General features: G+C 36.4%; 2 protein-coding genes across 2 annotated transcripts; both read left to right on the forward strand.

The window, feature by feature from the left end:
- Positions 1-10,000: 10,000 nt before the first annotated feature.
- Positions 10,001-35,836, forward strand: LOC127438888 (mucin-2-like). The gene is made up of 16 exons (XM_051694799.1): positions 10,001-10,015; positions 12,566-12,762; positions 12,860-12,950; positions 23,370-23,384; positions 23,711-23,773; positions 25,038-25,100; positions 25,643-25,732; positions 29,779-29,793; positions 30,120-30,182; positions 31,447-31,509; positions 32,051-32,140; positions 34,021-34,119; positions 34,194-34,259; positions 35,014-35,121; positions 35,587-35,604; positions 35,724-35,836. Exons 3-16 carry the CDS (start codon positions 12,896-12,898, stop codon positions 35,834-35,836), a joined length of 921 nt encoding a protein of 306 aa, XP_051550759.1. The 5' UTR covers positions 10,001-10,015; positions 12,566-12,762; positions 12,860-12,895.
- Positions 35,837-35,841: 5 nt separating this feature from the next.
- On the forward strand, positions 35,842-56,776 carry LOC127439277 (receptor-type tyrosine-protein phosphatase C-like). Its single transcript, XM_051695498.1, has 26 exons — positions 35,842-35,959; positions 36,339-36,515; positions 36,896-37,003; positions 37,134-37,265; positions 37,507-37,650; positions 37,813-37,965; positions 38,444-38,661; positions 38,807-38,867; positions 39,578-39,680; positions 39,813-39,844; positions 39,938-40,038; positions 40,134-40,224; positions 40,327-40,394; positions 42,713-42,749; positions 43,296-43,393; positions 44,192-44,317; positions 44,404-44,561; positions 44,901-45,036; positions 46,354-46,500; positions 46,618-46,708; positions 46,896-47,026; positions 47,755-47,889; positions 48,699-48,821; positions 48,999-49,165; positions 49,272-49,407; positions 53,912-56,776. Exons 2-26 carry the CDS (start codon positions 36,494-36,496, stop codon positions 54,218-54,220), a joined length of 3,027 nt encoding a protein of 1,008 aa, XP_051551458.1. The 5' UTR covers positions 35,842-35,959; positions 36,339-36,493; the 3' UTR covers positions 54,221-56,776.
- The last annotated feature ends 15,313 nt before the right edge of the window (positions 56,777-72,089 follow it).

Consider the following 72,089-nt stretch of genomic DNA (forward strand, 5'->3'; position numbering starts at 1 on the left):
AAATTTTCACCCAAACAGATGAGGTTTTTAACGTTAATGTTCTATCAAGTTTTTAAATCAACAAAACCGACCTCTCTTTCCTAAACCTTAAACCTAAACCTATCCGTATGTGTCATAAAAGGCAAATGTAAGATGAAAAATGCAATTGCTGAACCAACCACGTCATTTTGTGGCACTTTTTCGACTCTTTCCCCTCACGAGTCGGCTCTCGTGCTCTTCAGTACTCATAACCCAGTCCTTTGCATCGAAAGTGTGATGCTCTATCAGTTTAGCTACCAATTTGCAACTGAAGAAGCTTGTAAATGTAGTTGGTTATGTAATGCAGATGTTTATTGTAGCACCATCCAAGTCATGAACTGTAGGAAAAGTGCATTGTGTTAAGAACAGGGTGAACTGATAATCTGCCATTTTACTCATGATTTGTGTGAAAGTAAATACAACCATTTGATGTTGTGCCGCTAGTGTTTGTTTCACCAGAAAATGATTGTGATACATTGAACAAGGCACGTGAAAGCCATTTTGCAAAAATGTAGCTATAGTAACGTGATTCTATGAGACCAGGTTGGTTGTGAGTTACGTTTCATGTTGACTTTTAGGTTAATTTAAAATCTGCTATGCCAGTTTCGCCCCTTGTGTTCTCATCATTTTTCTAATTCTGAAAAGTGAAACAGAACCATCACAACCTGTTTCTTTTCTCAACCAGTGGTGCATGTATGAAATCCATACAAAATAGTGTACCACCTGGCACTAATAATTATTTCACATACTGTATATATATAGTATGCGATTTGGGATGCAGCCATTGTTAGCACATGGTGCATTGGTAATCAAGTGCCCCTGAGATGTTTTTGTAAGCAGGCAGTACACCACCTTGTGGAGCAGTGCCAGACAACCTTGAAACATGACAAATATGGTTGCAAGTGCAACAAAGATTTCTTTGAGGTCAGAGGGCTCCCTGAAGCAGTTGCTCCAAAGGTGGTGAAGTAGGTTAAGGGTCAGAGAAAAACAGGGATTTGTAATTACCAGCAGTGCATTAATTAGAATGTAGTATTATTTGTAGTTATTTTATGTTAACTCAGGTAGCAGATTTGATCTCCAGTTAGACTGATTACATTGCTTAAATCTGCATGATACACAGCCTAGCGTACTTTTCATGAGAGGATAAAGTTTTTACATTTAAGTCTAAAAGTTGAATAAGAATCCTTCTATCAGCAGATCACTCACACTGTTTGGAGGGTCCAGAAAGTAATATAGACAATAACATACAGATAAAAAAAAAATTATCTGATAAAACCAACCTGTTCTCATACAGTCACATTACTATACCTACACTGTGCCTCTTTGTACGTATTAGCCTAGTTTCCATCCACTTTTCGCGCTATTTTGTTATCGACAATGTGAAAATGCGTAAAACAAATTTTGCTAAATTTGCCGTCTTCTGCATGTTTCCATTCAAATGGCCTTTTATCGATAAAAATGGTGTGCGTGATGACGTCATGCCTAAAAAAACACTTTGTCGCATAAGATTTGGTTTAGCGCAAAATCTGCCCTTAAGCCGTTTCCATACAGAAATGTGTGTTTATCGCTAATTCGCCTCCCAGATGTCCCAAATTCCGATGTTTTGGTAAAACGGGGAGAATATTGAGAATATTCATTGAAATTAACCAGCTAAACTAATTCACAAATAAATGCAATCAGAAGAGGAGGAATTGCAATCAAAAGGGAACAGTTGCCCTTCTGATAGGACTGTAATATTGGTCCTGATGTTGCGCCTATCGCAAGTTGCCACCGGTTCCGACACGAAAGAAAATCATCAAGGCCCTGTTCAAGCTGGCAACCTGCACCAAGTAATGGGGAAGTTTTTGGTCTTAGTATAAGGACCATCGATGTGTATATACTGTGTGCACAGCTATTATAGGAAAATGTATGTGGTGTAATATCAGGGTTTACATATATGATACATTCCTGATATTCAATAGGCTATATTGAACAATCATCTAAACAAAAGCATCACCATCACAACTGCATTATGTCCCACATATTTGTCCAGCAACTTTTAATGACCAACAGAACCTGATTGTCATCTAAAATTAATTTTAGCGTCATAATGCAATTTATATTTTATGAAGAAGCTCAGCAAATGTGATCTGAGGTAAAGAAGGTCCGAAAGAATATTCGGACGTTTTGTTTAACATTTTAGTCAGAGGCATGGCTGTGTTGTTTAAATGCACTATGTTGTTAAACGCAGGCGAGGGAGACGAGCAGGCGCACTGGTCAAACTCCGTCAGCACGGCTTTCGAACAATGCTGCTAAGCATTCATCTAGCGAATCTCCGCTCTCTCCCTAAAAAACCGAACGAACTACATCTCCTCACCCGCACAAACAAGGACTTTTCAAACTCTGCTGCCTTGTGCTTCACAGAAATCTGGCTGAGTGAAGCCATTCCGGACAGCGCGTTACATCTGCCGGGCTTTCAGCTGTTCAGAGCGGATTGCATCACGGAGTTAAAGGGGAAAACGAGAGGTGGTGGAACATGCTTTTACATCAATGAAAGTTGGTGTACAGATGTAACAACGTTGAAAAGGATGTGCTGTCCTAATTTGGAAGCACTCTTTATTAACTGTAAGCCTTTCTACTCGCCGCAGGAGTTTTCCTCGTTTATTCTGGCGAGTGTGTATATCGCGTCAAACACGTGTTTGAATGCCGCGCTGCAACAGCTGGCTGATCAGATCACAGACACAGAACAACAATACCCGGACTCAGTTATTATTATTCTTGGGGATTTTAACAGAGCAAACCTCACACGTGAACTGCCTAAGAGAGAAATATACTGGATCATTGTTACACAACAATAAAGGATGCATATTGCTCTGTCCCTAGAGCAGCTTTTGGACTATCTGATCACTGTCTGGTTCATCTTCTTCCAACCTACAGGCAGAAATTAAAATCTGATAAGCCTGTATTGAGATGGACCAACGAAACAGAGCTGGAACTACAAGCCTGCTTTGACTGCACTGATTGGAGTGTTTTAGAGGCTGCAGACACAGACCTGGATGAGCTCACAGATACTGTTACATCATATATCAGTTTCTGTGAGTATATGTGCATTCCTACTAGGACTTATTTAACATTTAACAACAACAAACCGTGGTTTACAGCGGAACTCAGGCAGCTTCGTCAGGCCAAAGAGGGATGTGTGCTCTCCCCACTACTCTTCTCCCTCTACACCAATGACTGCATCGCCAAGGACTCCTCTGTCAAGCTCCTGAAGTTTGCAGACAACACCACTGTCATCGGCCTCATCCGAGATGACGATGAGTCTGCATACAGAAGGGAGGTTAAACAGCTGGCTGTCTGTTGCAGTCAAAAGAACCTTGAGCTGAACACGCTCAAAATGGTGGAGATGATTGTGGACTTTAGGAGGAACACCCCAACACTGACCCCCTCACCATTCTGAACAGCACTGTAGCAGCAGTGGAGTCATTCAGGTTCCTGGGCACTACCATCTCACAGGACCTGAAGTGGGAGACCCACATTGACTCCATTGTGAAAAAGGCCCAGCAGAGGTTGTACTTCCTTAACCAGCTGAGGAAATTCAACCTGCCACAGGAGCTGCTGATACAGTTCTACTCAGCAGTCATTGAGTCTGTCCTCTGCACTTCAATAACTGTCTGGTTCGGTTCAGCTACGAAATCAGACATCAGAAGACTACAAAGGACAGTTCGGACTGCTGAGAGGATTATTGATTGCCCCCTGCCCCCCTTCAAGAACTATACACTTCAAGAGTGAGGAAAAAGGCTGGAAAAATCACTCTGGACCCCACACACCCTGCCCACTAACTTTTTGAACTATTGCCTTCTGGCCGACGCTTCAGAGCTCTGAGCACCAGAACCGTCAGGCACAGGAACAGTTTTTTCCCTCAGGCTATCCATCTCATGAACAGTTAGCAATAACTTAGCCCCATTGAGCAATAACTATGCGCAATACTCAGTTTAGTCTTTCTTATATTTATCCAACACATCCAACCCCTTCTGCCATTTCATTCCTCTGAAAAAAACAAAAAAAAACATTTGCACTGTACATAACAGATTGTATTAGATTTGCACTACCCATGTGTATGTGTGTATGTATGTATGTATGTGTGTGTCTGTACGTATGTGTATAATTATTTTTTATTTTTTATTTTTTATTATTATCTATGTCTTGCTGCTGTTTTTGTATTGTTTTTGTTTTGTTGTACACTGGAAGCTCCTGTCACCAAGACAAATTCCTTGTATGTGTAAGCATACTTGGCAATAAAGCTCATTCTGATTCTGATTCTGATTACATTCATCACAAACAGTGGCAATTCATTTGATCTCCGTGCACTTTTTGATGTGAATGATATGAGATATATGTGTTGGCACTCCTGGAAGTGTCATGTTTGCAGTGATTGGATCTTTATGCAGTTCAGATCAATCCATAATCACGTACAATAAGTTGGCTTTCAAGGATCCTATACCTTGTCATCATGATTGACACAGGCTAACGATTGGGGTAAATTCTGTCATGTGAAACAAAATTTTTGCGTTAATGCCAATTTTCTCGACAAAAAGTGTTTCCAAACCAATTTTTCACGACATTTGATGTATCGACATAGAGTTTATGCGCTAGAGTTAAATGGAAAAATATTATGTAGACACTTGTGAAATTTTAGTGATAATATGCGTTTCCATCAGCTTAATTTTGATGTGCTAAAATTTTTTCACAAAAATTCCTTAACGTAGTTAATGACTTTTGTTCCCTTTCATACAAATCACCAATAAAACATCAGATTATGAATTCATAAACATTTACTTTTCATCCTGTTCCTCACACAATGCTATCTTATGACATCTAAACACTTTTACCATAGCGGATGACTTGTACGGCAATACATTTTAATGTTTGCATTGCATTAAAAACTACATCTCCATACACCTGCGATGCAAAGGACCAGAGTCCTGAAGAGGAAGCGAATGGACACATGAGACAAAAGTGACACACCACAAAATTACATAGGTACTTCAGCAAGTACGTTTTTCGTCTCATATTTGCATTTATGAAACTATTGGTTGGGTTTAGGTTTAAGGTTTAGGGTAGGGAGGTAGGCATTGTTGATTTAAAACTTGATAAAGCATTAAGAACCTTAAAATCCTCATCTGTTTGGGAGAACATTTAACTTGTTTTTAGCACCACACAGTTGACATTTTGCCTCGGAACTGCCGTTATACGTGTAATGAACCACTTAATTTCATTTTGCGAAAATGTCGCCACAGTCATGTAATTTTCATGAAATCAGGCTGGATAAAACATAGTTAATGGAGCTTGCTATGGTAAGAATTGTTGCTATTACTAATGCACATATTTAGGATTAGGGATTTTTGGAAGCCCTTAACCCTAAGGGGCCATTCACACAGAACTCATTTTTGTGTTCGTATGCACTGTTTTGGAATAGTTTTTTATGTAAACATGCACTAGGGGGACATATTTGACCAATGCGACAAATTTCAGTTTTTCAGCATCTCATTCCGTGAGTGCAGCATTTTTAAGACACCATGTCAAGTAAAATGCATCTTGAAACACCTGCATTCTGTTCCATTGGTTGCGCTGCATCTTGCTTTTTTAACGTAATAACACATTCTGTGTGTACAGCCCCTAAGAATTGAACTTTGGTGTGTACAGGAGCTCATTCCACTTTTAATCAAATGGTCAAAAAATCCCACTGACATGGAAGGAAGAACCCTAGACATATAGTATCTAGGGACCAGAATATCATAGAGAATCTTTTGACTTGGGCCAGAAAGAAACCAAGCAAAACAACCAGCAACCTCCCACAACACCCTAGCATGATGGCAGAGAGTTTTGCACAGGTAAGCACCTCTCACATTTTCTCCAGAAATATAAAAATCTAGTTTTCTGTTATCATTAAACACACGATCACATATCACTACCATGGTCAAAAAAGGACACAGTAGCTCTCCAGGTGTTTCAAAGTATTATTGTAATGCACCACAATTACATTATTCTACAATTTGTTTAGGTACAAGACTTTTTTACACCACAGTTATAGAATTAATCATCAGGTTCCAGCAGTGTTTATGAACGTGGGTGGAGTCTACGTATCAGATTGTCTATTTGCTTGTGCAAAATTGCAAGTGTGCTTTTGAGCGTATGTGTGAGGGAGAGAACAGAATTACGGAAGTGGTTTATCACCCTCCAAGACTACCCACCACCTACTTTTTCATTTTAAACAATGCCTATTTGAGGTTTCATTCATTGTTTTACACCAGAACATAAAGTTACTTCAGTTTGACCAGTCTTTTGAGATTATAAAGTGTATTACACTAGAAAAGCTAATTTAATGTGACTGAACCAGTTGAAATTAAAAAATAACTGGCCCAAAGTCAACATTTTTAGCCCATGAACATTCACACTAGTACTTGATATATGCACCATGATTTTGAGCAGGAAGATCTCTTTTTCATTTCTTTCAAATCTCAAGTGATGCAAGTGACAAAAAAAAAAAAAAAAAAAAAAATGGCAGTGGGAGGGTTATTCGTTTTGGCTATTATAACTTACATTTACATTTATTCATTTGGCAGACGCTTTGATCCAAAGCAACTTACAAAAGAGGAATGATATATCATAAGGGATTCATCTTCAGGAGACAGTGGTATGAAATGTGCTGCATTACAAAGTTTCACTAGCATCAGAATAGTAGAATCCAAGACAGATTAGAGTGCAACAAGAATACAGTATATATAATAAAAAAAGTACTTTTTTATGAGTGAATGGTTTAGTGCTTATGGAAAAGACGTTTTTAGCAATTTTTTGATGACAGAGAGTGAGTCTGCTTCACGGATGGAGTTGGGAAGGTCATTCCACCAATGTGGTACAGTGAAACCGGAAGTCTGGGAAAGTGTTTTGGTGCCCCTTTGTGTTGGTGCAACAAGGCACCGCTCATTAGCCGACCGCAGGATTCTGGTGGGAACATAGCTCTGCAGAAATGATTTTAGGTATGCTGGAGCATACTCGGTGACTTCTGTATGCCAGCATCAGAGCCTTGAATTTGATATGTGCATCAACTGGCAGCCAGTGAAGAGAGACAAGGAGTGGTGTAACATGCACTCTCTTTGGTTCATTAAAGACCAGACATGCTGCTGCATTCTGGATCATTTGCAGGGGCCTAATTGCACATGCAGGGAGGCCTGCAATGAGAGTGTTACAGTAGTCCAGTCTAGTTATGACAAGTGACTGAATAAGAAGTTGTGTAGCATGTTCAGAGAGGAAGGGTCTTTTTTTCTGATATTGTAATGTAAATCTACATGATCGTGCTGTCTTTGAGGTGGTCTGTGAAATTAAGTTGGTTATCGATGGTTACCCCTAGATGTCTGACCATTTTGGAGGGCGTTACTGTAGTTGAACCCAGCTGAACAGTGATGTTGTGTTCAACAGCAGAGTTGGCTGGAAAGACAAGGAACTCAGTCTTCGCTGGGTTAAGTTGCAGGTGGTGTTCCTTCATCCAGGCCAAGATGTCTGCCAAAGAGGCCGAGATTCGAGCAGTCACCGTGGTGTCAGTGGGCTGGAAAGACAAGTAGAGCTGTGTGTCAATGGCATAGCAGTGTTAAGAGAACCCATGTGCCTGGATGATGGGTCTCAGTGATGTTGTGTATATAGAGAAGAGAAGTGGCCCAAGCACTGAGCCCTGAGGTACACCAGTAAGTACCTGATGTGACTTGGACACCTCACTTCTCCAGTCTACCTTGAAGGACCTAACTGAGAGATAAAACTTAAACCAGTCAAGCACAGTTCCTGTGATGCCCAGAGTAGAGAGAGTGGAGAGTAGGATCTGATGGTTGACTGTGTCAAAGGCTGCAGAAAGGTCCAGTAGAATCAGGACGGATTATCTGGATCCAGCTCTCACCTGTCTCAGCGACTAAGTGACAGACAGTAGGGTTGTCTTGGTGGAATGTCCACTTTTGAAGCCTGACTGATTGTCATCCAGCAGCTTGTTCTGCGAGAGACAGGCAGAGATCTGATTGAAAACTGCCCTTTCAAGTGTTTTCGCCATGAATGGGATGAGAGAGACTGGTCTGTAGTGTTCAACTTGTGTGGGGTTAAGTGCAGGTTTTTTAATCAGCGGGGGTTACTCGAGCCTCCTTAAATGTAGTGGGAAAAATGCCTGTAAGTAGAGATGTGTTAATTTTGTGTGTGAGTGCAGGTAGGATGGACAGAGAGATGGCTTGGAGAAGGTGGGAAGGAATGGGGTCAAGGGGACATGTGGTGGGGTGGTTGGAGAGGAGGAGTTTAGAGACCTCATTGTCAGTCAGAGGAGAGAATATGGAGATAGAAGAGCTGCATACAGGAGGTAGATGTTTGAGGGGGTGTGGTGCTGAGAATGTATTGCTGATGTCTGTAACCTTATTAGTAAAAAATGTGGTGTAGACATCTGCTGTCAGTGAGGTATCAGATGGTGGAGGGGGAGGACCAAGGAGTGTGTTGAATGTTCTAAATAAGCTGCGGGCGGTGCTGTTGATCTTGTCCTGATAATAGGAAGTTTTTGCAGATTTAACATTATCTGAAAAATATGCAAGCAGAGACTGAGATTTATCCAGATCTGCTGGATCTTTAGATTTCCACCATCTCCTCTCAGCCACCCTGAGGTCAGTCCGATGTTCACGAAGAACATCAGAGAGCCAGGGGTTGGGCGGTGTAATACGTGATGGCCTAGAGGAGAGAGGACAGATGCTGTCTAGACAGGTTGTTAAAGTAGAGCCTAGTGTGTCTGTGGCTGTGTAAATCCAGGGTGGAAAATAAGTTTTGTGTGGGAATAGAAGTAGAGATAGCAGTGGAAAGGCATGTGGTGAAAGAGAACGGAGGTTACGGCAAAAGGAAACCAAAGGTGGAGTCTGTTTTAATATAGACGGGAGAGTCATGTTGAATTTAACAAAGCAGTGATCAGAGACATGTAAAGGTGTAACAAGAATATTTGTGTTGGGGGACCTGTGTAGCTCAGCAAGTAAAGACGCTGACTACCACACCTGGAGTAGCAAGTTCGAATCCAAGGCGTGCTGAGTGATTCCAGTCAAGCTTCCTATGCAACCAATTGGCCCGGTTGCTAGGGTGGGTAGAGTCACATTGGGTTAACCTCCTTGTGGTCACTATAATGTGGTTCTCGCTCTCGGTGGGGCGCGTGGTGTGTTGTGCGTGGATGCCGCAGAGAATAGCATGAAGCCTCCACACGCGCTAGGTCTCTGCAGTAACGCGCTCAACAAGCCACGTGATAAGATGCGTGGATTGACTGTCTCAGACGCTGAGGCAACTGAGATTCATCCTCCACCACCTGGATTGAGGTGAGTCACTACGCCACCATGACGACTTAGAGCGCATTGAGAATTGGGCATGCCAAACTGGGGAGAAAAGGGGAGAAAATCCAGCTGGTTGCCGATCTGCTAGTTGCTGTAGTGCTTAGTCTTTCCAAGTCAAATGAGGACAGAAGAGCATGAAGTTCAGTGGCTCTAAAGAACAGACTGATCAAAAAAGGACAGAGAACTTAAGAAAGAGGAATTTACATATGCATGTTTTTTAACAGTACTTTTGATGCACTAGCTACAGTATATTTTTGTATTCTTATCTTGATGTAAACAATTACACTTTACACATTCACACACAACTTTTCATAGATCATCTAAAAGACCTCCCAGATATTTGAAATTGATTATAATCTTTCATACAGACAGTTGGTTGTCACTTTGAGTTTTTATGTGTGTGCGCCTCTCTCTCTCTCTCTCTCTCTCTCTCTCTCTCTCTCTCTCTCTCTCTCTCTCTCTCTCTCTCTCTCTCTCTCTCTTGCTGTGCTACTTCCTCAAACAGGCGGGAAACCAAAAAAGAGAGGAGAGAAGAAAAAAAAAAGAACAGGCAAGGAAGTGGTATCTTGCAGCACTGCCTACATGCAGAGGCCTTGGAAAGTGAGATACATTCTTTACATAATTTTGTAAGTTTTACTAGTTAGGCTGAAGAAAATATTTGGTTTTTATGTAGTCACAACTTGTGTAGATGTGGCACTTTGTAGACATTAATGCTATGGACATAAAGCTTAAAACAATATATATATATATATATATATATATATATATATATATATATATATATATATATATATAAACATTTATATACTTTCAAAGTTTTAAAGGTTTAAAATGGCACAGTTAAAAACATGTTGCATCTGGAAATGTCTTTCAGGTGCTGTTGCATATTGTAGCCTGGATATTTTTTTCAGTGTATCAGTGTATTTTAGCATCTTATCAATGACTAAACAAGGAATTAGTTGCAGAAGACATTAATTGTTCAAATAGAACTGTATTTGCTAATGTAACTACACATTAGCAGATAGATTTATTTTGTACTTAAGCAGTAAGGCACTTGCTAAATTGATGCAGTGGTGGCTCAATGGTGAAGGCTCTGGGTTACTGACCAAAAAAAAAAAAAAAGAAAGAAAGAATTTCACTGTATATGTGCAAATTTATAATGTGTGACAAAAAATTAATTAAATAAATAAATAAATATTTAAATTGAGAATCATTGCCAAAGTGCATTAGGGTGTTGCAACCCTCTCAGATAGGACTATATTTACAATATTGCACTGCCTTGAGGGCCTCATTGCTTTTAAAAAATAGTGAAACAAATATTAATTAAAACATTATTCTACTGAGCAAATTCAGTAAGTGCATTCATTAATCCCTCCATTAGGACATATAGTGCCTGACATGTCAGGCTGATCTCACTGTAAATTCGGTGAAAGGAGGTTGAAAGTTCTGCTACTGAAATCGGTTTGTGCTCACCGAAATTCAGACCACTTCCCCCAGTGGCTGAAGCTGTAAATGTTGTTTAAAGTATGGCCACACAGTGGCTCCAACAAGTTGTCTTTTTAGTTGTAAATGATGTAATACAATGAAGTGTAATACCCCCTCATCCAAACCCCAACCCTAAACCTAACCATCAGTGGAGGGGTAAAAGTTTATCTTTAGAGCAAAAATGCAACCTCCAAATCCCGTTTGTCATCTTTTTTGGGTGAACGTGATTACTTCCTGTTTTCCATGTGACCAGAACCCGTGTCTCGAAGGTTGAGTAGTAATGCTAGAGGGAAAGGTGAACATGTGAATTGATGCAAAAATGTCTGATGGGGCATGGCGCTTGTCATTAATTCGGCAGAATGGGGTCGATTTCAGGGTACAAGAACATTGCGAAGCAGCTTGTGGATTTCTTGTGTGATCGTGAAAACTAAAGTTAATAGTTTGCTTCTATAGGTAGTGTGTGTTAATATACACAGCAGCTGGGTGAAAACTGTCAGTGTTTTGTGTTATAACTGGAACTATTTATGTTTTAGCATAGCTGGAATGCTGTAAAGACTAATCAGCATTAAGGACCTTGACTCTCCATTTTATAGAATGTAATAATGAAATTAAATTCATAAAGTTTTATTAGTAAAATTATTATCAAACAAATACTGCTATATGCTGTATAAAATCATTAAGTAACTACTGTATTTTGATTTACAAGAAAATTTGTATGATTACAAGTTCTAACTTCTCACAATTGGATATTCACATTTTGGAATTCTAATATCAAGGGTTCTACAATAATATGCAATATCATGTGAATGATGGAATATAGAATATACAGGGGTCTGCATAAATGAATCACAGGACAAAGATCATTGTATTTTGTTTTTTACATTAACATGATCAAATGGGAAATCGACATTCTGCTTCCGAATGTTCATGTTCCCTGAAATCAATCCCATACTGCGAATTACTGACAAGCCCTTTCCACCATTAGAGAATTTTGCATAATTTAAAATGTGTTCATCTTTTCCTGTGGCACTACAGAGCAACCTTCAAGATACAGGGTCTGTTCCCAAGGAAACAAGGAAATAGTTATGTTCACGTAAACAATGGTGAGCGTTATTCGGAGATTGTATTTCTGCTCTAAAATAAAAAAAATTGGTTAGGTTTAGGGTTGGGGTTTGGGTAAGTGTGTATGGTTGATAAAATATTAATTCCTGTTTACTGTATTACTTTGTTAACAACTAAAAATACAACTCGCTTTTTGTGCCACCCTGTGGACATTTCACCGCAACGACACTTCCAGTTTCGGCAGTTTGAATTTCGGTAAGCATAAATGGATTTCAACAGCGGAACTTTCGACCCACTATCACTGAATTCACAGTCAGCTCAGTCTGTTTAGTCTGTAAATTAGAGTTTACAAAATTAGCCTTGTAAAATGCTTTGTGTAATTCTGTCAATGTCTGTTGAGAAGGTGTTTTAAGTGGTAAAGAAAAGCATTATTTTGCTTTACGGTGATGCTTTGATCTGAATTATTTAACAAATGCCTGGTGATCATGTTTGACTTGAAGCTATAATGTCTTCAAATGTTCAGACCGGAGATAATCCTCTACAGCATACATTTTCTGAAAGTGTTGACCTCTACTGCCAGTCCTCAATGAGCTAAAATGAGATCTTTTTCTCTCATTTCCCATTTGAAGGACATGACATGGTACAAGTCGAAAGATGTGTGGCGTAGATGAAAATGCAACTTCCTGTTAAGAAAGGGCCTTAATGCAAAGCTGAAGGAGAGAGTGTCTTTGACACTAGAGACTCTGTCTGCAGACCCAAAAAAAGAAGCGTGAGGAGTTTTAGACACAGCTGCAACTAGACCAGTTGATTAGACGAATAACAAAACGTAAGATAAAATACAAAATAAAGCAAGATAGACAGAGAGACCAGAAAGCCTTTAAGCATTCAGATTGTTAACTCAGATCTGTGTCTGTTTCAAATAGGACATATGGTGTCTTAGAAGAGGTGAACTCTTGGATATGGCGATATTTTTTGGACCAGGGCCCTTGCTTTTGGTCCTATGCTTTTTTCAATGTAAGTACAAAACTTTTATCTACAGAAAAAAATCTCAGCAAGAGATTTCTACATTTTTGTTGGTATGTATATATATATATATTGATATATCTTCATAAATTGTTTCTAAACATGTACTGCTAACTGCAGTTTCTTGTAAATTGCTTGGTCGAGACTTTGGAAATTAATTTTGCTCATAACAAATTTAGTTAAACTTTAGTTGTTGTTGGTTATAGTGTAGAATTGTTCATTTTTTGGTCTCATATCCATGATGTTAGTTACATTGGAAATTATATAAATAGATTATAGGATCATGATTTACCAGCTCTGTTAATTAATTTACCATTTAAAATGGCTAAGCTTGAAATAAATTAATGAAGGAACATATAATCTTGACAGGCATGCAAATGATAATCCGAACTTGGCAAGTTGGCATGAATATATTTTGCTTACAGAGTCCAGAATTATCCGAGTATTTTAATACATTTGAGAAAAGGGGCATTATTAGTTGTTATTATTTTACTGATATCAGTGGCCGAGAAGAAGAGGAATTCTCTTTAGACAGTCAACGTGAGAAGTTGTTGCTTCATAAAGCATTGAAGTCAAAACAGAGCTTTCAAAATATCATAAATGATTTTTCAAAGCGGTCTTTGGCGAGACACTTTGGCGAGGTGTGTCGGGTATAGTCGGCATTACCTGGTGAAGGGGCTGTCAGAGATAAGGCTGATGTTTGGGCGTATCCCCTCAAGCTGTCTTGAAGTTCTGCTGGATTTGACTGGTGTTTAGAGACTGTGCTGTTAATCAATCACTCCTGACTCCAGCATTTTTCTCCTGCCAAATTTTGATGGATGCTGTTCACAACCTGAGTGCTGTCCTTTGCTCCTATACTCAGCTTCTTGGTTTCAGCAAGGAACCCTCTTTCAAACAAGACCCCCTTTTTTTTTTTTTGCTACAGGATATAGAGTTGGTTATATAGTTCTTGAAAGGCTTAAAAAAGTCATTGATTTTGTTAATTTCTGGTTTCTTTAAAGAATTATAGATCTGTAGAAGTGCTTCTACAGAACAAGAAAATTTTAAGTTATTTTTTAGGAACTTAAAAATGTTCTATATTCAATCAGGCTATACATTTTTTTTTTTTTTTGGGGGTTTGAATTTGAACTTTTATTTTTTACTTATTTTTATCTTTACGCTGTACACATTTATTTTCAAATAACCTAAAAATTTACCTCACATAGTAACTTTTAAATGTGTTAACTGTCAAATTTTTTTTTTTTATTATGACTGAATCAACCTGACTACATTAGGTTACACCTACAAAAGTTGTTTTTATTATATTATATTATATTATATTATATTATATTATATTATATTATATTATATTATATTATATGATTCACTTGACATTCTCTTGGGTGTCACATTGCACACATTGCATGCTGGTTCAGACGCCTTGCCTCTGACCACTTCCTTGTTCCATTTTGAGGCAGTTTCTGTGCCTTGCAAATGTGTCAGCTAAAATGGAGTTTCTGAAAAACTAATGCAGTGAGAGGAAGAGGTATATTAAAAGGTGTGTTTGACTATTTATTTCAAAGTGCTGTGGGTTCAGAACGGATGTGAATCTTTGTGACTGCACTGTACATGCAAGTCATGTAGAAAAGGAAGATAGAGATCGAAAGATGGGCCTCAGACATTGAGGGCTGCTTATGGGCCTGAACAATTAGTCACGTGTATATATATATTTAGACAAGATGGAAGTGCAGCTGAATATCTGATGCAACTTTTCTGGCTTAAACCATGTTAAAAGTGCCACAGAGTCACAGTGTTTACACTTTTTGGGAGAAATGACCGACAGATTACTGACTTAGCTAGCTGGGATTGATGAAAGTGTTTTAGCATTGAAAAAAGGATGCAAATCACCATAAAAAATCAAGGTTTTAAGGATACAAGGCACCACTCAGTATGGAAACGTATGATGTCAGAAATATTTATTATGACCGAATCATGACTGAACATTAGGTTACACCAACGGATGTAACAGAAACGGTCAAATCAGGTAGTGCCTGCACATTTTCAGTTTTTAAAGCGTGTGAAACCACTGACGTAACAATTAAATACTTGTTTCAGCGTTCAGCATTTTCCCTTCTCTGAATGTTTTTTTTTTTTTTTAAAATCACTAGCTTCTTATCATAAAGTTCAGCTTTTATAGCAGACGTTTGCTATTATGTTGAAACAAAATGTGTACACAGTTTAAAATGAAAGTTTGTCATGAGTCATTTCAGGGATGCAAATAAAGGGACATTTATACTGTTTATTTAAACCCATTAATATACAGCAAATTAAGGACCATGCATTTGTGAGCTCTGTGGTACTTTTTAACAACGCCTTTGTTGCATTGAGTTGACCAAAAATGCCTTAAGCTTTGTTTTGGTTGGGGGCAACTGCTTTGACTTTATATGTCAATCGAGCAAAAAGAGACAAGCTGTTTAACTAGCTTATAATTATTCAGAAATGAAGACTATGAATTAAATTATAATCATGATGTCATAGGAATATAATAAATATATTTGTTATGGGTGAGATAGCGTCCTTTTTTAACAGAAAAGTGGCTTAAGATGAATAAGGTGTTTTTAAATGTTTTTAACTTAATGTAATGTTTCTTACTGCAAACTCTCAAAATAGCCATTTGTATGACCTTTTAAGATAGGAGATACATACTGCAACCTTAACATTTAGGTAAAAATAGTGTTTGTCCCAACATTTAGCCATTTCTAATGTGTCTCTAAAGAACTGGCAAGGACTTTGATGTGAGAGGGTCATTTCCAATTATAGATTCTTCCTGCATTATAGATGTTTGGTTAATTTTCTTGATCTGAAAACAGTGCTACCAAAATTCTTAAATTTTTTTTTTTTTTTTTTTTTTTTTAAATGTCCATGTGATTTTAATTGGTGAACAAAGTTAAAAGCTTTAAAAAATGAAGTAAAAAAATACGAAAATAAAAAAAATCTGGATTTATTTGTCCAGTTGATTTTCTAAGGCACAAGCAGGAACCCAAGTGGATAACATTCCTTCCATTTCCTTTGTATGTTTCATATTCCGTTAGAGTCTCTCTTTCTTTTATAGTCTATGAATTGAGTTTTAATTATTGTTTAAATCCAATAATTAGCTTTGGCATAATTTTCTTACTAAGCAACATTCATGATTAAATATATTCGTAAAAGACGCCTTTATTTTATGTCAACGTATTTATATATAGGTTGGTTTTTTTTTTAATACTTTTTAAAAACAAGTTGACCATCATAATTTTAGGAGATAAAAACACTAGCTTTATTATCAAAGAATTAAGGCACTCAAATTAAATGCATTCAAAATGTATACTCAGATAATATAATTACAAAGCTTCTCAAAAATAGTACTAAAAACTGAAAACCATTGTTGTTTAACTGATTAAACATGCAGATAGTCAGTCATGATTCTCATACTGTCATGTTCCATTAAATGGGTGGACCTGCTATAACAGCCACAGCGAAATGCACACCTCAAGTTGTGAACTTACTCAAAGTCTTTCTAGCAAGTCAGTCCACTGTTGGCCATCTTTGGAACGCTCTCGGGAGGCTATTTCCAGTCATGCCAGTGCAGCTCCTATCTACTTGAATAGGGGGACACCGAAAACTCCAAACTGTTTGGTCAAGATTACGATCAAAGGGCATATTTCAAATCAGCAATAAAATGTGACAATATTGGAATCATAAATTTACCTTATATCACGCTAAAACAAACAATTTCCCCGGGTTGTATAGCTGATGTGCATGCGCGTTAGCGAGTTGACTGACAGCAAAACCACATCCGGCAAAGAAAATAATAAAAAATTGTACTGCTGCTCTGATGTTTCTCAGAGTTAAAAACTCCAGTTATTGAAATGTACGAGTTGTGTTAAAATAGTAATAAAAGATGTTAATGTTTGACATTCCATTGAGTAGGACTACAGTGTTGCAGCATCAATGTTGATCGATTGATTTGTTGTACACTACCTGATAGTCTTTATATTTGGGTGACCAGACATGTATCATGTTTTAGGTTTTCTAATGTGTTATATAGAGCTTGATACAAAGATGTAATTGAAATATACTGTATGTAATTGTCTGTGAATTTCTAAAATTATGATTTAGAAACAGACTGATCTCACTGTAAATTCAGCAACAAGAGGTTGAAAGTTCTTTGATAACGTTGTTGGAAAGATTATATGTTTTACAAATCAAGGGAAGGAATATATTTTAGGTGCCGTGACTGGTCAACATTTCTCTTAAGTTTTTCAAAACTTTTAATCACATTTTGCCTTCATTTGTTAATTTTAAATGGTGTGTAAAAAATGTAGTCTCTCTATTAATATGAGCTGTACGCATAATACAGTAATTAAAAGAATGAGCAAAATGCTTCAAATAGTTTTAGATGGAGTAGCCTATGGCATGTCATCCCGCATGACTTCCATTATAAAAAACGAGAGTTCTGGAAAACACCTCTGGCAAATTTTACCACATATTTTTTTTTTTTACATGCAAATGAGCTTTGCGGCAAATTCCACAGGTTTTCCATAGAAGTGTTTGCCAGTAGCGGCAAATTGTGCATTGTTTCCAAAGATTTGCTGTAGGTTCACCACTACCGATGAAGAGCTGCAAACTTATGGCAATAATTTGTTTATTTCCATGTGAAAGTAATGAGTGGCGAGAACTCCAGATTTTTGTAAGAGTTGTATGCCTCCCAAAAGTATTTTGGCCCCACAAGTATGTATTGACCATAAAAAAACAGTGAGATATTTTACTGTACATTTAGAAGTTTCATGAACCAAATATACGAACAGTAGTTCAAACGCAACAAAAAAGAGAAACCAAAGTGTCTCAGCCTGGGGAAGGGGGAAGGGTTTTTGTCGAACTACAGGAAGCTGTGGTTGAGAAACTGAAATAGTTTGTGTTCACTCTGTGTTTCCATGGTAGCCAGGTTGTGCCACACACAGACCACTACAAGTAACTCCCTTCCCCTTTCTGAGACTGACCAAAGCCAATGGTTTACAAGGAGCTGATTTTTCAATGGGGTTTCACAGAATATCATTGTCAGAGAATTTCATTTGAAAGTTTCTTAATTCGTATTAATTAAAGTGTGCAATAGCTGACCTATTTATTAACTGAGCTGATTGATTGTTAGGGAACTTTTTACCATTTCCTTGCTAAATAATTTGTTGCTAAGCTATCAAATACAGTCTGAACTGGTTGAATCTTTTAAAATATCATCATTGCAAATGTTTTAGATGTTTATATTTCTATATTTCAACATCCAAGGTTTTGGTGTCATCACAAGAGATCTTAATACACTGTAAAATTGAAACTGCGGTATTTACCTTAAAGAGCTATTTCAAATTTTTGCTGGTGTGACCTCATATATTCAGGTTGATTTGATCATATTATTGACTTATACAATTAGTTTAGATGCTAAAGGGTTAGTTTGCCCAAAAATGAAAATTCTGTTGTCATTTACTCAAGCTAATGTTCCAAACCCGAATTACTTACTTTCTTCAGTGGATCACAAAAGGAGAAATTTTGAAAGATGTTACCTTATGTTAGCTGTTACCTTTCTAGAAGAAGCTTCATTGTACTTTATAAATGCAGTTTTAGTATTTCAATGAAAAATTGAGGTTGACAAGGGCAAACATATACCTTTTTGTACCTTGATAAATAGATGTTGAATCAGGGGCGTAGCAGTCATTTTAAAAGTGGGGAGGACACAGCTGTGAGTAGGTGGCTCGCACAAACCCAACACTAGTGCAGTATTAATATTTTACAGTATATATTAATATGTATGATATTATTATATTAATATATGAGTATTATTTACTTGTACAGTATTTTAAAGATTCAAGTATTGCAAATGAATTGCAAAAATTAGCAAAATTAGCTGCAAAAATAAAGGGCATCTTATGGAGCACTTGCTTCTGTTTCACACATGACAATAAAAGACTGAGCACAAGCTGGTCCTGAATAAATTATTTAATTAATTACAATAATGACAATTGTGCATGTCCACAATTTTATTTTTTACTCTGTGCTTGTGCATTGTGGGATTTCAGTGTATCCAAGTGGCTCCAGTGTTTTGACAACATTCACCAAAATTCGTTCAGATCCATTTAATGATTCAGTGACCATTTCTGGTGATGCCAGAAGGTGGTGACAAATGAGTGTCTTGTGTGAAATGAGTCACTGAATCAATGATCAAAAGAAAATGTTAATCCTTTAAAATTTGTATGTCTACAGATCTACAAAGAGACTTTAGTTGAGGTTTTAAGCATTATAAGAACAAAGCAAGTCTATCATTTCCCTACAGTTTGTGAACTGCTGAGCATGACTTTTATCAAAAGACAACAATAAAAGTCTTATAATAATTATGATGAGTTTCAATAATGTCAGTACATTTTCATGTATAAAAAAGCATGTCAACATACTGTATCTATTGACTTCAATAAAATGCATAAGTGTTCTAAGAACACAGCAGATCTATCCTATTACGTAAGGGATGTTTTGGCTCATGAAACTCACCTGTGATTGGATGGATGGTCGCTTAATCAGCCTAAAGTAACAAAATGGAAAGAATACTGTATACAAATTCGCCATTTGTGCTCAGTATGGGTTTAGCTTGAAAAAGTGTGGGGGACCAAATCACCTTTTTAAAGAGTTCGGAGATGTGTCCCCCACATCCCCCATGGCTGCTACGCTCTTGTGTTGAATAAAAAAAGAACAAGGTACATTGGTTCAAGTAATGAAATTACATTTTTGTAAGAAGGTAGTTGACGAAAAGGTTAAAATTTATTAGAATGCATAAGAGAAAGTGTTATCCTTTCCCTGGTTCATTTTAAATTGTCCTGTGATGTGACAAATGTAGACTTTTGGTCACACTTTATATTAGGTGGCTTAACTACTATGTACTAACATTAAATACATACAAGACTATGTATTTACTGTGTAACTACATGTTGTTCTGCAAAATTCCCACATTTGCTGCTAGGGTTAGGATTAGGGTTTAGAGTTAGGCTTTGGGGTAAGGGATAAAGTTAACAAAGTATCTACAAATGTGATTAAATGCAAGTAATTTAAATGTAATTATAATGCAACAACATGTATGTACATAATAAGTACATTGTTTCAAATGGCATAGTAGTTAAGGCCACCTAATATACAGTGGGTCCGTACTAATATTCCATGTAGTCGCTCCATTAACCCTTAAATGCATGGGTGTTTTGCCAAATGATTACATACCTCGGGTCTTTAGAGAGAGACTATAGAGAGAGAGAGAGAGAGAGAGAGAGAGAGAGAGATCCCATCACAAATGGATTTATAAAACACAAAGATAATGTCAAATTTTCAAAATATTTTCAAGACAGAAAATAATAGAATAGATTATATTCTGATATATTTTGATGTTTTATTTTTCATATATCAAAGATATGATGCAGCAAATACAGAGCAGGATTCATTACATTCACATTGAAATTTCACGAGATGCAACAGGCTGTCAAACACATATTGAGCAACACACATTTGTACTGTATTTTCTCAGGCAATTTTTGAGTTTGAAATAGATGCACAACTTGCACAATTTCATTAGTACACCCAAATGACAATAGCCATATCATACTGTTCATGTATTACACTTGCTATAGTTTACTTTCATATTGCTTCCTAAGCCCTATTCAGACGGGATTAGTTTCCCAGACATATGTCTGTAAAGTCATTATTACTGCTGACGTCTGTAAAATGTACCATCATTTCGCACGGGATAAGCGATGTCTGTAAAATCACAGAGATGGGTGTGTCTACAGTATTTACACACTGCTGTCAGCTAACTGACCTACTGGAAAATTACACTGTACCTGTGTTATTAGAAGAAATTGATTGGAATATCTGGCTAAATAGAACAGAATTGGTGACCTTAATAAGCATGCAATCATAGTTTACACTCTTTAATTAAAAATTTGGACAATCTCTTCACATTATGTCATTTTCTGTTCTGAAATGTGGGCTCAACACAATTTCCCCCACTCACTCTGCTCAAATCATTATCAAAAACTGCTCATTTCTCTTTTATATGGGTAAATAAACACTCGACAGCATAAAATGCTTGAGAAAAACATGCATCAGTCCAAACGCGACAGCCAGCGTTATCTAAAGTTGTGAAGCACGTCTCAAATTTTCTGCCATCTTTTCTTGACCAACATCCATTTCAGACACTCTGAGAACTTAAGAAGCAGCGGGCTTAAGGGCTGGAAAGTGGAGATTTACAATGTTATTTATCTGTCATTTCGAGCGGGATTCATTTTACCTGGGGTTATTTTTACAGGCCATTTTACAGTAGGTAAAACATGCTGTAATTGTTACTGGCACGGGAACACGTTCTCCAGAAAAAGTCCAGAAAAATTACTGACATGACCGATTCGCATGGGAATACAATTACTGAGAAGCTCTGGTAATTGTTACATTACCCCACGTCCCCATATAAAACTAATCCCGTCCGAATAGGGCTTTAGTCAAATAGCAATATGTAACAAGGTTAAAAATGGAAAAGGAGGCGGGAACTGGCTGAACAGTCAAAATAATATTTAATTTAAATAAAAAGACACACAACACAAACACATGGCAGCTGCATGTGGCTCTCTCTCTCCCGAACTGCCTCATCCCACTGCACTTATCCCTCTCCTGGGCTGATTAGCCCAATTGGAGACTGGGCGTGCATACTCACGGCCCGGTCCTGCCCTCTTCCTCCTCACACAATGTCAAATGTAAATCAAGTAAATCACTGAAACATCAGCGCCACCTTAAGTAAGAAATAGCATGTATAATATGTACTGTATGTATACATGGGAAATTGATAATTCATCATTGTCACAAAGAAAAGTGATATGATATAGTTGCCATTTTGTATGAATATAGTTCTCATTTGTCTTGAAACAAACAAAGAAATAGATATCAATAGTAAACTTATATATACTGTATATGAAACAAGCTTAAAAATATGATTTATGGAAGCACAAAAAAAAAATAAAAAAAAAAAATAAAAAATGACACTATTACATGCTTAGGGTCTTCAGTGACCCTATACATTTTTGGTAAATAAGCAGTTGTAAAAAATTATGTTTTGAATATTTTTTTCTTAAACTATTCAGAAGAGAAAGGTTGAGGAATACTAAAAAAGTGTGAGCATAACTCCAAAAAAATGGAAGAGGTACATGTTGGAGTGAGGTCTCGGGTCGCTAAAGACCAGAGGTATGCATTAAACGGTTAATATGAAGTCATTAAAACTCCAAATGTTTATCATTGAGTGTTACTGAATCCTCTCTTGATACAGTAAGTAAGCTTTTTGTGGGTAATACTGTACTTAGTTTATAAATCAGGGAAACAAACTTTGTCATGCATGAAGACTGCTTTGGGTTCGGTTTAAACTCTGTGATTGTGTCAAATATGTGAAATTGTCAGCTTACCCACACCCACTTCTCCTGCCTCAGCTAGTTCAGGTAACCATGACAACATTCATCACCTCAGCAGACACACACTTCAGCATTGCATCTCGCAACCAATCAGTTACACTCATGTCCTCTGACATCCATCCTCCCAACATGCTGGATTGCAAACTCTCAAACTCTCGCCATCATTGTGAATTATCAGTAATAAATTAGGATTGCGTTATTTGGGTTTCATGGAGGAGATTTTGTGAGAGAGCTCTATATCACAAGTACTCAACCGGTTTTACTTCAGGACTTGAGGATTTTACAAGGACAGCTAGGAACCCAACCATGAACTGCATTGGCCCAACAACAATAAGCAAAATTATTAACATGATATAGGCTTACTAGAACTAGATTGACCATTTTGGTTTGTAAATTGCTCTCAGCTGACAATAATTCACTGCACAAAACAATTTGCGGTCGGCACAAACCATTTTTATCTTCGCTGCAGTTGAACCCGTATTTAATGCAGACTGATTCTGCTTTTTTCTTTTGTAGTTTTGTTCATGTTTTTTGAGGATGAGGGAATGTCAGACAACCTGCCCATGGTAGTATATTCCTCATTTGGCTTGCCTCTACCAAGTGACATATGAATTTGTGCCAAATAGTTTGATTGAATGCCTATTTATTTTGCTACTTGAACTATGCACAATAATGTGGTTAGTTCATTTTATTATTGGCATTTAGCATTTTTTTTTATTTTTTACCTTCAACCCTATCAGAACAGACCTGCGACCCATTTTGGGGTTGCAATGCACCTGTTGAAAACCACTGCTCTAAATTACAATACACTGCAGTGAACCAATGTGGTGCTACTTTGTTGATTCCCTGAAATAACTATAATTTTAGTGGCCTAATGTATGAAGTTAATTAACAAAATATCTTACACTTTCCACAGGTGGAACGATGGCAGGTATGTGTCCTCTTTGCTGAGCTTTTCTCTGTTGTTTTTACTACATTTATGTGTGCCATTATCTTGCCAGTTGGTTATATGAACTCGACGTCCAATGCTAAAAAACAAAACTGTGCAGTAATCAGTCACATAATGTAAATCTAGCTTCCAAAGAGAAACATGGGCAAGGAATGTGTCATTGTTTTTTGAAAGTTACTTCCTCTATGACTATTATAGATAGTGGATAGTAGTGCATTTAACACGTGGGTCAGAAATACATTTGTGAAAACTTGATATGCTTAGATATGTTCTCATGGTACCAACCCATTTTAAACCTTTGATTAAAGGCAATCTGACCACCTCCTTGAATTCTGTCACTCCAACAGTCACGCCTGCAAATACCACAAGAGGTAAATCTACAGCACCTCATCAACCTTACACTCTTGCATTATTATTCTCTCACACACCACCTCTCCTCACTCTGACCTCCATCTTCTCATCACTCTTTGCTACAAGAGGCCATTTTCATAAATTATGCATAATTTAGATGATTTTTATATGTATTTTTATTTGTAAAAATACTTTTAGGCTATGGCTTACAACACATTATAGAGTGTATCTAGTTAACAGTGTTCGGTAGATTACCTAAAAAATTTAATCCAGTACTGATTAGAAATTACATGTATAAAATTGTAATACAGTAATGTAATCTTTTTATATAACACTTTTTAGGTAATATAATTGGATTACTTTTGTATTACCCATTGCATGTATCATTCATTTTACTCTTTTCATTAAAAATGAATAAACATGAAATCAATTGGCAGCTTGCTATTTGTCAGTTGCTGAGTAAAGCGAAAGGTACAATACTTAAAGCGTCATGAAAAACTAACACGTCAGGCAAAATGGAAGACTATAGACCACACATGAAACCTGTTCAATTGCAGTAAAATTCATGGGTTGCCTTTACGGGTAAATGTTCCACATTGGATTTCCACATCATCTTTTTTCTATTTGCTATCATTCACATGTCAGCATCAACACGTCATTAGTCTGCTAATTGTTCAGTTTAAATGCATGAGGTTTGATCACATGGTCAAGGAAAGGATTAAAGAGGATTGTAACTTTTGCTATTCCTCTTTTTCTCTGGCTTGCTCTTTTCTCTGGGCTCTGCTCTTGGGCAGTTGGGTTACAGGCCATCAGTCCAGACTCCAGATCTCTTTCGATCCTTTCTCTGTCTTTCTATCTTTTGGTCTTTGTCACACTTTTCAGTATGCATCCTGGTTTCATCTACATATTTTTGAATTGTAACTATTACATTGAAATTGTCTCCACCTGATGTAACCTTTTAAGACATTTTAAGACATTAACTGTAATTAAACATTTTCTCTTTAATCCATTTTTAGTTTAATGTCAATGTGCAAACAGTATTAAGATTCAACATTTGAGTGCTACTGTGTTTCAATAAGGTTATAATAAGGAAAAAAGTCTATCACGAATTTAGCTATTCTAACTGCACGTATTACCGTTGTTGGTATAAGGAGCATAGAAGATTGTAATAGACAAGAAGTACAGAGTTTTATACCATTATGCTGTTAACATTTCTTCAGTCATTTCCCCATTACTACAGCTTAACCTGTAACACTGTTTGTCATCAACTTGCTTTTCCTTTAGCCATAAGCCCCTCACCTGCACACACTTTTACACAAACCTCAAAATCAACAGATAGAACCAAAGGTAAGCACTTTTAACATAAGTGTTTCACTCTGTATAATCAATGTTTTAGTACTTGAGACTCGACTTCAGAATTCTTATACATAGCATAATTGCAAAGTGATGTATTTTACTATAATGCATTCAGTTACTATGTGTAATTGAATTAAGCACTTTGTAGTAAATCATTACAGTGTTCAGTCCATTTGAACTCTTCTATATTGTCAACAACCACCTTCACAAGTTACAGTGAATGACACCACCTACAAACACCACCATCAAACCTCTCACCTCCACCCTCACCTGCACTTTCCAGCACCATGATGGGAACACCAACAGCCTAAAATAGTCTAAAATTAGTCTATAATACTCGATGTACTTACTTCTGTGTATAAATGTTTCAGCATTTTTTTTTAAACACAGTTGGTCAGATTGGACTATATAATGTCACCATATTCCCCTTTTGCATATTTTAACAGTTTACAATTTACAGTTCTCACCTCAGAGTTTGAAAAACATTTAAGTTCTTTTATATGTGACCATAACATCTACAGTGCTTTTCCTAGGAACAGTAGGCCACACAAACAACTCTCTTGCACGCATCACAGAACAACAACACAAAAACACAACATCTACTCAGTTTACATCTGCAGCAGGTAATGAAATGGAATGAATATCAAGAACGTTTGAGAGTTTACATCTTTCTTACATCCAATACTAGACTGTGTAAAAATATTTATTGGGCAGCAGTTGTTTCATTTATACATTGTGAATGTTTTCGTAAAAGCTTATTTATGCGTAAATACTTGAAGATTTTAAGCAGAAAACAAAAGTCTCTGTTGTATTTGTAACACAAACTGCACACTGAAAAACTGACAGAGCAAACTTGTAAAAATTGATTGAGTAAACTCAGTTGAATGAGTAATGGCATCTCCAAAACTAAAGTAATTAAGTTCACTTAACTTGGTCTTCATATAGAATGAACTGAACTTTTTAACTAGATACAAGTAGACTTCACTTATATTTGCTATTTAAATGTTGTTGTTTCAATTTAATAATTTGAATTGAATGGGCTCAAATTTAGGTCATACAATAAAACAGCTCAAATAAAGAAGATTATAACAAATTCTATAAATAAACTTCTACATATAAACATGTACTTCAGTTGCACATGCACAACGAGAACTAAAACAGAGTTAACAGAATCCAATTTGGCGAAAGGGGACACAGATCATCCTAATGCTGTCATCACACTAAACTTTTTACCAAAAAAAAAAAAAAAAACAGCATAATACTACAAAAGAGCTGAAACCTTTATGAATTCTTAATGACAACTATTTAAATGTCCCAATAAGTTTCCTTTGACCAAGGAAACATAATTCAAGAATTCAAGCATATTTCAAGCAAATTGTGTACTTAATCGTTTGAGTTATTTTCATATTTAACGGGCTTAAGGGCTGGAAAGTTGAGATTTACAGGCTTTTTGCCAACATGTCGATTCGCACGGTTTTAATTTTACCTGGGGTTATTTTTACAGGCCATTTTACAGTAGGTAAAACACGCTGTAATTGTTACTGGCGCGGAAACGCGTTCTCCGGAAAAAGTCCGGAAAAATTACTGACATGACCGATTCGCATGGGAATACAATTACTGAGAAGCTCTGGTATTGTTACATTAACTAATGACTCAAGATGGCGCCGAGTATGGCTGCTGCGTTGCGAGCTCCGACACAACAATTCTTTTGTTTACAATTCTTATGTTTTTTGTCTTGGATGTTATCTGCCTTATTGTCTATGACAGACAAACACTTTTGGACATTGGTTTAGCAATTACACACCGTAAACCGGACTTCAAATTCCTCAATGCCGACCCACTGTTTACAAACACGCAAGCGGAGCCATTTGTCTGGGCAGCCTGGCCGCGAAAATGCAAAAGGAAAAAGGGAAACGGAGCCGGCGTTCTCATCAGAGTAAGACGCCATGCAAATCGACCCCCGCTACCCAGTATTCTACTGGATAGCGGGAGGGTTCAAGAGTGGGCTGTGTTCTCAGCCCACTCTTGTATTCCTTGTACACACATGACTGTGTGGCAACACATAGCTCCAATGCCATCATTAAGTTTGCTGATGACACGACGGTGGTAGGTCTGATCACTGACAATGATGAAACTCTGGTGTCAGGAGCACAACCTCTCCCTCAATGTCAGTAAGACAAAGGAGCTTGTGGTGGACTTCAGAAGAAAAGACAGAGACCACAGTCCCATCACCATCAATGGAGCACCAGTAGAGAGAGTCAGCAGCTTCAAGTTCCTGGGTGTCCACATCACTGAGGAACTCACATGGTCCATCCACACTGAAGTCATTGTGAAGAAGGCTCATCTGCGCCTCTTCTTCCTGAGACGGCTGAGGAAGTTTGGAATGAACCGCCACATCCTCACACGGTTCTACACCTGCACTGTAGAGAGCATCCTGACTGGCTGTATCTCCACCTGGTATGGCAATAGCACAGCCACAACCGCAAAGCACTGCAAAGGGTGGTGCGAACTGCCAGACACATCATCGGAGGTGAGCTTCCCTCCCTCCAGGACATATATACCAGGCGGTGTGTGAAAAAAGCTCGGAGGATCATCAGAGACTCCAGCCACCCGAGCCATGGGCTGTTCTCACTGCTACCATCAGGCAGGCGGTATCGCAGCATCAGGACCCGCACCAGCCGACTCCATGATAGCTTCTTCCCCCAAGCAATCAGACTTTTGAACTCTTGATCTCCCACGATCAACATACATCAGCACTGCACTTTATTACTCTTATATCTCACACCAGACTTTCATAAATTATATTATTATTATATTATGTTCTCTCTTAACAACTTACTATCAACCGACAGCCTGAATGTCAATACAGTACAATACAACCTACTGTACATTCTATATATATTATACATACTTTTTTATTGAATAATGTGTATCTATATAGTGCGTATTGTATACTGTACAGTGTATGTTATTATTTGTATATTGTGTTGTGTGTAATTATGTGTATATTAGACTTTAAATTGTGTTGTGTTAATTTGATGTTATTGTAAATTGGTATATGTCTCATCACTGTCATGACTGCTATGTTGATCGGAACTGCACCCAAGAATTTCACACACCATTGCACTTGTGTATATGGCTGTGTGACAATAAAAGTGATTTGATTTGATTTGATTTACCCCACGTCCCCATATAAAACTAATCCCGTCCGAATAGGGCTTTAGTCAAATAGCAATATGTAACAAGGTTAAAAATGGAAAAGGAGGCGGGAACTGGCTGAACAGTCAAAATAATATTTAATTTAAATAAAAAGACACACAACACAAACACATGGCAGCTGCATGTGGCTCTCTCTCTCCCGAACTGCCGCATCCCGCTGCACTTATCCCTCTCCTGGGCTGATTAGCCCAATTGGGGGCCGGGCACCCAACCATGAACTGCATTGGCCCAACAACAATAAGCAAAATTATTAACATGATATAGGCTTACTAGAACTAGATTGACCATTTTGGTTTGTAAATTGCTCTCAGCTGACAATAATTCACTGCACAAAACAATTTGCGGTCGGCACAAACCATTTTTATCTTCGCTGCAGTTGAACCCGTATTTAATGCAGACTGATTCTGCTTTTTTCTTTTGTAGTTTTGTTCATATTTTTTGAGGATGAGGGAATGTCAGACAACCTGCCCATGGTAGTATATTCCTCATTTGGCTTGCCTCTACCAAGTGACATATGAATTTGTGCCAAATAGTTTGATTGAATGCCTATTTATTTTGCTACTTTTTTCCTCTCTGTCCCCTTTTCTCCCCAATATGGAATGCCCAATTCCCAATGCGCTCTAAGTCCTCATGGTAGCATAGTGACTTGCCTCAGTCCGGGTGGAGGAGGATGAATCTCAGTTGCCTCCGCATCTGAGACTGTCAATCCACGCATTTTATCACGTGGTTTGTTGAGCTCGTTACCATGGACACATAGCATGTGTGGAGACTTCACACTATTCTCCGCGGCATCCACGCACAACTCACCACGTGCCCCACCGAGAGCGAGAACCACATTATAGTGACCACGAGGAGGTTACCCCATGTGACTCTACCCTCCCTAGCAACCAGGACAAATTGGTTGCTTAGGAGACCTGGCTGGAGTCACTCAGCACACCCTGGGATTCAAACTTGCGACTCCAGGGGTGTTAGTCAGTGTCTTTACTCACTGAGCTACCCAGGCCCCCATTTATTTTGCTACTTGAACTATGCACAATAATGTGGTTAGTTAAATTTATTATTGGCATTTAGCATTTTTTTTTTGTTTTTTTTACCTTCAACCAGAACAGACCTGGGACCCATTTTTGGGTTGCAATGCACCTGTTGAAAACCACTGCTCTAAATTACAATACGCTGCAGTGAACCAATGTGTTTCATATAGAGAAGTTTTTCTATGAATGTGGTTAACAAGACCTTAATTAAACAAAAATAGTACTGCTAACAGGTCTTACAATGTTTCGTGAGGTAGAGTAGGTAAGTAGCTAAACATCATGCAGTAGTTTCCAAACAATCACCTTTCGACACAAAAGCTGATGAAAGTTTGCTACTTTGTTGATTCCCTGAAATAACTATAATTTTAGTGGCCTAATATAATGAAGTTAATTAACAAAATATCTTACACTTTCCACAGGTGGATCGAAAGATGGTATGTGTCCTCTTTGCTGAGCTTTTCTCTGTTGTTTTTACTACATTTATGTGTGCCATTATCTTGCCAGTTGGTTATATGAACTCGACGTCCAATGCTAAAAAACAAAACTGTGCAGTAATCAGTCACATAATGTAAATCTAGCTTCCAAAGAGAAACATGGGCAAGGAATGTGTCATTGTTTTTTGAAAGTTACTTCCCCTATGACTATTATAGATAGTGGATAGTAGTGCATTTAACACGTGGGTCAGAAATACATTTGTGAAAACTTGATATGCTTAGATATGTTCTCATGGTACCAACCCATTTTAAACCTTTGATTAAAGGCAATCTGACCACCTCCTTGAATTCTGTCACTCCAACAGTCACGCCTGCAAATACCACAAGAGGTAAATCTACAGCACCTCATCAACCTTACACTCTTGCATTATTATTCTCTCACACACCACCTCTCCTCACTCTGACCTCCATCTTCTCATCACTCTTTGCTACAAGAGGCCATTTTCATAAATTATGCATAATTTAGATGATTTTTATATGTATTTTTATTTGTAAAAATACTTTTAGGCTATGGCTTACAACACATTATAGAGTGTATCTAGTTAACAGTGTTCGGTAGATTACCTAAAAAATTTAATCCAGTACTGATTAGAAATTACATGTATAAAATTGTAATACAGTAATGTAATCTTTTTATATAACACTTTTTAGGTAATATAATTGGATTACTTTTGTATTACCCATTGCATGTATCATTCATTTTACTCTTTTCATTAAAAATGAATAAACATGAAATCAATTGGCAGCTTGCTATTTGTCAGTTGCTGAGTAAAGCGAAAGGTACAATACTTAAAGCGTCATGAAAAACTAACACGTCAGGCAAAATGGAAGACTATAGACCACACATGAAACCTGTTCAATTGCAGTAAAATTCATGGGTTGCCTTTACGGGTAAATGTTCCACATTGGATTTCCACATCATCTTTTTTCTATTTGCTATCATTCACATGTCAGCATCAACACGTCATTAGTCTGCTAATTGTTCAGTTTAAATGCATGAGGTTTGATCACATGGTCAAGGAAAGGATTAAAGAGGATTGTAACTTTTGCTATTCCTCTTTTTCTCTGGCTTGCTCTTTTCTCTGGGCTCTGCTCTTGGGCAGTTGGGTTACAGGCCATCAGTCCAGACTCCAGATCTCTTTCGATCCTTTCTCTGTCTTTCTATCTTTTGGTCTTTGTCACACTTTTCAGTATGCATCCTGGTTTCATCTACATATTTTTGAATTGTAACTATTACATTGAAATTGTCTCCACCTGATGTAACCTTTTAAGACATTTTAAGACATTAACTGTAATTAAACATTTTCTCTTTAATCCATTTTTAGTTTAATGTCAATGTGCAAACAGTATTAAGATTCAACATTTGAGTGCTACTGTGTTTCAATAAGGTTATAATAAGGAAAAAAGTCTATCACGAATTTAGCTATTCTAACTGCACGTATTACCGTTGTTGGTATAAGGAGCATAGAAGATTGTAATAGACAAGAAGTACAGAGTTTTATACCATTATGCTGTTAACATTTCTTCAGTCATTTCCCCATTACTACAGCTTAACCTGTAACACTGTTTGTCATCAACTTGCTTTTCCTTTAGCCATAAGCCCCTCACCTGCACACACTTTTACACAAACCTCAAAATCAACAGATAGAACCAAAGGTAAGCACTTTTAACATAAGTGTTTCACTCTGTATAATCAATGTTTTAGTACTTGAGACTCGACTTCAGAATTCTTATACATAGCATAATTGCAAAGTGATGTATTTTACTATAATGCATTCAGTTACTATGTGTAATTGAATTAAGCACTTTGTAGTAAATCATTACAGTGTTCAGTCCATTTGAACTCTTCTATATTGTCAACAACCACCTTCACAAGTTACAGTGAATGACACCACCTACAAACACCACCATCAAACCTCTCACCTCCACCCTCACCTGCACTTTCCAGCACCATGATGGGAACACCAACAGCCTAAAATAGTCTAAAATTAGTCTATAATACTCGATGTACTAACTTCTGTGTATAAATGTTTCAGCATTTTTTTTAAACACAGTTGGTCAGATTGGACTATATAATGTCACCATATTCCCCTTTTGCATATTTTAACAGTTTACAATTTACAGTTCTCACCTCAGAGTTTGAAAAACATTTAAGTTCTTTTATATGTGACCATAACATCTACAGTGCTTTTCCTAGGAACAGTAGGCCACACAAACAACTCTCTTGCACGCATCACAGAACAACAACACAAAAACACAACATCTACTCAGTTTACATCTGCAGCAGGTAATGAAATGGAATGAATATCAAGAACGTTTGAGAGTTTACATCTTTCTTACATCCAATACTAGACTGTGTAAAAATATTTATTGGGCAGCAGTTGTTTCATTTATACATTGTGAATGTTTTCGTAAAAGCTTATTTATGCGTAAATACTTGAAGATTTTAAGCAGAAAACAAAAGTCTCTGTTGTATTTGTAACACAAACTGCACACTGAAAAACTGACAGAGCAAACTTGTAAAAATTGATTGAGTAAACTCAATTGAATGAGTAATGGCATCTCCAAAACTAAAGTAATTAAGTTCACTTAACTTGGTCTTCATATAGAATGAACTGAACTTTTTAACTAGATGCAAATTGACTTCACTTATATTTGCTATTTAAATGTTGTTGTTTCAATTTAATAATTTGAATTGAATGGGCTCAAATTTAGGTCATACAGTAAAACAGCTCAAATAAAGAAGATTATAACAAATTCTAGGCTGGTCTATAAATAAACTTATTTCTCCACAGAAATACATATAAGCATGTACTTCAGTTGCACATGCACAACAAGAACTAAAACAGAGTTAACAGAATCCAATTTGGCGAAAGGGGACACAGATCATCCTAATGCTGTCATCACACTAAACATTTTGCAAAAAAAAATGAATAAATAAAACAGCATAATACTACAGAAGAGCTGAAACCTCTATGAATTCTTAAAGACAACTGGAAAAGGTATTAGGGAGTCCAGCAGGGGGTGCTCACCCTGTGGACTGTGTGGGTCCTAATGCCCCAGTATAGTGACAGGGACACTATACTGTAAAAAGGCACCGTCTTTTGGATGAGACGTTAAACCGAGGTCCTGACTCTCTGTGGTCATTAAAAATCCCAGGGCACTTCTCGTAAAGATTAGGGGTGTAACCCCGGTGTCCTGGACAAATTCCCCCCATTGCCCCTTCTCAATCATGGCCACCTAATAATCCCCATCCATTAATTGGCTGTATAACTCTACTCTCTCCTCGCCACCAATAGCTGGTGTGTGGTGAGTGTACTGGCGCACTACGGCTGCCGTCGCGTCATCCATGTGGATGCTGCACACTGGCGGTGGTTGAGGAGAGTCTCCTGTTCACTGTGTAAAGCACTTTGAGTGTAGTGTCCGAGAAGCGCTATATAAGTATAACGTTCATTCATTCATTCATTCATTCATTCATTCATTCATTCATTCAACTATTTAAATGTCCCAATATGTTCCCTTTGACCAAGGAAACATAATTGAAGAATTCAAGCATATTTCAAGCAAATTGTACTTAATCATTTGAGTTAGTAGCATTAAAATCTTAAGTCTATATATTTTTAAGTCTATATATTTTTAAGTCTATATATTTAAAGTTCAAAGAAGATAGATATTAAGTTGAGCCCAAAACTTCAAATTTCAAATGTTTAATTAAGACAACTTGATTTTTCAAGTAACGACAACAATAATGGTTTTACAGTGCAGAACAGATCAGTTTCAGTTGGACTGAACTGATATTTTTGGCTGCATCAAACTCGCATAACAAAATGTTGTGGGACAGGCAATCATAGATTTATATATTGTCCACAAAAGCAATGAACACATGAATTGGAATAGTTCAATGCCACAAAATCTGATCAAATGTGCTCATATTATCAGATGAATACAAGTGGGACACTTACGCTTATCTATGTATTTTGTGTATTTTCCATTTCTAAAAATCTGAATTAAGCTCATTATTAACTGATATGGTATGACATTATTGTATCCATTTGGATCGTATTTTAAACACAACAACATTGACAATTTATCAGAAAATGCCCCACTTTAACTGTATTCATCCTATTTGTCCACATAATGGACATTGACCATTGAATTGTCATTTAGGGAATGGGTCTGAAAATATGAACCAGACTGAGAATAAAACCTCCCCTACACCCCCACTCACCACCTCGCATCAACACCACGCCAACACCACAGCGGCAGGTAACAGTGTAATATTTATGTGTTTGAGAATTACATAAAGTGGCACAAGATATCAGATTGTCATCATCTTGCAGTTCCCTTAGCCACAGGCCTCTCACCCACACGCAGTTTTACACAAACCCTCAAAACTACAGATCCAGGTAATAATTCTCACCTTGAAATGCCTTCTTTCACCAGTGTTTTACTCTGTATAGTTCATATATACAATTTAAACTTGCTTGTTTAAACAGTGCAATTTAAAAGATACTTGTTGTGCATACTATCTATACAGTATATGTACTGCATACAGTATACTAAACATTTAGTCTAAACCTCACTACTTCTGATACTTGAAACTTTTTTAATAAGAATGGTAACACTTTACAATAAAGTGCCATTTGTTAACATTAAATACAATGAACAATATTACAGCATTTACTGTTATTTCTTTGTTACTATTAGCTAATAAAATTACAATTGTTCATTCTTAGTTAATGTTAGTTTATATTACATTAACTAATGTTAACAAATACAACTTTAGATTTTAAAAATATATTAATGTCATTTAACAAACATTAATAAATGCTGTAAAAATCTTGTTCATTGTTAGTTCATGTTAACAAATGGCACTTCATTGTAAAGTGTTACCATAAAAATTTATATACAGTGCATATGACTGAGCACAATTTATGATTTTAAATTTTTCCAATATTTGTTTATTTGTTTTTATACATTATTTATGTCTAATAATAATAGTGTGTGCCTATTATTTCCTTCCTAGCTCAACCTTAATGTTCTTTACACTTGTTCAGTTATGATAAGTTTAATTATGAACTTTGTGTATACATTATATACAGTGTATAGAGTAAAGAGGTCAGCTCATTCTAACTTGTCTGTTGTCAACTATCACACAAGGTGCAAGGAATGTCACCAACTTACCTACAAGCACCAGTAAACCTCTCACCTCCACTCAATCCAACTCAACCTCACCTGCACACACCAGCACCATCAAGCGTCAAACCGGTGTGCTTACCTCTCTTTACACTTTACAAATCATCACTCTTTCATGCAGGGTTGGGGAACCTTTTCCCATTAAGGGCCATTCAAGTTTTTACAAAATTATCCGTGGGCCATACAGTTGCTTGCAATTTTTGATAGTGGGTTGAAATTAAAGTACGCATTCCGTTATGTGCTCACACACCAAGAAAAAAACACTAAAAGGTCTGTCTATTATACAATATTTTGCATTGTTATCATTTAAAATTATTTTTAATCTTTTTTTTAAATTAATATTTTTATTACAGTTAATTGAATCAAGGCCATTTTTTTGCTTTACAAATCATTTCTCAAACTGCCTCGTGGGCCGGGTAAAATGGTCTTGCGGGTCTTATACGACCCTGAGGCCTGACGTTCCCCACCCCTGCTTTAATGTAACAAAATTGCACAATGTATGATGATTAACTAACAGAAAACTTGTGTTTTCCACAGATATTTCAGCACGCCAATGTGAGTATTAATATATTATAACCAAAGTGTTGATCAAGGAACCATTCATTGTGATGTTCAGAACATACTGTATAATGCTATTTATTAATTTGTGAATGTTTGCATGCCCTTACAAACAGGTGAATATAGGCTTGAGAAAAGTAATCATACGGTGAACGTCAGTATTTTCAATAGCCAAGCGCAAACTCTCAAGATAACAGTAACTACTAACCAGATGTTAGCTTGTCAATAATGACAACTGACAATGGAAACTCTTCTATCGAAATACTGTTGAAATGGTTGAAGCCGTGCACCAATTACACTGTCAGTGTGGAAGACTGCAATCCCATCGGTAATAACAGTTTTATATACCCAAGTAAGTGATTTACACAGACAGACATTTACACATTTTCCACTTATAACACTTGCCAGAGGTCAAGGTGAAGTTCTTCTAAAATGACTTTTCTGACTTGATTAGACTGGTTAGATTTTCTTCAACATGACAATAATTAATTTCTTGCTTTGTATTCATAACTTTAAGTTTCATTTAATTTCAAACTGTCTTTCACATGATTTAGAATACATTCAAAACAAGTTCAAGATGGACAGTATAAATACAGTACACCACCATACAGAGTGCTTATATTTTGCTGTTGTAAACTATTGAACATTATACTGTATATGTTGCAATTTGCTGAATATAAATATGAAAAGTACTGTCTCTGATTCTTTTTAATTTCATTATTTGTTTATAGCCATAGAAAATCAAAACCATTCTGTGACACATGTTGGAGGGAAAGTGTGTTTCATAGATGATAAATGGGATCTGAAGGAATGTGAGAATGTATCACTTGAAAACTCTTGCAAAAATAAGACAATTCAATTTAAGCTTGACACATGCAACTACACAATGAATGTCAACATTCCCCCAGGTCAGTATTTTATAATGTGATTAGGTTTGTCTTTCTTTAATGAAAAAGGCTTGCTTTTGTTTTTCAATTTGACTAGCATGCTCTTATGCACAAGATCTGTACAGTAATACTTTAATGAAGGGTACACTAACTGCAGGTAACACCCTGTGGAACAACATCGTTAGAGCACAGTTGGGGGGTGGGGGGTTCTAAGGGAGATTTGCCTCAAGCCCCACAAAAAAACTTCTGATGCCCCTTCTCTGACTGACAGTGAAACAATCAATGGGCACGCCGACCCCGGTCTGATGTCGAAACAATCACCGTACAGAACCTTCCTGAAATGGAAGACTTCATCTCACGTTTTAATAATCTGAATGTTTTTTTATTTTTTGTTTTTTCAGTCAAACCGAACATAACCTTCAATGAAACTATCTCCTCTCAGTTTATCTGGGCTAATAAACCAGAAACATGTTCAATCAATGATATGAAGGTCAGCTGCAGTGTTGATGGTAAGTAATGGACATTTTTATATTTGGAGTGCTTTGTGAATTAATGATTTAATATTTTTCATATTATGTTTACATTGTTGACTATGCACACTAATGTAATTGGATGTGTTTTCTCTTCTTTCTTTGTCAGGCAATAAAACCCCCTATGAGTTAAATAAGGATGTGTTTTTAGTGCCCTCCAAAACATATAGCTGCACTGGAAAATACCCTTACAAGGATTATTTCATAGAAAGCAATAATCTCCAAATTAAAATTGATTGCGGTGAGTTGTTTATAGAAATGTCAACTATTCTCCTTGTTTTTATATCCACTTGCAGATATTTACCACAAATTGTGACTAGCAAAAGTGGACTATACACATACATAGCTACTTTGTTATAGTGTACTTATGTAGCTATGTATATTATGCTGTTGTATACTGGTCAGAGACACACTGCGGTTGTGAATGGAATTTGAAGGGTTTTTTTTCTTTGGTTCTGGCAATTGTGTTTTATAATTTACAGACTGGGAAAATCAAACTGTGTTTAAAGAAGTAACCCACCAAAGAATTGTATTGTTATGGAAGCTGTTCCCAGGAGATAAATGCTCAAAGATAAAATGGCAAAGTTTTTCAGGCATTTGCAAAAGTGATAAAGATGTTGTAAAAGGTAAGGGCTCATTCTCTCCTGTAGTGCTACAAATTCCTAAACATCACTGAAATAAGCTTCCAAAATGATATGCTGTTCTCATCTTTGCATTTATAGATCTTTTATGCAGTTGTGATTCACTAAATTTAGCACTAAATGAATATCTACCATTTATCTTTTCAGTGCAAGAATGTCAACACAGTTCCAATACTGCAAGATGCAGTTTTGATGGATTACATGCATTTACCAGTTATACATTCGAAATTACAGCCACGACCAACATTACAAACTACACTACGTTTACCACCTCTAATAAAACAAAAACACGTTCGTCCAGTAAGTGTAACATATCTGTTTCATAATTTTAGCTTCTGTACTTCTGTACAATTCTGTATAACCTACATAATCTATGTATACTGTGCTTGAATGTGTGATGCTGCTTATGCCTTTAAGTGACTTTTCTAAATATTAACAGCAGATATTACATTTCTAAAATTTAAAATTGTCACCATATATGGCTTTTTTAACATGAGAGTACATTTCAGTAAATGTAATATAATTATTATTATTTATTTTTACAATTAACGCTTCATGTAAAACTTTATCTGCAATTCACTTTAAAACGATACTTTGCAGAGGCCAGATTTTGAATACATAAATGCTGAAATTTAATTTTACTCTCTTCACTAAGATCATGCTGCAATCAGATACAACTCTTTTAAAGATGTATTCTCAAATTATCATTGTCAACTCAACGCATTGTATACTTAAGTCAGCAGTTAACCATTTTTCTCTCTGTATTTCTTTTATATAGATCCCAGTTTTGAAGATATACCACATATACAGCAACTATCTCACAATTCTTTTTATGTTACATGCAAGAACTTGTCGAACGATGAGTGGAATGGACCCCAGGGAAACTATACAGCCGAACTTATAAACAATGGAATAACTGAACAACATTTCTCAAATAAAACGCGCTGTTCATTTTCATTTTTAAATCTTTACTACAACACCAAATATAGTATTAAGGTATTTATAACTCCCTTAATTGTCATGTTGTTTTTTTTTCATCATGCATTCATGTTTAGGAGTTCAGTCTTTAGTAATTAAAGCTTAATTAGGATGTACCATTGCAATGTTTTGATGTGGGTTTCACAATATTTCTTGAATTCAGATTACAGCCAAGAATGATTATGGAAATGCGTCCTCCGTTGAAGTTACCAAATCCACTAGCTGTAAGAATAGCCTTTTATATTCTAACTATATTTATATAACCCACTTAAAGGAGATTATACTGAGCAAAAGAAAAATTGAATTTCATAAAATGTGCAATGTGGTTCAAAAGTCTGAGACCACTAGTGAAAACAACAGCATTTTTGTATTTAGCATTTTTCTAATTGAATGCATATTGTATTAGATTTTATCAGCATAACAATTTGAGTGAAAAGTTGAATTGAAAAACTAACATTAGAATTTTCTAGTATTTGGTATGTCCTTTTGCTATAAGGACAACATGCACTCGAGCTGACATGGACAAAACCTGATGACCATGTTATCCAGCATGATTTATAAATGTTTCAAAGAACATCTTGTGTGTTTCAGTGGAAGCAAGGAAATATGATCTTTGTACAAAATTGTAACAGACCTAGTAACAGAGCAGAATCTTAAATATTTCGTATTCATTGTGCATCTTCTCTTATTTAGCTGAATTTTCTCACTTTTCATTGCTTTTACATTTTTCAAAATCCAAGAACTTTCTAGTTACATCCAAGTTTTTAAATGGGATTTTATATCACAGATTTTCAATGTGGTCTCAGAATTTTTGACCCCACTGTATTGTCCATGTGCATGTTAGAGCATATAGATGATAATTTAAACAGAGTCTAGTGTAGTTTTATGTGAAAAAGGATTTTGAGGATTTGAAGCTGTTGTGTTCCTTTCTCAGACAATGACAAGGCTGTCATCGGATTCCTGGCTTTCCTCATTGTTGTGACATCAGTTGCACTCCTTTTTGTGTTGTACAAAATTTTTGTGCTCAAACAAAAAAGGTCAGCATCACAGTTTCTCCCAGTCAACCTTAAATCTGTTTTCAAAAAGTTCTCAGTGAACACAAAAGATTAAGCTCAGCAAGAGTTTACAGAAATGCTCATCTCTGTTTCTTTTGGAATTTCTCACCACAGGCAAGCCGAAGATGAAAATATTCCTCTTACTCGTAAGTTTTAAGCTCATGTCTTTGTCAATTCAGTGTATTTCAGAAGACAATTGGTTTCCAAAAACTGATTGGCTTATCCTTTTCCTCTCCCAGAACACCTGCTCAGTGTTGAGCCCATCGCTGGAGACAGTTTAGTGGACGCTTACAAGAAGAAGATCGCTGATGAAGGACGTCTATTTCTGGCTGAATTTCAGGTGATTTTCTATATGCCATATTATATCCTGCAAACTATAATGCAGTATTTGATTCAATGTAAAATATTAGTTTTTTTGTTTGTTTGTTTTTTCAGAGCATCCCTCGAATTTTTAACAATTACACCATCAAAGAGGCAAAGAAATTGGAAAACCAGTCCAAGAACCGCTACGTTGACATTCTGCCTTGTAAATATCACCCAGATATTGATAAAGAATCAAATTTACTGGTTTTTCATATTTCAGTTATCTGTGAATGAACTGATTTCTGCATGGCTTAAATTTTCTCAGATGACTATAATCGAGTTACACTCTCAACTGGAGGTGATGATGACTACATCAATGCCAGCTTTATTGAGGTACAGCTGATATATACTTTATATATATTATTCCAGTCAGTTCTCATAAACATTACGTGACTGTGGCAAAATGAAATTGCGTGCCTTATTACACGTTTCGCTGCAGTTTCCTAGTTGGGGCGCCAAAAGCGAGTGAAATGGTGTCGTAATCAGACAGTTTTTAAGGTGATTATTAGATGGAGGTTTGAATGAGTAAAACGTACCTCCCTAACCTAAAACTTTAACTTAAATCTAACAATAGTGTCCTAAAAGAGAGGTAAACAAAACACTTACCCTAAACCAATATCTAAGCCCAACGGATAATGTCCAAAATGAAAATGTGAAATCAAAAGCACATTTTCTGAAGCAACCACATCATCTTATGTCGCTTCTATGACAATTTCATCTCACGTGTCAGCTTGCGTGTTTGACTGGTCTCCAACCATGGTCGTCAGAGTCCAGAAACCAGCACTCTATATGAGATGAGCTAATCACATTGGAATAAGTGTGTAAATGTACTGTTGGTGGTGTAATGTCTGTAATACAAACATTTAAAAGGGTCATGACATGAGAAATACAATTTTGGCATATAAGAGGTCATTGTACTATAAAAACATACTGTAAGTTTCAGAACTGAAAACTCTTTTTTAATAGAAAAAGGGCATTTATTTAAACCAGGCTCTAGAAACAGGCCATTTGGAATTTGTGGAACTTGTGACATCACAAGGCCCAAATACATCTTTATATGACTGCCTCCAGCAAGACATAAACCCCTTTTTTTCATCATTGCACCCTTGGCCCCGCCCACTGGTGCTCAGACAGTCACACTCACACAGGTGAAAAGGAGAGAGGGCCTGTCATTCATCTACAGTAAAGTGGACTTACACAGGACACCTTCATGTGCCTATCTGAATTTAAATGTTTTTATACATAAACCTGCATTAGATGAATGGCTTTGACCATCATTGTTCATCTTGTGCCTCTTTTAAAAAACGCAATGTCAAGTTAGGACTCTAAAAAGGAGACCCTCTTCCTGTTTCATCTTGCTGTTGTGCTGTTTTGAAAGCATCCTGTACCATTTTTGCACCCATCTGTGCAATATTTTGTTGTTAGTCTTTTGTACACATGCACTATATGGACATCTTTAATTGTTTTGATGCATTTCCGGCGATGTACAGTGCATTTTAAAAGCAGTACAAGCACAACTTTTAAAATCATTCTGCTGCTGCTGCTAATGACTGTGTAAACAAACACGGAAAATGTGAGATATGAGGACCAGCGTCTCTGCTTTAGCCTGTTGCATGTTGAAGCACCAAATGTCACCATGGACTGTATTGCGTTTTGGTATTCAGAACATTTCAGCGTGCATTGTGTGTGTTTATGGCTCATATCAGCATGGATTGCTGGTGAACCAGTCACAATATGATTCAAGCTTTGCAAAGGAACTGTTATTGAAGGATGGTGCAATTAAATACTACCAAAACCATGAGTAAATAGTTTAATTCAAGTTTCTTTAGGGAACATTTTTATACATTCAGATGAAATGTGTTGGGTGTATGTTATGTGTTAAACCTGAAATGTAAATTTTTTAATTATAATGTGAAGTTTGTTCATTTTCTTTTGACTGTGTTTTAAATATGGCTGTATTTAAGGGACTGTACGAAGTTAGCCAGTCAGAACAGTGGGCGTATACACTGAAGTCTTAAAGGGCCAGATAGCTTTAAACCGAGCAGAGGGCCAGAGACAGGTGGAAAATGATCATACATTAATAAATTATGACTGTTTTGGTGCAACTTCACTGACATCATAAGTGAACCTCAGGGAAGATAATAATAATAAAAAAAGAGTATGTCATGACCCCTTTAAATGTGTCATTTTTCTAATGATACGTTAAGAGTAAAAGTGTTTTGATATCATAATATAACCATGTGTGAGTTATAGTGCAAAAATAAGTGTTTATAAAGTCATAATCAGCCATTATTGTTGTGATTTGTTTGAAAGTGAATAAAACGCACAGTTGTTGTAGCACCTCTAGTGTTCATTTCACAAGGAAACACGGTACGTAAAAGTCAGTTTGCAAAAATGTAGTTATAGTAACATTCATTCTATGAGACTATGTTGATTTTTATCGCAAAAGTGTATGCTTGTTTACCTGGAATTTAAGTAATATTCTTGTCTTAATATATATTATATATATATATATATATATATATATATATATATATATATATATATATATATATATATTTGTATTTCAAGAATTAGAATATTGCATCAAATGTATTATGACTTTTAACATGTCTGATCATTTTTTAACATAACTTATTTTTCCCATACAGGGATACAAAGAGCCAAAGAAATACATTGCTGCCCAAGGTATATATCCTTTTATACAACAGTTAGTTACAATAGTCCTCTTAAACAATAGCTACGATTGTATTACAGCCGTGCTGATATTCAGTATAACAGTACTCTTGCTTATGTGATTTTGCTTAATTATTAAACTGAAAGACTCTAAATTCTGATTGGTTGAGCTTTGTTTAAAGCCGTTGTAAAATTCTAATAAATGCACAACTCATTGTATATTAATGCGGCAAGTTGCTATGTTGTTTGTCAACCATAAACAGCCTACAGTAAGGTTACATTACGTGGCGAAAGAATTGTTTATTGCTATTATTATGATTAATACAATAATACACTAAATATAGGTATTTTTTATTGAATATTGGTATTTATCAACTATTGCTGTTGCCGCCATTTCACAACTTGCTAAGAACACCTCTTACCTGTGGTAAAATCACTGTAACACATGGCCTCTTGTGGCTTATTGCTTTAATTTGACTCAGAGACAATACACTGCATTCCAATTTTTTTGATTGCTAAATTTCGATTTCTTTGATGTTATTTTATGTTTTTTTCCAGGACCCAAAGATGAGACCATCGATGATTTCTGGAGAATGATCTGGGAGCAAAAGTCATCCATCATCGTCATGGTTACCCGTTGTGAGGAAGGAAATAAGGTTAGTAGATGTCTTTAGTCCATCTTCTGCTTTATTAATAATTTATTACTGATTGACATTGATTGGCCTGGTTTAAACCAGTAATCGATGTTTATTTCAGTAATTTGATTTTTTTCCTTAAATCCTACCTACTGAAGAGGCTTTTGCTAAAACCTCCACAGTTTTTGTAATAGTAACAACGCAATGAGTGAGCAATGGCTATAAGCCATTGATTATGTTTTTCATGAGGGCAGTATCTAAATCTGACCCCATTCATTGCAGATTACTGCGTAAAAAAAAAAGAAAGGGAGGCATGTGCAATGACATACGACATGTTTTTTAGTTGCAACACCTGACGGAACAACCCGTCGCACAGCAAATGATGATAAAACCCATGAAATCTGATCTGACAGTTCAGACTGAGATTCATAAACAAATGTTTTAGTGTGGGGTTTTTTTCTTGTTCAAAAAAAAAAAGAAAAAAAAAAGAGCCGGTTAAGCATACCCAAAAAATATATTTTTTTTGCTGCTGTCTGAACAAAGCCTATTAGGCGCAGACAGAAGCCGACTTTTTGTCATTTGTATTTCACAACTTTTTAACTACAGAAAATTCTGTAGATGGTAAGATGTAAGTGTGTTTTTAGTGCCTGAAAGCATAGTCAGATTAGATAAAAATATTTAAAAGAGCCACACACAAGGGGTAAAGAATGTGTACATTTTTGTGAATGGTTGGCAATCTAATTCTTCGATAAATTTCTTTAGGTGCAGATTACACCTAGGCCTGAATATTACAAGTGATAGTACTTTTTTCTCTTTTAGAGCAAGTGTGCTCAGTACTGGCCATCTTTGGACAGAGAGACAGAGATTTATGATGATTTTGTGGTGAAAATCAGATCAGAGGACCACTGCCCTGATTACATCATTCGTCATCTGGTCCTAACCAATGTAAGTGGAAGTTTGTTTGGTGTGTGTGTGTGTGGTGTGTTCATTCTGTGTGCATTAGTCAATAAGGCTTAAAAATATGTCTACAGAAGAGAGAGAAAGCTGCAGAAAGAGAAATCACCCACATTCAGTTCATCAGTTGGCCTGACCACGGTGTCCCTGGAGATCCCAGCCTGCTTCTGAAGCTTAGGAGAAGAGTCAACTCCTTCAAGAACTTCTTCAGCGGCCCAGTCGTGGTCCACTGCAGGTAAGAGGAGACCATGGAGACCGGTGACTACAGTTTCAAACTGTCTTTGAAAGGAAACTCATGCTAATTCATTGAACTTCTTTCATTTGCATTTGATCTACATTTAGACTTTGCAGAAACATTATTTGGAGAATTGATTTTTGTGACAAATGGCCAAAAAAATGTTTAAAGTATTTACATTTTACATCAGGCATTTTAAGTAACGGCTAGCCTTTTTTTTTTTTTTTTTTTTATCTCTTTTTAATGCCCGAAAATTTAGACACCTGTATGAAGTGTAGCAAAGCAAGTCTAAATACAAAAAGATTATGTTTATTGTGAATACTGTCATGTCCTCTATAGCGCAGGGGTTGGACGTACAGGAACGTATATTGGCATTGACGCCATGATTGAAAGTCTCGAGGCGGAGGGTAAAGTGGACATCTATGGATATGTAGCAAAACTACGTCGCCAGCGTTGCCTCATGGTTCAAGTGGAGGTGAGACAAATATTACTATCACTCATTCATTATTAATATTTATATGAGGAAGGGGCACCAAATTTGAAAAAGTGCAAAATAGAAATATTTTAATCACCCTGAATATTTACCTAAATAAATATATAAACTGTTAAATGTAACAATCTACATGTAAATATTATTAGATTTAAAATTATAAAACAGTTTTACAGTTTAAAACTAAATCTTAAATAATTATTTAATATTTTTGGAGAAAATGCTAATTTTTATTAAGATTTCTGTTTTAAATTTAAATGTTACGTTTATTTAACATCTATATTTGTGTTTAATAGTTAAAAGAACTGACAGAAAGGCTATGGTACCTCAAATAACCCCTCTGTGCAATTGTAGTGAGCAGTCACATGTCGAACCTTGAGGCGAATGGGGTACAACAAGACTTTCTGTCTGTCTGAACCAGTCTGGCCATTCTCCATTGACCTCTCTCGTTAACAAGCCATTTTCGCCCACAGAACTGCGGCTCATTGGTTGTTTTTTGTTTTTCGCACCATTCTCTATACACTCTAGAGACTGTTGCGCGTTAAAATCCCAGGAGATCAGCAGTTACAGAAATACACAAACCAGCCCGTCTGGCACCAACAGTCATGCCACGGGCCAAATCACTGAGGTCACATTTTTTCCCCATTCTGATGGTTGATGTGAACATTAACTGAAGCTCCTGACCCGTATCTGCATGACTTTATACATTACACTGCTACCACATGATTGGCTGATTAGATAATCACAAGGGTGTACAGTAAATGTATATATACTGTATATATATTATGTTTTACGTAAATATGTCAAAGTTGGACAGTTTTGTTTCTAGATCGTACAAAATTTGGCCCATTTATCTGTAATTAATTTCCAGCCTTTATTTTACTGTAATTGTGCATATTTACTGTATGTGTGTGTGTGTGTGTGTGTGTGTGTGTGTGTGTGTGTACATGTTTATACTTCATTTTGGAGACCAAATGTCCCCACAAGTTCGGTGATCTCAGGTTTTACTATCCTTGTAGGGACATTTGGTCTAAACATGTACCAGCGGTCCCCACAAGGGAAATGGCTTATTAAACATACTAAACAATGTTTTTTTTGAAAATGTAAAAATACAAAAAGGTTTCTGTGAGGGTCAGGTTTATGGGGTAGGGTTAGGAGATTATTGTTATATATATCTGTATAAAATCCATAAAATGCATTGAAGTCTATGGAGAGTCCCCACAATTATATAAAAACAAGTTTTTAAAAACAAGTGTGTGTGTGTGTGTGTGTGTGTGTGTGTGTGTGTGTTCATTCTGCTAGGCCCAGTACATACTGATCCACACCGCTCTGATAGAGCACAACCAGTTTGGAGAGACAGAGATCTTCCTCTCTGAATTTCATATGGAGCTCAACACCCTCAGACAGAAAGATGGAAATGACCCCAGCTTGCTTGAACTGGAGTTCCAGGTCTGTCCTTCTTCCTTTGCTTAAAGATAGAAACTTTTACATGATTGAATGCTGTTCAAAGATAGTAAACACCCGAAATATTCCCTGTTTGATTGTGTGTTTGTTTTTTTAATAAAGAAACTTCCCAAGTTTAAAAACTGGAGAACATTTAACACAGCAATCAGTGAGGACAACAAGAAGAAAAACCGCTACTCATCTGTTGTCCCATGTGAGGAACATAAGCTAAATGAATATTAATATTCAATATGATTATTAATATAATATCAATATCATAATATTTTTGTAATAAAATATACAAATTAATTTGTTAAATTTAGCTAATTCTCATTATCCAAATTAATATCAGAAGCACATTAAAGAACTGAACAAAAGTGAGTGATCTGTTTGTGTCACAGATGACTTCAATCGTGTCCTGTTCAGACTGGACGTGGAGTGCAACCAGACAAGTGATCCTGAGGATGAGGAGTATTCGTCAGATGAGGAAGAAGAAGAATCCAATGAATACATCAACGCCTCATTCATTGACGTAAAAAACTTGATTCTGTTGATTTTTCACTTTTGATTTAGTTTCCATGCATGGGTGAATCTCCAGGTCATTTAACACCTCCAAATCATAAGAATTTTTTTTATTATTATATTTTACATACATAAAGAAAATTAAGTCTTTTTAGGACCAATAAGAATTTGTTTTATTGCGGCATTACTTTCATGACAATTAAGCATATTTTCCCTTCAGACTGACATTAGTTTGTGTGTGTGTGTGTGTGTGTGTGTGTGTGTGTGTGTGTGTGTGTGTGTTTTCATCCCCATTATTTCAAAGATGATTATTAGATTTTCATTACTGTATTGCAGGATTTTTTTTTTTTTTACATTACTACAGTAAAAATTAATTACCAGTACTGTAAAACAATTTAAGGCAGAACAACACACACTACTATTGTGTACTTGAATTTAAATAACATATATTTTTTCTATTACAAGTACAGTACTTATATTATAATTATAATTATTATTATTATTATTATTATTATTATTAAAAAAAAATTTAAATAAAGCTAAATATAATTTGTATTTCTTTCTTTTGATTTTTGGGTGAAATATGTCCCGGACATGTTCTTGACAGGTGATTTAGTAATAAAAAGACAAAAAAGCAAATACCGACCCATATCCCTGTACAGTGTTATCTGCAAGCAAATGAAATTACAGGAATTATGTACATATTAATCATACTACATTTCGGTTGCTTTCCAACAGGGATACTGGTGTAATAAGAGTCTCATTGCAGCACAGGGGCCTCTACCAAACACAACGGCAGAGTTCCTGTTAATGCTTTATCAGCAAAAAACTAAAACTTTGGTCATGCTCACTGATTGCAAAGAGGATAACAAGGTATGGACAACCTTCAATGCATTTCATGAATTACCTGTTTGGAGTGCTACAAATGTGATTCACAAAAGACAAACGTATCATAGCATTCACCCTAAAGTGTTAGTTCACCCAAAAATGAAATTTCTCTCTTCATTTGCTCACCCAGATGTTATTTCTTCTGCTGAACACAAATGAAGATTTTTAGAAGAATATCTCAGCTCTGTAGGTCCATACAATGCAAGTGAATGGGTGCCAAAGTTTTGAAGCTCTAAAATGCACATAAACACAACATAAAAGTAATTCATAAGACTCCAGTGGTTAAATCAATATCTCCAGAAGTGATATGATAAGTGTGGGAGAGAAACAGTTCAATATTTAAGTCCTTCTTCTTTTGTTTTTGGTGATTTGCATTGTTCTTGCATATTGCCCCCTACTGGGCAGGGAGGAGAATTTATGGTAACAACTGACTTAAATATTGTATGTTTCTGTTTCTCACCCTCACCTATCATATCACTTCTGAAGATATGGATTGAACTACTTGAGTCTTATGGATTACTTTTATGCTGCCTTTATGTGCATTTTAGAGCTTCAAAATGTTGGCACCCATATACTTGCATTGTACTGACCTACAGAGCTAAAATATTCTTCTAACAATTATTCATTTGTGTTCTGCAGAAGAAAGAAAGTCATACACCTTGGTTGGCATGAGGGGGAGTAAATGATGAGAGAATTTAAATTTTTGGGTGAACTATCCCTTTAAAGGAATCCATTATGAGGAAGATTCATGTTGGTTATGTTCTCCGCTTTTCATACCAACTCTGTTTCTCCAGGATTATTGCTCTCAGTATTGGGGAGATGATAAGAAAGTGTTTGGGGAGATGGAAATCGAGGTGAAAAAGACAGAGAGTTTCCCAACATTTGTCAGACGGCGCATGGAAATACAGTCCACAAAGGTAGCCATAGTCTCTTCTCTTCCACATTAATATATATTCATTAACTATGCTATGGAGTTCAGTATACAGCATGATTATTTCCGGTTCTCTAATCTGACTGGAGATTGACAAGCCTCCGATCAGTCTAGTTTTGCACTACCCTTTAAAAATACAAATTGCTCTGTAATCCTGTAACAGAAGAACGAGATCCTGGAGGTGGATCAGTATCAGTTCTTGAAGTGGAGAAACAGTGAACTACCAGAGAACCCTCAGGAGTTGATAGAGATGATAAGGAACATCAGAGAGAACGGTGGCTATGACAACAGCAAAATCAAACGGAATATTCCTATCGTTGTGCACTGCAAGTAAGTCCATCAGCAACAAGACAAATAAACAAAATTGCTTTATTGATTGATTGATTTATTGATTTTTTTCACCACTCTTCATGAAATACCTTTCATTTTATATCAGCAATGGATCGTCACGTACTGGAATCTTTTGTGCCTTATGGAATCTCATGGACAGTGCATCCACAGAGAAGTTGGTGGATGTCTTCCAGGTGGTCAAAAATGTACGCAGGGAGAGGCAGGGAATGATTGAAACAATTGTGAGTTGAAACTATTTTTTTTTTTTTTTTAATTTACTTTTCCACTGACTATTTTCCACAATATTCTCTATTTAACCGCATATGACTCTACAGACCAGTGTCCAAACATGAGATCCCCACAATCCATTTTCATTGAATAAATGTTTCTTGATATAATTTATTTTGCTTTAAAAGTAAAGAGAAACAATAATTCTAATCATGCATAATACAGATGCAGTAAAGAAACTGTGCAACGCCTTTCTCGTTAATATTCACTCAAACGAAACTCATTTGTGAGACACTCGCTGAACTGCTGGTGTTCATGAAAAGGCGGTACCATTGTAGTGCTTGTTTTACATATCAATGTTAACTCAATGTAAATAGTCCAAATTATGCATATAAACATCAAAGAATTATCAAAATGTGCAATAAATGTGTAAACATGTTAATACTGTAAATATTAAAGAGTTTAACAAATGGGCTCCTACAGCGTCTATGCAGGAGTTTGGTGAAATAGAACAGAATGTGGATTTTGTACATTTATAAAAAACTAAAATGTGACAAATTATTTAATAAAATATATACTTTCCACCCCTGGAGTCGTGAGTTCAAATCCAGGGCGTGCTGAGTGACTCCAGCCAGGTCTCCTAAGCAACCATATTGGCCCGGTTGCTAGGGAGGGTAGAGTCACATGGGGTAACCTCCTCGTGGTCGCTATAATGTGGTTCTCGCTTTTGAGTTGTGTGTGGATGCCGCGGAGAATAGCGTGAAGCTTCCACACGCGCTATGTCTCCGCGGTGATGCGCTCAACAAGCCATGTGATAAGATGCGCGGATTGATGTCTCAGACGCGGAGGCAACTGAGCTTTGTCCTCCGCCACCCGGATTGAGTCACTACGCCACCACGAGGACTTAGAGCACATTGGGAATTGGGCATTCCAAATTGGGGAGAAAAGGTGAGAATATATATATATATATATATATATATATATATATATATATATATATATATATATATATACTTTTACATACTATAGCCTATATATGTCACTTGGAATCTTAAATAAATAGTTTATAATAATTCTATTTTTTTCTGAAAAAGGACATGCAGTTTATATTGTAAAATATATATTTTAAATACTGCTGTCGATTTAACACATTTATTCAGTGCGATTGATTATATAAAAAATAACATGTTAAAAACAATTTCCAATGTCCCTGGACCTGAAATTTTTATGCAACATAACATGGAATATCCCGGAGTAATTCAAGCTGATGTACCACCTGTTTTCAGCAGGGGGCAGTAAGTAAAATTACAGCTGTATAGGCAACACGCAGCTGTGCGGAGAACAAACCAAACTCATGCTTGCTTGATATTAGCGACAGCACAGGGTCAAACACAGCTGGATGGAGCGCAATGGACTGCCAGCACTGAACCTCATGACGTACTTCCGCTTTGAAATAGTGCGGCCCGCTAGTTTCCGGTTAAACGTGTTTACATGCGCCGTAGTTGCCTAGTTCCTGAAATGGCACTTAAAATTTGTGTTCGAAAGAGTATTTTAAAATACAGATCTTTTCAGAGATAGGAGAAGAAATATTCGGAACATTACCGTGTACAGCTTTTTCAAAATTACGTGGAAAAACAGTTTTTAGAGCTTTAATTCAGCCCGAGCCGATCTGAGAAAACAACGACTGGTATGTAGTCCAATCCAAGCACATTTCACAGTTTCTCCTCATACAGAGGTCTGTACCAGACACTTAACCACAGATCAGCTCAAAACACAAATGACAAAAGGTGGAAGGAGTCAAAGGGTGTCGGCACCAGCGGCGCTCTTTGAATTAAACAACTACGTGCTTCAGTCACTGCCATGTTCCATGTGTGAGGGAGAGAATGAATGCATGCATCACCCTGTTTTTATTAAATGTATGTTTTAATCTTTATTTTGTTTCACTGATATGTAGTGTATATCAATAAATATTGAAATGCAAATGCATAAGAGCTGCTAAAGATAATGAGTTATAACGTTTATCCAAAGGAAAGTCATTTGCAATCATTGTATGGTGGAATTTATCGTCTAATCTCAACTGGTATGAAATAACATTAATGAATGAAACGCATGTTAATGAGATGGCCAGGCTGCTGCAAGTTATACATGTTTGATTTATTATTCAGGAGCTGAGTTTAGCTACATTTGGAAAGGAAACAATATATTTAGAGGCAAATTTCAACAAATTATAAAACTGAGACGTCACATTAGCGCCAGAAATATGATTTATTGATTTAATCAATTAAAAGCCCTAAAAAAATATATAATCTGCCTTACCATGAATAAATCCCTGCACGCAGGTGCTCTGAACCCCGTAACTGGAAACGCCTGAGTGGCACTACTTAGAACGCGGAAGCAGTTGTGCAAGTGGCCCATTCCGGATGCTGGTATCTCGAGACATGTTATTCTAATATTCAAAAAGTTTAACTTGACAAAACAAACCTAAAAACCGTGTTTATAATGTGACACAACCAAAGTGAGATGCTCCAAAAGTGTCTGTCTGATGCATGTGTACACTGACGTGACTTTAAAAAAGCCTTTATAATAAATCTATGAGGAATTCAATTGCAGAATGGATTACTGTGGACTGTAGGCCAATGATAGGCTTATGTTTAATAATATGGAAATAAAAAATATATTAACTTACAAAGCCACTTTTTGTATTGTCTTATAAATGCATTACTCATCTGCTACAATAAGGCAATGCATTTTAATTATTTAATTTATTATTTTTAAAATATATTTTATGTTTATCATTATTTAAATATAACTTTTAATAACGATTTATCATTATATATTGAATTATTGTTGTTTGAGGGGCTGTCTCAGGAAATGTTTATATATGCGATTAATTAGTTTAATTAATCAGCATATCATGTAATTAATTCAATAAAAAATTTTATCGATTGACAGCCCTAATTTTAAACCTTTTTTTGTACACGATGTATAGCATACAATCGTTGATGTTTTTTAATAAATGCATTTTAATTAATAAAATACAGGAAATAAAATGTGGCTTTTTTATCCAATTAATCGATAAATCAAAGATATAATGAAAAGTTATTCAGTGATCAAAATAAGCTGTAGTTTATCCCTACTGAAAAGTTTTCCACACTTAAAATTATTAACCCAAAGTCATGTTCAAGAACAGGTTCACATAATCTTTGGCTGTTTTGTTCTATGTTTCACGTTGTTCGTAAACTGAAAAAAAAAAAAAAAAAAAATATGGCTTTTTGAATTTGCTACATTTTTCAAAGTAAGCGGTTGCACAAATTTTAATTTTCTCATCCTTTCCTCTCTCAGATATGAAAAGAGATAAAGGATATTCTCTTCTAAACTGAACACATATTCACTTAATGAGCTTTAAAGGTTCACTCATTAATTCTTTTCCACATTTAAAAAGTTTTACTTCTAAAGAAATTAATAGTAATTTTGAAACATGTGTATAAAATCTTGACCACTCATGTGAGATGAAGCGTTCAGTCATATCAGTAATCTTATAAAAGCTCTTTAATTCTACATGGGGCGGGGGGTGCCCTCATGGGGGCAGCCATGTTTGGATCACATGACCAGCTGAATACTACTCCATTAATCTCAGTAACTACTCTGTTATTGGACACTTTCATTCATGGATTAAATTAATCCTGGTTTACTGTGCATAGTGAATTTCTACAATGTCATTGGTAACTGAAAACTACTGTGTTTGAATGATGCAGCATCCAGGCCACTAGGTGTCAGTGCAAGCCAATCTTAGCCACTTCAGCATACTTCACAAAAATTACTGAGTGCACCTTTAAGAGATTGAAATGACTGAGAACAAGGTTTACTTTGTTAGAAGGAACACTAACAAGCCCGGCTCATAAACTTGGCCCACCTTAAGAAGTACACCTACACCCACCCCTCCCATTGTTCGGCCCACCCTGCGGGACCTATAGCCCACCTTACATCTTAGAGCTGGAGCCAGGCCTGAACACTAATCTCCATGGTGGTGACTTCAAATAAAAGCATAAGTTAACACAAAACAGAAAGGGTAAATACAACTTCAATTCTTATGAATTATCAACAACAACTATTTATGCTACATATAATCCAGAGACTACGTAATCAAACATTCAGTGGCAAGAGCCTATGTCCATTCCCCAAACACAACACAGTTTTTTTCTGATTGACTTAAATTGAAATAATTAAAAAAAAAATTATTATTGTAATAATTTGAAATTCATTCAAAACATAGATAATGTTTTAAAACAGTGTATTATTATTATTATTATTATTACTATTATTATTATTATTATTATTATTATTATTACATAAAATAAAAATAAACAATTAATAAAAATGTATTAAAGGGTAATAATTATAAAATAAAATAATTTAATTAAATTAAAGTATAAGTTTTAAACTTTATAAATAAACAATGAATAAATGCTATGCTTCTTTGCATTTCAAAATTCTACACTAATTCTAACCTCTACACAGGAGCAGTATCAGTTCCTCTATACGGCTCTAGAAGGAGCCTTCCCAGTGCAGAATGGCGGCATAAAGACACCGGCTTCAAACAACAGCGTTCAAATCGTCAACGAAACCACAGCGCTTCTCTCACAGCCAGCCAGCAATACCAGTGTTGACCAGAAGGCGGCAGAAACCAGCCAGACCAAAGAGAGCAATGAGCACACTGCTGCTGCTACAGAAAATACCACTGCTTCACCTTCACCAGCAGAGGGAGCTAGTGAGATCAGCAGCACATCTGAAAACACCAATGGGCCTTCTGTTACTATAGATGTTTGAGCATTGTGACGTGTTATCAGTGGGGCCTATATTTCTGAGGGGGCACACCACACATGTGTGACGTGTTAGTCTAGTGGTGTAGCTTTCATTATGTAGGTGACCCTGGTTTGAATCCTGACCTAAGACTATAGATTTTCTGTTTTGATAAACCAAGCAAAATTGCAGCTGAACTTGACAGAATGTTCTTTGTATGTAAAAGTGCAGCTGTGAGATTTCAACAATAATTTCACAGGACAAAAGTCATACAAGTTTGGAGTAACATGATGGTGGGTTGATAGCAGGTGTCTTAAAAGAAGGATAAGATACCAACTTGTCAATTAAATAGCTATCAAGCTTATCCAGAAAAGTACATTTGATCTCTTGTTTTACATTTACACTTAACTGTATATTTTTGGTACATTAGGCCAGGGTGTTTTAGCGAAGAGTTGAGGTAGGATCAGTCAGGCTTGTGCTGATTCAGTCTCAGGTTTTGAATTTCTGTATAATGATGCTGTTTGTGTGAAATCTGTCCATATTGATATATTTTTTTGTATTCATTTGTAAAGGATTTACTGTGCTTTAGGATTTGATTTGTTTAGGCTATGAAATTGCATTTTTGAATGTATTGTAAAATAAGACCTTCCAAAAAATATTTTTTGTATTTTTGTTTGAAAACTGTATCAAAGTGCAGTCTCGTTTGTTGTTGAATCTAAATTATGGTGTCTAAAACGCTGGATGGAAATCTTTGATGGGAGTGTGTGCTTTTATGTTTGAGAACAAAAAAATAAGAGCAAAGATAACTTTGCACTACATTGCTGTCCTCAAACTATCTTTCATTTCACTATATTTTTCCTGAGTTTTCAAAGCTAAGTTAATTTTTTTTCCTTTAAAGCAGTTGTTCAATGTAACTTAAAAAGAATAAAGGATAGCTTGAATAATAACGTCTTTGTAATGCATTTTAATTCGCTACAGAGCCCAACACCAGTGAAAGTTGTGGGAGTATTGAAAAATCAGTCTGCATGGTAAGTTGTGTTAGCAGCTTGCAATGTGTTTGAAGTGTGTATCACTAGTGCATCAACTGGGTCGGTGCTGATGCAGGTGTGCTGAGTGGGTCAGCTTATTTAACCAATTTTTTGTCCTCACCAGGTGCACAAACCTGACCTGGAACAAAAAAACTAGCATTACACGAATCAACATTAGCATATACCAGCATGAGACACAAGATGGCACCTGCTAACAAAGAAGCTACCCCGACTGCTTTATTTTACCCGCCATCAAGCCTGTGTGCTTTCTTGCATTAATTTGCACACCAATCTGATTGGTATGTCTTTCTCTTTTTTCCTCTTATCTATTTAACGATCAATTGACGAGATTTAGAGTAGTGCCATATTTTTTTGTCGGTAATGATAACAAGGCTGAGCAGACTTGCAGTCTTGCAGTCTCTTCAATGAGTTGTACTGCTGTTTTTAAAGTGGACTGATCGTTAAGCTGACGAAACATTGGAAAAAACGCCTTTACTAAAACATTTAGAAAACACCAGTTGTGAAAGTTAGATGTGATTTAGGACCTTTATATAGCTTTAAACAGTGCACGCCATTGTGCAGACTTTAAGTCTATTCCTCACTGCTTCATTTTCTTTCCCTTCAAAAATTTAAAATGGCGCTATAGACTGAATAAGGTCTATATAGCTTAGATTTTATTGTAAGATAACATTTGTTTGTTATAACAGACCACTGAGATAAAAACATGCAAGTAACCAGCAAGTGTGACACCCTTGCAAACACAAAACGTTCCTTTAACGTTAGCAGTTCCCTTCTGGTAATTTTTTGGAAACCATTTCCTAATGATCTCGGAACCTTCTTTTTAGGTTTTGTTTTTGTATAACCAAAAACTATAATTTCCCTGATAGCACATGTACGTCACAAATGTCTATTTGATGTGTGTGTTTACATCGAAGACATATTTTTAATGTTGTTTGCTCATCTGAAAACATCTATAAGATATATGTCAATAAGTATGTCTCGGATGTCAATAAGACATTCAGCAGATGTCTTTAAGATGTTTATGATTTAGAATGTTTGTAAATCTGATCTTTTTAAGATGTTTATAAGACATTCAGCAGATGTCTTTGAGATGTTTATGGTTTAGAATGTTTGTAAATCTGATCTTTTTAAGATGTTTAGCATATGTTAATTAGATTGTGATGCTTTCCAGATGAAAAGATCTAAACAAACGTCAGAGATGTACGTGTGCTGTCTGGGTTATTGCAAGAATTCCCAGAAAAGCTATGTGTCTCTTTCTTTTCTTTCCCCCTTTAAGTCAAAGAAGGGCTCAGTAAGGATTCACAGTGATTCAAAAGAAAGAAATGATTTTGTCCTTTATAATAAATAGAAAAAAGCCCATAAAGGGTAGGCCAAAATCAGTTTTTAAAAAGACAATTTAAGCTTGCTATTTCTGCATGCAAACACTTTGTCAACCCAGGTTTACACACATTGTGTATGTATGTGTGTGTGTGTGTGTGTGTGTGTGTGTGTGTGTCTTATTTAACCATATTTAAAAATAAATCTTTTTCCATGACTCCTGTGTGTTTATATATTTCCTTTTTTTTGTATATTCATTTGGCACAAAAATTTAACAATAAAAAAGAATGATGTTCAGAATAATACATCAAAATTGCACCTTTCACCAACAGAATATCTGTCTAATTACATCTGCAGCCTCTTTGACCTTTTAACCATAATATGTTACTAAGTGTTAAAGGAGAACATTTTGGAGCAGCATAGGGTGATCTCTACATGTCAAAGAGAGGGAAATTCCCCTTAAATAAATCATCAGTGGGCCTGTGGTGCAACATTTGCATTCAGCTCTCGCATGAAGCTCCACCCAGGCATACAATTATCATACCATCTTTCATGCAACCTTTTGGTGATGAATGTCTCCTGCTTTGAAGATACTGCTGGTTTGGAAAATACATGTGAATTTATTTATGTAAAAGTATTGAAATTAAACCTCTCTTCTATATGTTCTATATGTATGCAAAGCTGCCCTTACTCTGTAATTAGTGTGTTGTTCTGGGAGGGGTTTCGCCTGTAATTGCGCACTTCAAGCTCAACACTAAATTTAGCAACTGGATTCGGACATGTTCAGATGTTCTCTTCTGTTTAGTGTTTATGCATGTTATCAGGCTAGTGGCCATGTCACATATTTTCAACTCGCAGCATCACACCGTTTGGGCACAGGACATTTACTTTGACATTTTACATTTAAATTCAAAGATTTAGGCCCCTGTTCATATCTTTCATTTCTTTCCCAACACCAAAGTCACAGACTGCAACCTTTGGACATATCAAAGATTCATTAATTCATGTCCTCCAAATGGATCTATGGCTATGAATGTCTTGACACACATGTGGCAAACCCCTGGCTCCAACAGACATGTCCTGCTCTAGTAAGCGGCGAGACATTGAGACAGACACTCAGAGGGAGAGATGGACAGACCTCAGGTGACGCTATAGTCCACAGCTGGAGACTCATAACTTCAATAAAGGCATCTGACTGTGGAGAAGATGAGCAGGTTTTGTCCCTTTTCTTCTTAAAAAAGTGCAAAAATCAGGGTTAGAATAAAGCACTGATAATGGAAATAAACTGTGAATTTTTTTAGGGTTTAAATGCGGAAATGCGCATATATTTTTGTTAAAGCACTTACATAAATTATTCCACAAAAACATGTATTATTTGACCTGTAAAGTTGTCTTAGTAAATCATCATGTTTGGGGTGGAACTGCTTTTCTGAAGTACTTTTTTTTACATTATAAGTGCCTTTCTGAACACATTTTTGTTTTTGTTTTTATGGTAATAAACAATAATGGATCTTTTCTAGTATAATGAGCTGTTCACACCGAATGCATTTTTGTGTCCGCCGATGATCCTTTTCCACTGTTTTTCTATGTAACCTTTATTGCGCTAGGCTGACGTCTTTGATCATTGTGCCGCGTTCCGCTGTTTTTTCAGCGTCTCAGGCGGGAGCGACAAGTTCTTTAGACGGCATGTCAGAATATCAACTTTTAAAAGCGAGTCTTGAGACATCTGCATGTTATTATGTGCGTTGCGTTTCATCTAGCATTTTTAGCGCAATAATGCGTTTGGTCTAAACCACTCCAACTTCAGAACATCCTCTACAGTGCCTACCTGGAAGTTCCAGGCTGGAACAGCATTAAGCCCAAAGTTTACTTTGGTTTTGACGTGAACGCTATGAGTCTGAATACAATCGAACGCTCAGCGTTTCAAAGTATACTTCATTTGACTGTGCGCACATACACTGGTTGTTAGTGCATACGCAATACGACTGCTACGATATACTGGACTATTACTCTTAATGAGTTTAGACCCATCTTTATATTTCTTCAGACTCGAGTTTTACAAATGCAGGTATGTCCTACCTCTTGACGTGCACATACACTGTTGTTGTTTCTACCTTAGCCTCCTGTTGTTTAGCGGCAATTACATCTCCTTGTGCTTCTCCATGACAACAACGGCTCAAATGTGAGTGCTGCAACCTTGTGGACCCACCAAAATAATGCAAATAATTCCAAGCGCATATGCATACTGTGCGTTCAGAGTATGCGCGGTTAGAAAAATCTGGCTACACGCATTCAATGCTCGAGCACTCTGCTGATGACGAATTTTGTGTCATACATCCTGTGTGCAGACACCTTGCATTCACGTCTAAGTGAAGTATACTTTGGGCTTTAGGGTCGGGAGCGCACCTATTATGCCTTAAAATTATGCCTCCATAGGCAGCTCACACAAGTCTTGTTTTGTATTCAGATACTCTGCATAGCTACTGTAAATTAAGTGACCCAAGAATATATTATAGCTCTGTTTTATTGAGAGACGGCATGAACGAGCTTGCTATAAGTATGTTTTAAGGTTTCATAGTAAGGCGTACACGTGATCATCTGAGACAACCCAGTCTCAGGCTGAGTATTATAATGCAAACAAGGTCTCTCGGTACACAAAGAGGCTACATATCTCATACAAAAGATGCCTTGAGCCAGGACACAACCCACACAGTGTTCAATGCCCTCATACAGTCATGTTTTGTCTGAATTGCTTTTCACAGCTGGTCTTTCTGCATGTCTCCCACTGTCTCTTTCTCTCTCTTTTACTCCTCTATCAGTCTTGAGAGGTACAGGCCTACAACAATGAGGAATTCACACACACTCTAAACACACTGTGCATGTGTGTACTCTGGTCATTGGAAAAACACAGCTTCTCTTTGGGTCCCGTCATGCATGTGTGAATCCAAGCTCAAGTTCTTAATGACTATCTTCTTGATTTTTGAAGCTGTTTAATGCAATTTGATGTTGTAAAAGTCTGTATACAAGACGTTCTCAATTCAGTTTACGGCAGTAAATGATACATGTGCTGGACTAATTCACGATTGTATTTATAGTGAATGGTTGTGCCTGGCAGGGCCACTGTCCCAAATAACTGTGACACTCTATTGCACGGTTCATTGTTGCACGATAACACAGCACCGGGAAGACATACGCCTCCACCCACTGGAACACCAATCAGATTCTACGTTTCCAGCATATAATTCCCCATGTAGGGGCCATTTATGAGGCATTATGAGAGCATTTTAAAATCTCATTAGACGGGACAGCTGCACTTCGATACTGCATGCTGCTTTAGCCATTTCTATTATTGCTGCTGGGGATAGTGCCACCCCCTCTGTTTAGAGATGAGCCCCAGTTTGGGAGCTTAAATGGAGCTAATTGTCAAAACCGTTCGTCTTTTTGGGCTGCGTGATACGTAGTAATAAACTGTAATGCTGAAGCGGATGTGTTGATACAGTATACACAAAATCTTTTGACATGTACTGTGTGTGAACATCATATTCACCGAGATGGAAAAATATTTCATTAAATTCTCCAACAGCACATGTTTAAATATGGTTTCTCCAAATTATTCAGCACAAATATTATGAATCAAGCTCTCGTCAATTCACTTGTGGTTTCATAATGTAATAATAATAAACACATTTGCTAAGGGCAATCCAAAATTGAGCAATATTTTGAAAAATAACAAATACATCAAAGAGTTTGCATTCCTCTTAAGCCTAAAATGTTTTCTTTGTTTATGAGATCTCAATAATAATCTTAATTACACTGTAAAAAGTGAATATGTGCAGTTGTTACTGTACCTTAAAGAAATATTCTTGGTTCAACACAATGTAAAGGGATAGTTCACCCAAAAATGAAAATTCTCTCATCATTTACTCACCCTCATGCCATCTCAAATATGTATGACTTTCTTTATTCAGCTGAACACAAACAAAGATTTTTAGAAGTGTATTTCAGCTCTGTAGGTCTTCACAATGCAAGTGAGTAGTGATCAGACCTTTGTAGCTCCAAAAATCACATCAAGGAAACATATATTGTAAATAATCCACATGACTCCAGTGGTTGAATCAATGTCTTCAGAAGCAATATAATAGGTGTGGGTGAAAAACAGCACAGTTTTTAAGTCCTTTTGTACTCTAAATCTCCATTTTAACTTTCACTTTTACATATGAAAGTCACATGTGGTGCCTGTTTAGTTTCACTTTCACATCTGAAAGTAAAAGTTAAAGTGGAGATTTAGAGTAACAAAGGACTTAAATATTATTCTTTTAATTTTCTTTTAATAAATATTTTAAACACTGTTTAAGTCTTATGGGTTACTTTAATGTTTTCTTTATGTGCTTTTTGGACCTTCAGAGTTCTGGTCACCATTCACTTGCATTGTATTATATTCTTCTAAAAGTCTTTGTTTGTTTTCTGATAAAGAAAGAACATCTGGGATATCATGAGGGTGAGCAAATGATGAGACATTTTTCATTTTTGGGTGAACTGTCCCTTTAAGCATTTGTGGCATAATGTGTTTTACCAAAAAAAAACATTTTTTACTAGTCTTCTCGACTTTCTGTTTGCAAGATACTTTTTTTTTTTTTTTTTTCTCCTTTTCTTTTGATTTTGGAGTAAAATAGGACCAGGACATTTTCTTGACAGGATATGTGAGAATCATGCATGTAGAACATTCTCTCTCTCTGAGAGCACTGCCAGTGTTTCAGGAAAGACATTGGTTGCAGACAGCGGCGAGCACACTGGTGTTCTCTGTTCACACCTGATATTTTTGGAGCTCTCTTGTTCCAGTTAGTGAAGGGAACATGAAAAAAAAAAAAAAAAGGAGACGAAAAAAATGTTTATATGAAAAGCTCGAAGCTCAAATTTGCCTGCAATCCGAAGACAGTGAGAGAGAAGAATTTGGCGAAGCGTATTTTTAAACCCCAGAGAAACCTCAAAAGCTGTACTTAGAGAGGGTCAGCCGAGGCAAGATGGAGGCACGCCATACACAAACCTCCCATGCAGATGGACCTTACAGAGTCTCTCTACTGCTGTCACTGTGCAGTGCCTGTCTCGAATCCACATTACTATATTTCTTCAAAATTCTTTATTAAAGGGCTAGTTTCCCAAAACGTTAAATTTTGTCATCATTTACTCACCCTTTTGTCGTTTCAAACCCTTGTGACATCCTTTTTTCTGTGAAACACAAGAGAAAAAAAATTCTAGAAAATGCTGACGCTGCTATTTTCCATACAATGAAAGTGAATGGGGACTGAGCCTCACACTTTGAAGCTCCACAAAGCACATAAAGGCAGCATAAAAGTAATCCAAACGACTCCAGTGGTTTAATCCATGTCCTGTGAAGTGATCCAGTTGGTTTTGGATGAGAACAGACCAAAATATCTGTACACTGTACACCTTGCCATTGCAGTCTCTAGGCACGATCATGACTTGAAGCTCGATTACACTTTCTAGTGCTTGTCGCATGTGCAGAGTGCTAGATGGCGCTATAGAAAGTGTAATCGAGCTTGAAATCATGATCGCCAAGGAGAATGCAGATGTCAAGATTCATAGTGAAAAAGAAGTTATATTTAGGTCTGTTCTCACCCAAAACTGATTGATTCACTTCACAAGACAGTCAAACTACTAACAAAATGTGGCTAACTAACAGCCTATCGTTTATTTATATGTCCCTGTCTCTGATAAAATGTGAAAGCAAGGTAAAAGATCTGTTCAAGCTGCACGAAATGGACTTAAGAGTGGTCCGAGACTCGTTAATTTACAAATGTTTTTTTTAAGCACTACTTAAATAACAATGCATTTTGGAAATGTGCTGTGGAGATCAAGTACAACTTATGTACTGCTTACGCCTGACTGGATCTTGTAAGATTGACACACATGTAATAAAGATGATCTGAGTGAGGTGATATTCTGTGATAGTTGCTGCAGTTTGAGGCACGTTAACAATATTGGAGGAGACACTTTCACAATGTCATGTCAGATCACTCTCTTTCATCCTCTGACATGAGGAGGAGAGCGAGATGGAGTGATATGAAGTGCTGTTTGAGAGCAGTCACAATGACGGGGTCATTAACGAAGAAACTCAGGCATGCAGGTCTCCCTTGTTAAGCCTTTGACGTTAAATTTAGTTGGCTAATTTTGAAAAAGCTGCGCAGGTTGTCCAACTGTATGGAAATATAATTATAGAATCTCACTCTATTTTTTAAAGGATGAAGTTATAAAACTAAAGGTCAGATCTTCATTGAAGCAGTTGAATTGGTCAGGAAATACAGGTGCATCTCAATAAATTAGAATGTCGTGGAAAAGTTCATTTATTTCAGTAATTCAACTCAAATTGTGAAACTCGTGTATTAAATAAATTCAATGCACACAGACTGAAGTAGTTTAAGTCTTTGGTTCTTTTAATTGTGATGATTTTGGCTCACATTTAACAAAAACCCACCAATTCACTATCTCAAAAAATTAGAATACATCATAAGACCAATAAAAAAAACATTTTTAGTGAATTGTTGGCCTTCTGGAAAGTATGTTCATTTACTGTATATGTACTCAATACTTGGTAGGGGCTCCTTTTGCTTTAATTACTGCCTCAATTCGGCGTGGCATGGAGGTGATCAGTTTGTGGCACTGCTGAGGTGGTATGGAAGCCCAGGTTTCTTTGACAGTGGCCTTCAGCTCATCTGCATTTTTTGGTCTCTTGTTTCTCATTTTCCTCTTGACAATACCCCATAGATTCTCTATGGGGTTCAGGTCTGGTGAGTTTGCTGGCCAGTCAAGCACACCAACACCATGGTCATTTAACCAACTTTTGGTGCTTTTGGCAGTGTGGGCAGGTGCCAAATCCTGCTGGAAAATGAAATCAGCATCTTTAAAAAGCTGGTCAGCAGAAGGAAGCATGAAGTGCTCCAAAATGTCTTGGTAAACGGGTGCAGTGACTTTGGTTTTCAAAAAACACAATGGACCAACACCAGCAGATGACATTGCACCCCAAATCATCACAGACTGTGGAAACTTAACACTGGACTTCAAGCAACTTGGGCTATGAGCTTCTCCACCCTTCCTTCAGACTCTAGGACCTTGGTTTCCAAATGAAATACAAAACTTGCTCTCATCTGAAAAGAGGACTTTGGACCACTGGGCAACAGTCCAGTTCTTCTTCTCCTTAGCCCAGGTAAGACACCTCTGACGTTGTCTGTGGTTCAGGAGTGGCTTGACAAGAGGAATACGACAACTGTAGCCAAATTCCTTGACACGTCTGTGAGTGGTGGCTCTTGATGCCTTGACCCCAGCCTCAGTCCATTCCTTGTGAAGTTCACCCAAATTCTTGAATCGATTTTGCTTGACAATCATAAGGCTGCGGTTCTCTCGGCTGGTTGTGCATCTTTTTCTTCCACACTTTTTCCTTCCACTCAACTTTCTGTTAACATGCTTGGATACAGCACTCTGTGAACAGCCAGCTTCTTTGGCAATGAATGTTTGTGGCTTACCCTCCTTGTGAAGGGTGTCAATGATTGTCTTCTGGACAACTGTCAGATCAGCAGTCTTCCCCATGATTGTGTAGCCTAGTGAACCAAACTGAGAGACCATTTTGAAGGCTCAGGAAACCTTTGCAGGTGTTTTGAGTTGATTAGCTGATTGGCATGTCACCATATTCTAATTTTTTGAGATAGTGAATTGGTGGGTTTTTGTTAAATGTGAGCCAAAATCATCACAATTAAAAGAACCAAAGACTTAAACTAGTTCAGTCTGTGTGCAGTGAATTTATTTAATACACGAGTTTCACAATTTGAGTTGAATTACTGAAATAAATGAACTTTTCCACGACATTCTAATTTATTGAGATGCACCTGTATATATATATATATATATATGTAATTTTGTTGTTTATATTTACATTACATTTTGACCTGAAAAACAGCAAATACTGTTCAACAGATATCACATAGACAATTTTTTTTTTCAAAATGGTAAATGATTATTTGAAATTATTTGTGCATAATTAATATTATTGAGCTACACAGTTTCTTTCTTTTTTTTTTTTTTTAAATAACCAATAAGATCCTCCAAACTGTGCTTGTAGTTAGCACATATAAGTTATAACAAAATAACTTTACTTGTGGGCTCCATTCTTTCATTGAAGTAATCAAAGCATAAAGAGTTTATCAGCAGTTCATTACTATGTCGATCCCCTAGCTATAGGAACTGACCCAATTTGCGCACAGAAATGCCTCCATATGCTCTGCATGCCTAAACATTTGAAAGAACACGTTATCTGCATGCTTAACGAGCAATGACCTGTAACAAGAGCAAGTGAACTGCATCGTAACAGCTGACATCCTCCGCCATATGTTCTCTTAGACACGCTAGATGAATTTGTAGCTAACTAAACACCAATTGTCATTTTTATACTCTTGGCTCACTTCATGAGGAACATTGAAATCCAATAGCGATTTCAGAGACTCACATGGACCGAAAGCAGATTAAATATGGACATGTGGAGGCTGTGTAAATATTGCATAAAAATGTTCTGGAAGTACATACAGTATGGTATAAATGAAAATGAACTAATGGTCAGGATTTATGCTGTCCACTTATGGCTCACAGAAAAGGTTTCATTCCACTTACGTGCTTGCGTTGGAGTATTTTGAATAAAAAGGCAACAATGTGCATTCTGGGAAACATTCAAGAAATTATGTGAAATGACTTGTGCGCTCAGTGCCTGCAATTCAGCCAAATGAAGTAGATTTTTAATATAATGAAAAAGGCTGTGCATTAACTCACTAGAGCAGTTTATAGACTGGGAAACTGATGCTGATTTCGAAAAGCATGAGCTGTTGCAATGGCAGTACAGTATGCTGCCTGGCAGAGAGTTGCACTAATGTGATGTAATTGCAATCATAATTACAATCATTAATATTATTCATGGGATTCACAGATGTTAAAATCCTGCCAACCAATTTGTTGCATTTGTGACCCCTCATCCAAATGAAAAAGAAATACAGACATACAGACACACAAGTTTGAACAATGTACCTAAAAGCGGGCGAGTCAATCAGGACCCAATATGCAACTGTGCAGCAGTGATCATTATTTAGTTGAACAGCTAAATCCAAGAGACTTTCAAAACCAAATTAATTACTGTCGAAAGAAAAACAGGTTCTGTTTTTTGATTAACGGACTCAAGTGATACTCGGTGCACATGATTAGCGACTGGTCAATAGCATTGGTAAGTCTCAGCCATGCTACCTGATATTCCCAGCAGTGGTTAATGTAAACACAGCTGTTTAACACCCTCCACGCTCACACCCACGAAAAATCTAGGCTTTGTGTGAGGTCATGGCAACCTTTCCCCCATGTGTGCATGTCTCCTTTCATTCAACTTCTATCTTATTACATGTCACCTGGAATTAGGGTTAAATTCCTTTAAAAAACGCTGAATAATGCCTGAATGCTCCATGAAAATGCTACAAAAGTAAAGCTTTAGTGTGTGCTAAACTCTCAAGTTCAATTCTTGAATTTGAATTAATGTGGCAAACAGTTTGCAAAATTGCAATTTGAAATAAATAAAGTAAAATTAAAATGAATTGAAATGCAATGAAATTCAAATAATGGCAATAAATGTTATTTTTAACAAGAACAGGAAAGTTCAAGACAAAATTTGTTGTTCCTAGACAAATAAAAGTTTGTTAATGGATGGTATATGCTTCTATTGAAGTGACCAGTCAGTGTTATTTCATCTAAATAATAATAAAATAATAATAATAATAATAATAAATGTGTTGAATAGCAGAAATTATGGCAAAGAACTACACTTCCCATGATTCTGAAGGGAAATCCACCAATCAGAGAATCACGGCAAACAAAGTGCACCAAATGAGCTCTGCAATGATCGTTCACCTCCTTACACTCTCAAACTATTGGAATATTTGCAAATATTTTCATAATTTACAATGAAATCAAAATGTATTGTTTATTTACCGATAATCAACAACTTTAAATGAATAGTTAGGGGGCCGAGCACCGAAGGTGCTGGAACCCTATTGTTTTTGTACTGATTTTCCGTTTTTTCGTATTATTATTTTTCTGCCATAAAACTATCTGGGCAGCAATAACCGTAAGTCCAAGGGAACCCAAACTTGGCAGGATGGTTCCAGACGTGCACTGCTACTCCGGCATAAGCACATACCTCCATCTGACCCTAGGTAGCGCTATAATAGGCACTTTTACTTTTTTGCTCATATCTTTGCAACCGTAAGGGCTAGAATAAAACAAAATATTCCTCTAATTCCTTGGGTCAAGCCCTACAAAATGTATATCTCTGATTTCATTTCCACCCTGAATTTTTTTTTCTGTAAAAGTTGCTTTTTCGAACTCTTCCTAGACTGTTAATCCAATTTGCATGAAAAGTTGTATGCATCATCTGTAGACCCTTCTGACAAAAAAATGTCAAATCGTTCCAAAGATATTAGTGATAAAATTCCTTCGTTTGAATGCACTTGGATTCAGTGATCAATATCTACTCAACGCAAAGTCCAAACGTATCAAAACTCGGTACACATAGTCAACAGGCCATGTTTCCACATATTTCCGCTCAATTCTGCCCATATGGGGGGGCGCTATAACAAAAAGAAATCACATAGCCGTTTGATCGACAAAGTTCAAATTAAATATGCACCTTCTATGGTTCAAGCGCTAATGTATCCTTAACATATCGATTCGAAAAAACAAAATGTTTGCCAGCAGCCAATCAAATTTCAGCACCTAATAACTTAAATTGTGAATGGCCGATGGTCATGAAATGTATTATACACAAGAAGGGTCTCTACACGAAGCTGTGTATAACATTTTGTGAGAATCGGCCACACGGTAGCGCTATAGTTAGCTAATTTGTGGTTTTGCTAATAACTCTGGAACCCTACAGGCTAGAATAATTTTTCTTAGCTTCTCCAAATCGTACAGTGCCCCCAAATCATATGGTCACATGGATTTCAATTTCCACCTGAAAACTTTTCAACCACTTTGATTTTTTTGAAAACCATGGCCGTTTCCTTGATTCCCCGAAATTTAGTATACATCATCTACAGACCCTCCTGACAAAGAATAATCAAAAGTATTTTGATGCGTTAAGTTGTTGGAAGATATAAGCAAATTCGTTTTGGGGTGTGGCCTGTAAGCACTAATTGGCCTGTATCTTGAGAATTAAAAATTCAAACTTAACAAAACTTAAAACACATAGGCAAGACAACATTCTGAGATCACATGCAAAACTGTTTCAATTTTTGATGCTAGGGGGCGCTATAACTTAAGAAAATCCAATTTTTGCTACTGTGATTAAGGCAGTTAGGATTAGGGTTTGATTTTGGGTTAGGGTCTGAGTTAGTCACATACATAATTTTATCAATCTGTGATGCTAGGGGGCACAATAACTTAAAGCCCTTTTTGTGCTCTGTCATTAAGGCAGTTAAGGTTAGGGTTTGATTTAGGGTTTGAGTGAGGGTTAGGGTTTCATAGACTCTTTCCACTCAAATCTAATTATTTTTGTCATTTTTCCACGTGCTTGGCCCCCAACAAATTCTGCTTGTGGTTATATTTCTGTGTTTTTAATTCTATTATGTTTATTACGTTTAATCTTAAGACGTTAAGCACACAGTCTTGGGCCGTTGACTTTTTGTCGGATTTTCAAATATTGTTTTTTTTTTTGTTATAGCGTTGTGACTTACCTTGGAGCTGGCTGGTTTGGTTCATGGCTAAAAAGTTTTCAATGAAGGATTTGATGAAATCTCTATGGAAAAAAAGTATGGGAAAAATACTTGCAGAACCAATACAACTGAAAAATTGGGCGGGTACTGATGTGCTGTATGTGCAAGTTTCTAATTTATAAATTAAACGAGAGACAGTTCTTTAATGCAAAATTTTGCCCAACCCTGCACAAACGGTTCTACTACAATGCTACTATAACGACAAGTAATTATGTCTTTTTTACAGTATAACTAATTTTGTAATTATATGTCCATACAAACACAATGGTACGGATGTTACACAGCCGTCAGATTACCGTCAAAGTCAATGTTAGCTTGTCAGAGCCTTCAGCTCCATTTACCACAACTGGCAGTCAAAGCCATGTGTAAGTTCGTCTTTTGGACAAATAATTATTCACAGGCATTGATGACTCCAAAGTCATGCTTAAACGAATGTCTGTCGTGATAGCCGTGAAGTGCCTCCTGGCTCATATTCTCACTGAGTGTATTAATATGAAAGTGCCTCTCAAAAACGTAACCAGCCAGATCAGCTATTTCCATGTTTAAATAGTTGATGGAGTTTCTAAAAATAAAGCGCTATAAGTTGCTTTTAATATATTCTGGCTTCTCTTGATCAGTGAACAAGAAAATGTTATCCTGCTGTATTAGTGATGTATTTTTCATACTAAGCAGTAAAGATTAATCTCTATTTTTCCTAGCCACACTCTGTTCAAAGTCTTAAAGGTGTAGTTCATCCAAAAATACAAATTCTGTCATCATTTACTCACCCCCATGTCGTTTTTTATCCATGGAGTTATTTTGCAGAATATCCTAGCTGCTCTTTTCCTTACAATGCAAGTGAATAGGGACTGGAACATCTGAATCCAAAAATGACTAAAAAAGAAAAGAAAAAATGCACCAGGTTTGACTTCAATTACATCAAATGTCAAACCCGGTTCAATGTGTATTGAAGCGCCATGTTTGAATCTCAAACGAGATTTGAGAGCTATGGGAAGATTTTCAAGGGAAGGGGAATACATTTTAGTCTTTTCCTCACACAAAGCTATTTTATGGCTTAAGAGTACTCGGAAAATAACTAATTCGTTTGAATGAACTACTTCTGTTATACTTTAATGGCTTTTTTTTTTTGTTGCAGTTTTTGCCGTTTTTGGTGCTTGACAGCTCTAGTACCAATCTCTGTCATTTTATGGAAAAGAGTGGTCAGAACATTTAGCAAAATATCTCCTTTAGTGTTCCACAGAAGATAGAAAGTCAGTAAAGTAAACAAACGAAAACAGAATTTAAATTTTAGGGTGTGCTATTCCTTTAAAACCACAGTGACTGTTCAGAATTCTGTTGGGATGAATATAAGCAAGTTTACACTTGTTTATAAAGGGACATTTATTTTCGACCATCTCCGAGGAGTAAACACAAGACACAGCAAGCCCTGTCACCAAAAAGGAATATCCAACTAATTCAAATAAACAGTGTGTCGTCTAGTTGAGGTCTAACAGGTTTAGGTCAACTCTATTGCTAATACTCTGGAATTCATGTGTTCTGATGTGTGATGTGTACTTTCATTTCTAATCATATCTTGTGGACATTATGCCCAGAGACAGCAGCCAAAAGGAAACAGCGTACACAATTAAAGCATCACACCATGAAAACAAATATTGTTGTTTTAACTGTTTTTAGGTTATTCTTGACACACACCTGCACACTAACATTGACACAGTGTGCTTTAATATATTATGTTGTGACTCTGAATTCAATAGTAGGTGGATACTATTCTCATCTCTGTTTAAAACAGTAAAATTGTAGCTTCTACCGAACAGCACATTTCGCCTAAAATCACTGGTTGGGTTGGTTAGTGGCTTAGAACTCTGTTGTGAAATCACTATGGAAAAAAATGAATGGAAAAAAAAATACTTCCAGAGCCAAGACCTGAAAAAGTGGAAAGGCACTGTTGAGCTCTATCTAAAGGTTTCAGGTTTCCTGAACACTCATCTTCCATTGGTTGGACAAAAAAGCAGCCTCACCCCAAACTCATGCCATTGGTTGAGCTCATATTACTATGTCAGGCTGGTCAGTACACTGAAACAAAAAGAGTAATGCTTAAGGCCCAAGCATACTTCATACAAAATCGAAGAAAGAATGGGTGTGACATCATTTAGAACATAATCTGGCTAAAAGAAGGTGTTTTTGAGCTCGTTACGGTGGGTCGTAACAGCTCGCCAGTGCGAACTTTTAGGAAAACTTTGTACCGGCTGCTTAACCTTATAATGCAGTTGTATCAAATAATATCAAATGATTCACAACGTTTGACAGCTCCTGTTTCACTCTCCGTTCAAGATGATGAGCCAAGCGACCTATGGTTTGTAAGTTTCACATGTTTATGGCACCATCTAGTGGTTATTTTTGAAAGAAATGTGGATTCAATGTTTATATCGATCTATTTAAAATGGCGGCGAAAAGTTACTCTTATGTTGGGATAATGATACAACAGGCTTTTGAGGTATTCCTCAATCACCATTACGTTACATTCATGCCCACCGCAAAAAAAAAAAAAAAAAAAAAATGATATGTGTATATATATATATATATATATATATATATATATATATATATATATATATATATATATATATACTTTTACTAATACTAATATTTCTGTGTATTTGCATATATGCAGCCTGCTCTGTCATTATAAAGATTATTTTACATTACAAGCTATGATGATGTCATCTTACCTGAGATACCTTAAGTCCCAGAGAAAAAAGTTTTACAATTTCCCTTTTTTAATTGTCAATATAGTGTTTGGTGCATAAAATACATATGACAAAAATTGTTTATTGAAAAAAAGAATATTTTATTCATATTGTATTTGATGTGCTGATTTAACCAGTGATATATTTCAGTCCATATTTATAGACCAAGGAGAGGAAGTTGTCATGGCCAAACTCTCAAACATTTGGTATCTCTGAAAAGCCCAGGGAGTCCTCTGATAATACCCCAAGATTTACCACTGTGGCATGTATGGGCTAAGAAAAACTTAAATAAAAAATGTCCTACACAAAATGAATTGCTGGGCCCCAGGAGGATAATGACCTTTAAAGCCTAATGTATCAAATATGATACATAAAAAAATTTTTTTTGTCATATGTCGTATGCTTTACAGGGTTAACACCTTCTTACTGTCATTGGTCCATGTTATTGGTAGGTGTGACCTGGAGCTCCACCTACTTTGAGGCCGACAGCTAATTCCCATTCAGTCAGTTAAGATCAGTCAACATGAACACACCGATGTGCAGAGTTATTAGCTAAACTAAATCGAATCAAATTAAAGCAAATTTACCTAAATCTGTTTTTAGATTGTTCGCGTAGAGACATTTTCCCAGAACATGTCATGTGATTTGTTTTGTTTAATTAGTCTACAAAAGGAATCAAATCTGCAATAGTGTCATCATAAAATACAACAAACAAAGGTTAGCCGCTGCATATTATGGCTTCGTATAGCGTGTTAGTGTGTTAGCACAATGAATGCAGAATGTAAACATGTCAAATTTTGCATATATATTACTTTAATTCATCATCGAATAGTTAAAACACTAATTTGAATTCTATTCGTAGAATGAGGCATGAAGTCACTGATAACACATTTTAACGTATTAGATAAGGTTTTGCATACATGTGCGTCCTTCCCAGTGGCATGGCTGGTGTCTGAATGTTCGCAAACAGTAT

This window comes from Myxocyprinus asiaticus, chromosome 50 (assembly GCF_019703515.2).
Source record: "Myxocyprinus asiaticus isolate MX2 ecotype Aquarium Trade chromosome 50, UBuf_Myxa_2, whole genome shotgun sequence".
NCBI lineage: Eukaryota > Metazoa > Chordata > Actinopteri > Cypriniformes > Catostomidae > Myxocyprinus > Myxocyprinus asiaticus.

Excerpts from the sequence above, each read along its gene's own strand:
- LOC127438888 (XM_051694799.1), top strand. The coding sequence starts at position 12,896 with ATGGCGATATTTTTTGGACCAGGGCCCTTGCTTTTGGTCCTATGCTTT. Across the intron at positions 30,183-31,446 it reads GCCTGCAAATACCACAAGAG|CCATAAGCCCCTCACCTGCA; the intron begins GTAAATCTACAG and ends CTTTTCCTTTAG. Across the intron at positions 31,510-32,050 it reads ATCAACAGATAGAACCAAAG|GAACAGTAGGCCACACAAAC; the intron begins GTAAGCACTTTT and ends TGCTTTTCCTAG.
- LOC127439277 (XM_051695498.1), top strand. The coding sequence starts at position 36,494 with ATGAATGTCAACATTCCCCCAG. Across the intron at positions 40,395-42,712 it reads TCAATGCCAGCTTTATTGAG|GGATACAAAGAGCCAAAGAA; the intron begins GTACAGCTGATA and ends TTTCCCATACAG. Across the intron at positions 42,750-43,295 it reads GAAATACATTGCTGCCCAAG|GACCCAAAGATGAGACCATC; the intron begins GTATATATCCTT and ends GTTTTTTTCCAG.